The following is a 72089-nucleotide window of genomic DNA, read 5'->3' on the forward strand; positions in this document are numbered from 1 at the left end:
GACCTCATTAATGTTTATAAATATATAAAGGGTGAGTGCCATGAGGATGGAGCCAGGCTCTTCTCGGTGGCAACCAATAGTAGGACAAGGGGTAATGGGATCAGGCTGGAACACAAGAGGTTCCGCTTAAATTTGAGAAGAAACTCCTTCATGGTGAGGCTGCCCAGGGAGGTTGTGGAGTCTCCTTCTCTGGAGAGATTCAAAACCCGCCTGGACATGTTCCTGTGCGACCTCACCTGGGCGTTCCTGCTCCAGCAGGGGGATTGGACTAGATGATCTTTTGAGGTCCCTTCCAATCCCAAACATACTGTGATACTGTGATACTGTGATGATTTTTGTTTGCTTTTTCACAGCAACACGCTTCACGAATGGATTGTTTTTAAGCTTCGGCTGCACCTCAGAGGTGTTTTCTATCTCTAGTCAGATCTACGGTCTTTTAGAAATGATACAATTTATTGCCATTCTTAGAAATCTGCAGGGAAAAAAACAAAAGAAGTTGTAATTGCTGTTATATATAAAATAACTGCCAGGCCATGGCTCTGAAAACAGCGCTTACGGCGTTTTGGAGCAGGTGGTTGCTCCGCTCCCCCAAGAATTACCGCAGGGAGCAAAAACACCCCGAAGCGGCTGTGAATGTGGTTTTAGGGTGTGGATTTTATGACCTTTTAGCTCGCACCGCAGCCCTGCGCGTAATCGCGGCCGCTTTTCAGCCAGAAAAGCTGGAAACGGCCAAATGACGTCAGGGCTGATGTTAACCCGCTCAGATTTCGTTGTAGAAGCGGCGGTCAGACGTTAATGCCTTAAAGTTTAGGGGCGTGGGGGGCGCCTTTAAAACACGCCGAGATGGGAGGTATTTTACACTGCGCGCAACGCGGGCGGGGTTTTTTGACCCCAGTCGCTGCCCGTACCCGCCCGCCGGGCCATGGCGGGACGGCCGGCGCCGCTTCCCACCGCGTCGACAATCGCCGAGAGAACTACAACTCCCAGATACACCCTGCGCGGCCGCGCATGCGCAACGCGCTCGCCCCGCGCCATCTTGCCACCCGCTTCTTTCATCTCCTCGCTGGCGAAAGGTGGTGGCAGGGACTACAATTCCCGGCGTGCCCCGCGGCGCGCGCGCATGCGCAGTGCGCCCCGCTGCCATCTTGGCCCGGGGAAGCGCCGCCGCCGCCGCCACCAAACAAACCCGAGAGCGGCACCGGGAGGGGAGAGGAGGGGCCGTGGCCGCCGAGGGGCCTTTCGATGTGCCGGGCACGGCCGGGCAGGTGGGTCCCGCTCCCCGGCAGCCTCCGCTGCCCCTCCCCGGTGCGCTTTCCCCCCTCCTCAGGGAAGGGGGCAGCTCCCGTTCCCCGGACGGCGGGACCCGCCGCCCCCTCACGGCCCCGCGGGCAGCGGGGAAGCAGCAGCCGCCGCCCCGCTCCTTCTTTCCCTCCCTCTCGACATCGGGGGCGGTCACCGGGTACCCAGCGCCGAGGAGTCGGCGGGTGGCGGCTGCCCCCGGGCGCCCCTGGGGGTGATTCTCCCGCTTTCCCTCCTTTCCCCCCTCCAGGAACGTGCGGCGGCGCCGGGGCTTTTGTTCCCCCATCCCCCCACCCTCCCTGGCACCAACCGGCTCGTCCCGCTCGCCTCCGGCTCCTCTTTTATATATATATATATATATATATATATATATATATATATGTATTTTTTTTTTCCTTTATAGGAGATGCGCCCTCCTTCCCCGCCACCCCCGGCATCTCGCCGAGATGCGATGGGGCGAGGCGGTGTTCCCGTGTTTGTTTTCTTTTTTGTTTGTTTGTTGCGTTTTTTAGGGGTTTTTTGGGTGAGTGTTGGTACGCCTAAAGCAAATTTTCACTTTTAAAAATGTATTAATTTATTTATTAATTTTGGCGTCGTGTCATACAACAGGCTGGTGATAAATGCATCGATCGGGCGAGGGGGTGTTCCTGTGTTTTGTTTTGTTTTTTTTTAATTATTATTTATTTTTCTTTTTTTGTGAGCGCTGGTACGCGTAAAGCAAATTTTCACGTTTTAAATTTTATTTATTTATTTAATCATTTTGGCATTCTGTCACACAACAGGCCGGCGCTAAACGCGTTCCCTGGGGCGAGGGGGTGTTCCCGTGTTTTATGATTGTATTTTATTTATTTATTTTTTTTTTTTTTTTTTGGTGAGTGTTGGTACGAGTAAAGCAAATTTTCACTTTTCAAAATGTATTTGTTTATTTATTTATTCATTTCGGCTTTCTGTCGTACAACAGGCTGGCGCTAAATGCGTTCCCAGGGGTTTGGGGGGGGGGAAGTAGGAGCGAGCGGTGAGCTGGGAAGAAGTTCTTATAAATAGGTGCTCTGTGCATAAAGGAGAGGGAGGAGACTCCAGCATCAATTCGGAGAGCGCTCCAGTGTGGAAAAAAGCCTACAAGATACTCAATAAAAAGGTTTGGGTGATGGGTTTGAGTAAGAGAGTATAGGGAGCCTGTGCCCTTGTGAAACCGCTGGATTCCTGCATGCAAAGCCCCATTACAGGGGCTGGGAGCGAACATGTTGGCGGAGTTACGAGCAGGCTGAGGAGAGTTTTGCATTCATTAATAAACGAGGGGCTTGTGCTTACTGCATTTATATTCCTTTTTTCCAGCGAGGCTGAGCTCTGTGGGAGCGCAGACGCGAGGGAAAGATGCCCGTGGTGTGGCCAACTCTTCTGGATCTCAGCAGAGATGAGTGCAAGAGGATCCTTCGCAAACTGGGTACAGTAAGATACAATTTGTGGGTCTGTATGTTCGCCCTTTTAAGATTCGCCTGCCTGCTGCTTCTGTGAAATACTTCAATATGTCTACAGGCAACTTACAAGTCATTTTTTTGTGCTTTGCATGTGTCATTGGTTTGACAGCGCTGGTTTGAAGTGATGTTTAGCAGATGCTCTCTGCCTGGGCAAAATGAATAGAAAAGAATTGGTTTTGGTTGAATCCTTCATGGATGCACCAGTCCATCGCTGCCTTGATGTCGCAGTGTTGCATTGCTGTTCTTTTTACAATTATTAACATGCAACAGGATACTCTGTGAGAGGAGGGTGTTTGTTGTTCAGTTCTGTGTTTGAGGCCTTTTTGTACCAAAAAAAAAATCGTACAACCCTGATGTAACTGGCACTGTGGGACTCAGTTTAAGTTGTGAAGATACCACCGTAAATACTTGAAACAGGAGGAAAAAAAAAAGAAGTTATAGTTTGTGATTTGCGGTTGCACAGATTATCAGGGAAATGTGACAACAATGTTCTCTTTTAACTGTCATAACAGCAGGAGCTTTTTGCATTGTTTCAAATGTCTTGCAATATCTGAGACTCCTGCCCAAAAGCCATATATAGGGAGATATTTTTGTGCTCCATCCTTATAAATACATGTGTACAAGGAGACGCGCTTTTGCATTTTGGAAGGTAATAAAACTATTTGCTTGCATCCACTTCTGGCTACCACAGGAAAGAGAATCCTTTGTTAGACGTTTGATCTGATCCTGCCTGGTGGTTTTTGGGTTCTTAGAGCTGTATTTATTTTTTAGTTTAGCTGTTTGGCTGGTTAAATGTTGTGTAGTATTAGAAGAGGGGAAAAAAAAAAACACCTTAGATTTCATAATCTAAGAAATTATGTCAGGAAGAAAGTTGAGACTGCCTCTAACTTCCTCTGACGGTCAAGTCACAGCTTTTTCTAGTTCTCATTTTACCCGAATGTTAAATGATGTGCTGCACTTCTTAACTGTGCCAAGGTTCTCGTGCATTATGAAGCCATCCACTTTCGTTTCTGAGAGTGGAGAATTTATTTTCCCTCGCTTTGCCCTATTTTTTTTTTTTCATTCCTTTGGAATCTGGGATTTGCTTTCTATTCAAACAGACAGTGATGCGGCTGTTACACGACACTGGAAGCTGTACATCCGTTAAGGCAACAGCCCTAGGTTTAAGTGAGGCTCAAGAAGCACGAAAACCAGGAGAAAGTACAGGATGCAAAAAGACTTGGACCGGATCTGCGCTACTAAATTTTGTTAACGCAGCTCCACTGGCTGGGAGTGTGGAAAAATAACCAAAACAACCAACTTCTAGCCCAGCTGACGGTGCTGTGCTGGCACAGCCTCGCTGGTGCAGCTGAGCCAAACAGGACTGCAGCTGCACCTCCTTCAATGACATAACCTAGGCTGACAGGAAAGAAAAAAATTAAAAAAATAAGTAGTGTTTTCTTTCTTTTTTTTTTGCTGGCATGAGCTGTGTCCCCACAAGAGGGCCCTGCCAGCCTAACAGAGGAGCAGAGCCCTGTCTCTCTAGGGTAGAGAAGCTCTCAGTTTAAATAGACGCTTCACAAGGTTAGAGGGGGAAGGAGCAGGGGCAGTGGGAGCAAATAGCTCTTTAATGGTCATATCCTGCAATATTAATCTGCTTTAGAAGGTCCCACTTTTCCAATTCTCAGCCCAACTGCTTATTTTTGACCGCAACAGCAGGATTGTCCGACATGGGTGAGATGTGGTGGTGCAGGTGAGAAATTGGCAATACCCGGTGTTTTTCTGCGGTGTTCATGGTTTGTAACTGAAATAGGGGATGATGCACCTTATGCTTGAAATAATTATATTTATTTGTGAAATCTGTTTAGGCCGTTTGATGTGTTTTGTGTTGAAAAGAGGGCGCACCAGTTACTGATTGCTACGTAGACATAAGGGTGAGGAAGCTGGTTAAAGCTATTCTGTTATCTTTGCTAGCTTCCAGAAGGTCAGAATGTGCCTTTTTTTAAAGCCCTAGTGTAGAGGATCGCTATTAAAAATGCAGAAGGAAAAAAACAACTATCCTTGCTAAATAATTATATGGTTGTATCTAAGAATTACTTTATGTTGGTAACAGAAGAAAATAATTAGTATCTTAAATACTGTAACGTGGTTGTCTAAATTAATGTTGATATTAGTAATAACTGTTGCTTTAATTAGTGAATGTTTTATAACTGAAGCTGCAAATGCTTCTGTAGGTCACTCAGCATCCTTGTGCAGGCCGCATAGTTAACCAAAGCGACTCTGCTTTGTGTGTTGTCTGCTTAATCAGGACAGGAGAGCAGGACTTCTTTTGAACCCAGTTCCTTGATTTGATTTGTAAATTAGCTCTTTGGAATCCTGCAGGCTTTTCAGAATAGCATCAGTCTTTCTTTTACAGCAAACTTCAGAGGTGTTAGGTTTTGATCTGCCCCTTTGATTCTCGCTTTTGGTTAACTGTTGGGGGGTGGGTTTGGGTTGACCACTGAAATGGGGGTGTCGAATCAAAGTCACCTATGTAAGTATTGGGAAAAAAAAAATCTGTATTTGTGGTTTAAAGCAGGAGTTTCAGTAACGTTTCCTTAAACCTTGCTAAGCTTAGGATAGCAAGTCATTTGGGGGCAAATTAGCAGACTCCACTATTTGTATGAGATGTATTTTCCTACTGCTGAGTAGGGCAAAATTCAGAATGTTAGCAATCTTTAGCTATTCTATTTTTTTAAAACATCAGTGGACTGATATTTACATAGGTCGCCTGGAATTATAAATTTTGGTAAATCAGAGTTGTATTTTTGTGAATTAATCTTCATGGTGGCTCTACATTTAAGAATAACCAGATTGTTTCTTTTGTGTTGAGCAGGTTTAGTTCAGCGCGTTGCATTCTTTTCAGACTCAAGCAGTTGTACATATCAAGTAAATGGGCATAAAAGATTATGATGATTGTATTTAACAAACTAGAGATTATGTTCTCCATGCTAATTAAGGGAAGGCATTATGGAAAAAATTAGTTGTTCTTTTGATAGTGTATTACTTTTTCAAGCCAAGCTTCTCTGTGGAACTTCTAACAATGATACGTGTTAAAGATTTTCTTCTCCTCCTTCTAGAGAGTTCTGAGCTACTCTCCAAATTTGGGGACTGTTTCTTCAAGCGTTCTGGCTGAACTGTCAGCTCAGAGAGAGCCTGAAATATTTAGTTTGGTTTATAAACTAGATAATCCTCTGTGATGATACAGTTGTTTCGTAGAAAAGCTGTACGCTGCAGAGTAATTGACTGAGAGAGCTCTAAATCATCAGTCTCTTTTGAAAAGCACTGAATAATTGAAAGACATGTTCCTTTTAATGATTTTCAAAATTAATAAAATACTGTCAGTAATAGTGAAAATAACTTTTCTTTTTTTCCCCATTCGCGGTGAGTGTTAAATAGAAATACTATTTGCTTTAATTCTTCAGAACTGGAGGCGTACGCAGGTGTCATCAGTGCCTTACGTGCGCAGGGAGACCTTACGAAAGAGAAGAAGGATCTTCTTGGAGAACTCTCTAAAGTGCTTAGGTAACTCTGACCTTTTTAAAATAAGAACAGATGACCTGTTTTCTTTTAAGGTATCGCGTTCTTTTTCTGTCGCTAGTATCACCAAGCAAATCTTAACTTACGGAAGTAATTCCCTGCCTTGTGGAGGTTTAATTCCTATTCTGCTTTGAGTTTTTAATAAGGAAAAACAACTGTGCTTTAGTGGTTGAATCGTTGTTGGTGTTTTGTGAGATACTGAGTGTTAAAAGGATTGCAGCTGGTTCAATTGTGTGCACTAGCATGGAGTTCTATTAAGATAGGACTTCAGGGTCTTTGGCCCCAAGTTACGTGAAGAAAGAACGCTGCACATTCTGTGCAAATTTTCCTACCATAGGCTTTACATTTATTGCTCTCGTTAGGAGATTGGATTCTAGCTGTTTTGTAGGGGTACCCTATGAAATACAATGTTCTTTTTATTCTTCACTAATATTTTAGGGCAATAATACATTAATTCTTCCTCACCGTGACAGCAGAAGTTAAGTGACAATCTCCTAAATGTAAATGCCCGTTCCCTTTTGTCTCTTGAGTAGATTATTCATAAGTTTAATTTTAGTTAGAAGTTTTAGATAAATGTTCGTGTCACCCTCTGACTAAAATATATTGCTGGGTTTTTTTAACAGTATTTCAACAGAGCGACATCGCGCTGAAGTTCGGAGAGCAGTAAATGATGAACGACTAACGACTATCGCACACAAGTAAGTTACAGGCCATTTTCTGTGTGATTTCCAAAGGTGCTCTTTGGAAAATCCATTATACTTTAACTGAGCAGCAGAACTTGGAAGATTGATGCTGGTTTAAAGAATAGTGGTTAAAACAGTGTGTGGATGAAGGAATTACTGTATCAGATTTACATCCTGGAACTAGAAACAGTTATTTAATACTGTTGCATTTTGGATCTGAAGGCATCTCATTCCTTTTACAAGTACAATATAAGAAACAGTCTTTTGTCAGGAGGAGCTTTCTCTAAGATAGTCCAGAACAGAAAGTGGAGAAAATAGAGAAATCCATGAGCCAGATAGAGGTGTTTGCTTTATTATTGTTTATTTCACCTTTAATTTTGTTTAAATCCATTTGGAGAGGTTATGTGAGGAGGGACATAACCATGTAGAAAGACAAAGGGAGGGAAAGAGGTGGCCGAGATTAGTGGAAAACAGTGTGTCAGCACAGAGGGGGGTGGAAAATGTTAGAGTAGAGAAACTGCAGCAAGATAACTGATGACATCAGTTCCACTGTTCTGTGCTTGATGCAGCTGCTGTGCTGACATCAACGGGGCTGGTTCCTCCTTGCGTTCCCTTTCGCAAGCTCCACGTGATTTTGAGAGGTGGAGAGGAGCAAGAGGGCAAGTGCTTACTTATTTTCGATAAATACTTAACAGCCTTAATGTTAAGAACTGTCTTTAAACAGAGCTGGATGGCAAGTTGTCTGTATTTTCTTTTCCTTTATCTGTGTTACAACCGTAGATTTTTAAGTTTGATTACTTAGGTGTCATACGGAGGAAAAGAAAGGAAATCGTACAAATAGGAGTTGGCAACTGTCCTTCCAAAATCAGCGTACTGTTTTAGTGCTGCAGAAGGATATTTAGCATTTTAATGCTTTAATGTTCAAGTTTAAAGAGTTAGAAAGAGGCTGTTTACTGAAGAAAAACCACCGAGTTCCTTACACTTCTTTAAAGAAAGGGGAAAAAATAATGAAAACCAAGTATTTAATTTTCAAATCAGGATTCTTCTCTTAAATCAAGTTTCCTTTTTAAGTAGTAGTTCTGTTTTTAGCATTTTACAGAAGAAGCATAAAGTTTGTCCTGAGGTGTTGAACTTCAAACGGCTGAAATGTTATAATCCAGACAAGGTGCAATTGTGAAGTGCTGCGTCTCTTTATTTTTCCTGTGATAACTCGTTGTAAGTGATGGTTGATAATATAGTATTTGACTTAAATAATTCTCTAACTCATTAGGAAAGCCGACTTTGCCAGCTTTGCTATACGCAACATTTGTAGTCTTATTTTTGATTTTAAAGATGTATTTTTACCTCGGCTGATGTAGCTCTGCTTACACTATATGAATACGTATGAAGAACGCTGAAGCGTATCAGGATTTAACAACAGAGCAGATACTCTGCATTTTACGAACTAATTTGTGGTAGCTTTTGCTGCAAACTGCTTGTAATAGTTCATGTGAGGAGTTGTTTTTTCAGAATTATATTAATACATTGAATGGATTGATTTGCTTAAGAACATAACAGCATTGAAAAATAATTCGCCTTTTTGGTTTTGCTGATTTGACAAATGGTTTATGTAAACCAGTCATAACCAGAAACACTTCTCCATCTACATAAGAACAGCTTTTTTTGGAAACATTCTAGTCAGTGTGTGAGTACTAAGGTTAAGAGAAAATGAGAGCAGCAGGCTGGTTTCTGTTGAGGAAGATGCACAAGGTGTATTTAAATCATATAATGTTCTGCTACTTTGTTTGGGACTAATTTAATAAGTTGGAGAAACTTTTCAGGTAGAGCAAGATTTGCTTCAGAAGCCAAGGGTTTTTTCCTGTAATATAACCAATTTGAGTAGTCTTATGTTGGATGTGTAGGTATTTTTGTCATCCAGAAGCAGAGTGTGTAGCCACTCTACCTGAATAGTAGCTAATTAATAAGGGGGTTTTGAACACAACATTCACAGACCTCTGGACTTCTAAGGGCTCTGCAAAATCAATCAGCAAAAGAAGCAGCAACTCTGAAATTTTCCGTGGGAGGATTTCTGTATCAGGTGGGAAAAATGTAAGGGCTTTCATGAAATGAATAAGGTTCAGGATTATTTCTCTAGAATACCTTTAGAAAGTGTCTTTTAGACTTTGGCAGTTGAAAAAAGGTGTTTGAACGAGAGTACTGAGTATTTTGGAAACTTGGCAGCGTACTTACAGAACGTTCATTTCTATTTAGTATGTCTGGACCAAATAGCTCCTCCGAATGGTCAATAGAAGGTCGTCGACTGGTGCCGCTGATGCCGCGACTTGTTCCACAAACAGCTTTTACCGTTACCGCTAATGCTGTCGCCAATGCAGCTGTTCAGCACAACGCGTCTTTGCCAGTTCCTGCAGAAACTGGAAACAAAGAAGGTGAGAGAAAGCTGGGATTCTACTGCAATCGATGGAAATATCAAAATAATGTCACAGTATAAGTTGTTACCTTAGATTCCAGGTTCCAGTATAAGTTGGGGAATGACTTATTAGAGAGCAGCATAGGGGAAAGGGACTTGGGGATCCTGGTGGACAGCAGGATGACCATGAGCCAGCACTGGGCTCTTGTGGCCAGGAAGGCCAGTGGTACCTGGGGTGGGTTAGAAGGGGGTGGTCAGTAGGTCAGAGAGGTTCTCCTGCCCCTCTGCTCTGCCCTGGGGAGACCACACCTGGAATATTGTGTCCAGTTGTGGCCCCTCAGTTCCAGCAGGACAGGGAACTGCTGGAGAGAGTCCAGCGCAGGGCAACAAAGATGCTGAAGGGAGTGGAGCATCTCCCGTGTGAGGAAAGGCTGAGGGAGCTGGGGCTCTGGAGCTGGACAAGAGGAGACTGAGGGGTGACCTCATTAATGTTTACAGATATCTAAAGGGTGAGTGTCAGGAGGATGGAGCCAGGCTCTTCTGGGTGACAACCAGTGATAGGGCAAGGAGTAATGGGTTCAAACTGGAACACAAGAGGTTCCATTTAAATTTGAGAAGAAACTTCTTCTCAGTGAGGGTGGCAGAGCCTGGCCCAGGCTGCCCAGGGAGGTTGTGGAGTCTCCTTCTGTGCAGACATTCCAACCCGCCTGGACACCTTCCTGTGTAACCTCATCTGGGTGTTCCTGCTCCATGGGGGGATTGCACTGGATGAGCTTTCCAGGGCCCTTCCAATCCCTGACATTCTGGGATTCTGTAAGCTCTAAAAACTTATGTCAATGGCTTAAGATTTTGTAAAGTTCTGTAAGTGATGGAAGGTGTTTCGTAACACTTAAAAAACATAAGTAAGTTTTGGTGAAGGTCAAGAAAATTAAATTTTGTTGGTTTCCTTTTTTTTTTTTTTTTTTTTTTTATTACTTCACATTAAACATACCAAATTAACAAATTAAAAGCTACTTTCTGCTTTCCCTGTGCCTTTTAAATAATGTTAGTACACATTCCATTTAGCTTGGCTGAATAGGTTTGAGTTATGCTTCATGCAACTGGAGAATGTGTAACACTTATCGAAATGGGCTGTTTTATTCTGGTTTTGTGAGAAATACTGGATTATTGCAATATTACTTATGAGCAAGGGTTTAAAAAAAGCTGATTAGCAAAATGAGTTGTTCATTGCGGAAGGAGTATTTTGGTTTCTTCAGCTGATGTACTGTTGAAGAGAGGCACTAGTGATTTTTCTATCAGTTGCCTGTCTGGATGTGGTCATTTTCTGAAAAGCAAAAAGATCAAAATATTTAATGCTAAAAAGACAAATAACCCATTGTAAAATACAACATCAGATTAATACATATAAAAAAAATCTAGAATCGACAGCACAGATTTCTGGGGATGGGAGGAGGGGAAATGAGATTTCTATATTGTCTTTTGAGGCTGTTAATTCCAAGACCGCACTTAAGTCAAACTGGGGACTGTTCAACAGTAACAGGTCTGCAAAGGCAAAGATGTGGCTAATGACCCGAGAAGTCTTTGACTTCCATTTCAGCTGTTAAAATAGTGATAGAATAATGGGATTCTGCGCTTCAGTTATACGGAAGGTGTCTTTTCTCCTCTTCAGTGGTGGTTTGCTATTCCTACACAAGTACCACTTCAACCCCAACATCTACCCCTGTTCCAAGTGGCAGTGTAGCGACAGTGAAGTCCCCCAGACCCGCCAGTCCAGCCTCCAATGTAGTCGTCTTGCCAAGTGGAAGTACTGTTTACGTCAAAAGTAAGTGATACTAGCAACCGATTAACAAAAGGGAAAGAAAGGGAGAGTCTGGTGGCTGAAGCATGGACTGAGTTAAATACTCTGACCTTGGGCAAGTCATTTAGTGCCTTTATGGCTTCATTTAATCTGAAGAATGAATGTATTGCTTCCCTTTTTTTAAAGAAATTGCCTTCAGGATAAACCCACTCACTGTAATACGCTGCAGGGAGCGGCAATGACAAAGGACAACACCAGTGAGAAGTATTTTGAAAATAAAATATAGGAATTGCTGTGTATCAGTGGATTTCTAATCCATCTTGCTCAGAAATTGTTTTTAAGGTGGCTCTGCTGGTTGCTTCTGCAGAGGACTTACCTCTTCTTTATGCTTAAATAATGCATAGAAGTCACTTATTTGGGTTAGAAAAGGTCCTTCCTTTGCACTTCCACAGTTGGCCTGTACGTTTTCAGAATACAGTAGTTTGGCAAGCATTTATATGCTTACATTAACTGTGTTGGCGCATTTTGTGATTTATTTGGAAGCGAATCTTAGTGACGCTTGCATTCCTGGGCAACTGTGAAAACTCCATACAAAATCCCACCAGATACCCATTTTCATTTCTTTAAATTTGTAAATCCAGGGTGTAACGTCTAGAAACAGTCGTTTTTCTTGTCTCTCCCCATCTCTTTCTTTGGCTAATAAATCAGGTAGTTCTAAAAACAGAGTATATCCTCATACATATACCTAGCTCATCAAAGGTAGTTTTATTTAACTAATAATTAAAAATGTTTCCTTTTGTCCTTATTTGATGCCTGTTGAAATGCGGGTGACAAAGATTAATAGTAAAGTTGATAAGAGCTATTTTTATGCTTGCCGTGGATACATTTAATATTTAAAGAATTATTTTAATCTTTATGACTTATGTGCCTGTTTGTATAAACTTTTAGCTAGTGAGAAATGTCACATCTTACTTTAATATAATATTACCTGTAAACCACCATCTTTAATGGCTATATCAGCCCATGGAACCCATTAAGATTTTTCATTTTTCTGATTTAATGCACTAATCACTCATCTTTAGTTTAAAGATTCAGGGGGAAAATGTTCTTAACCTCTTAAAAATTTAATTTTGACCTCTCTTGAATTATTACTTGGTAATGAGTATAAAACCAGTCTAGACACACAATGGAGGGGGATGAAAGGTTCTCATTTTTATTCTGCCCATCCCTAGATTTTATTTTTTCCCCTACTTCACATGCTTCATTTTGTTCCTTTTTTGTTTTGTTTGGAATAGTGTGTCTTTCAGAGTGTATTATATCAGTGATGTTAGTTTTAACAAACCTGCTCAAGAGCAAACTTGGGGGACCTGAGTTAGATTCATGACTTTGCTGCTGATCTATTGTGTGACCTTGTCCAAGCCACAGGCTGATGGAGCCATTAACCTCTCTGTGCCTCTGCTCCCTTGCTTACCAAGCGTGAGTTGTAGTTGAGCTGCATTAACTTTTAGCTAAACGCATGTGAAAAACCTTCTGCAAACGCAGTTTCTAACGTGAAATTATAGGAATAACATTCTTGCAGAACCTCAGCTGTGAAAACAGGAGATGCAGTGAGCTGTATTTAGCATAAAATAATGTTCTGCTAGTTTAATCTGTGGTGTGTCCTGTTTTTTGTTTATTTTTTTTGTTGACGAGGACCACAAATAAATACCTTTCTCTGCAGTGTTTCTTGGTGACCCACCAAAATAACAGCTGTGTCCTAGCATCTTAGCTGCATGTGTTTTCTTGCTTGGAATGGATTCTGAAATTCCTACACATTTTCAGTGTGATTAGTGACCTCACAGTTATCAATCTGCATAGCGTACTCAGAGTAATACTTAAAAGCCTGTTCATGATAGACCTTGAAGTCATGGAACCAAATCTTTGCTTTATAGATGGAGATCACCCCTAGGCTTGTGCAGGGCCATAAAGTGAATTCTTGATTAGAGCTCTGAAATCCGGGCTCGTAAATCCATGCTTCATCTGTACTGTTACAGCCACCTCAAACTATTTTTTGGGCTTCAAAGCAAACTTAAAAAATAGTCTTTGCTTCTCTTCTCTAGCTTGTTTTTCCATCTTTGTCAGCATTCTGAAGTGTACCTGCAAATGAGCTGGTACTCGTGATAAGAAGGAATCCCATTTTTCAGAAATCACTTGCTGTTCTACTGGGCACTTTCTTGTCCGTGTTAATTCCTGCGTCTTCACTTTTTGAATGTCAGAATATTTTAATTAGAGACTAATTAGATCTTAACCCTAATTAGAGATTGCCAACCAAGTTTGCTTGGGTTACCAGCAAGACTGTTTCTTGTCATGACAGCATTTTTTTGTCTTTAAGCTCCAGGCAAACGGAACAAGACACTTGGTCTTGTTTTGCATAGGGGAGACTGTGTCTTTTTGGCTTATCTCCATATTTTAAAAAAACACTGGCTAATTGGTAAACCTAAATGCTAACCAATAGCTACAAGAAATTTTTAGTTATTAAACTGCATCTTTGTGTAACGTATACCAATTTATGAACCTGTTGCCTGCTTTGGAAAGTTTCATATGGATTTAAGTTCCATTGATCACACTGTTATCCTGAATATTGCAGCAGACTTTATATGTGTACAGTAGATGATTGTGAGAAAGAATGAACTCCTTTGATACTGGACTCTGTTTTTCATTATTGTGTGTTAGGTGCTGTTTTATATCTGTATATGTGTATATATATATATATGCACCAAACAAGACAGAAGCTGATAAAGTGAGGTTTGACCTTCATAGTTAAAGTATGTAATTAAAAGCAAAAAGGATCTCGATGCTGTATTGAGGTGAAAGGGAAAAAGGTGTTTTAATGATGGCATTAAAGTAGGTACGAAAATTGAAATCAGGGAAAACTACAGGAGCATAAACTTCAGTAGTCCAGGGGCTTTAAACAAAACCAACAACAACAACAGTGTAGTGTAAAATTTTAAGCTGGAATGTGAATGATGTTGTCCAGTCCCCTTGTGTATATAGTCTCATTAGTCAAACTTTTGGAGACAGAATGAAATCCCTGTATTGGCTCCATTGTTCTTTTAATATCTTAAGCTGAATGGAATTAACCCAGTAACTGAGCGACTTGTGTTTTATGAGGTTTTGTTTCTTGGCTTTATGGCACTGGAAGTGTGGTCTGTATCAAGGACCAAGACCATCTGTGATGTGGTGTGGGTTAGTTGTGACCATAAGATGTGATTTATCCTCTATTTCTTTTTATCTTATTTGAAAGTGAGTATAAAACTCAGCAAATTTTTAGTGTTTTAGAAAACACCGAGACCCACAGTTGGGGAAAATATAATATAGAAAAAGTACTTCTTTTCCAGGTGTCAGCTGCTCAGATGATGACGAAAAACCCCGCAAAAGACGGCGAACGAATTCTTCCAGTTCTTCCCCCGTTCTCCTGAAAGAAGTCCCGAAGGCGGTGACTCCTGTCACTAAAACTATCACTGTGCCTGTAAGTGGCAGCCCCAAGATGAGTAATATCATGCAGAGCATTGCCAACTCCTTACCGCCACACATGTCGCCTGTGAAAATAACCTTCACTAAGCCCTCAACACAGACAACAAACACGACAACACAGAAGGTATGTGGGGGAAGCTGCCAAATGTTACTTTATTCTGGTTTTATCAATGAATAAGACACGATGTTTGACTCTTACTTTTGATGAACTGTCTGGCTGGTTTGTTGGTGTATTCTTTTTAAGGATTGCGCTTGGGATAAGGTAATCCCTCTGTAAAACAAAGAGAAAAACCAAACTCTTGTATGAATTTAGTTCACCTGTGTGTGAAAGGACCTGGATTGACAGCCGTGGAGACTGAAGCCCTCTTTTTATCCACAGAACAGGTACAGCACAGGCAGCGGGAGTGCAGGCTTCCCCCAGACTGCCCCACCAATGTGCCTCAACCCTGACCTGAAGGGACCACTTCTAGGGATGAGAGGGGATTCAGTCTCCATGCTCATTCAATTCTTGGCCTCTCTGGTGAGACTGCCAACAAGGTTACCAGTTAGGACCATTTGTGGTGTTGGGTTTTGTGATATGGACACTAGTCCACTGAGAACTGGATCACATAGGCCACTGAACAGCCTTCAGATGGTAACAACTGTTGGTCAAAGGTAATCTTTCTTATTTCTATTTTCCTTATTTATAATGATTCTTTGCAGTAGTGGAATTCCAGGAGAGGTGGCGTGGGCTTTCCCTTGCCAAGCCTTTTGTCTAGAGCCTAGCTTTTTTTTGCGATCTATAAAGCTTATTTTCGGAGCCGATCAAAGACTGGGGGGCTTTATTTTCCTTACAGTACTAGTGTGCCATTTCTCATTCTACATTAACAGTGTTATAGTGGTCAAAATCAGTTGCATTATTTCAGCTCAATGTGCCCAGCTTTCACCAGAATGCAGTTGTGTGGAGAAGTTTTTTTCCATGTTGAAATTTTGTATTCGACTCAGATATTTACATGCCTGATCTATGGCATGACAACTTTCCCATACTTTAGGAAGCATTTCAGATGTGTCTGCTCTTTTGTTCTTACGATATAAAAAAAGATGACTGGCCCAAACCAAGCTTGTTCTTGCTGTGGTTATTAAGGCAGACTTGGAGAAGGATGGTCTGTGGAAATAATTTGGCCCTGATACCAACAGACTGATGGTAGCCTGGCCACTAACAGACATTTTCTTTTTCAACCCTGAGAGTTTGACTATTGAGCTCAAACCTTCGCACAGTATTTGTGCTGTTAGTCTTCTTCATTGTTTTATGACTCTGGATTAGCAGAGTTCCCATGTCCTCATTTTTGGAAACTCTATAACCAAGGAAGATTAACTGAAGGGATGTGCAATGAAGAACTTGCTTTCTGCCCTTTTCCCACTTCAGATGCTTTCATTTGACTCACTGTTCTGTAACAGTGTCCTTAAGCAAATTTCACCTCTAAATACACAAATAGAAATTTGTGAATGAGCATAAACCATCGAATAAAATGTCCTGCTTTCATTGCCACAAATCCACATCTACAATACAGCTTAATTTGCCAATCTTGTTGTTCTTGTTAGGCTCATCTTTTGTGCAGGAAGAATTTTTTTGCCTTAAATGTCTGTAGTGTTGTAACTATGAGTGTTATATCATAGTAGTTGATGATGGAGTGTAGTAAATCTCTGAAAGGAAGAGAATGGAGTGATAGAGTCTTTATGCAGTTGTGCCTCTGCTTGTTCTGGCATGGAAGTTTTTGGGTTTGCTTTGCAGTGAATTATTTGACTCTTGCTAATCTGCAACAATGGAAAAATAATTGCTTGTCTTGTTAGAGAGCTGTAGTAGCTTTTGTATCTAAACTCATCACACTGTACTCTTGCTGGATTTAGGTATGCCGAAATATGTATCTATATCATTTTGATGGGGGAAAAAACCCTTTTAGTACTTTTAAATTAAGTGGCAGACTTCTTACACTCCAATTGGAAGTGTACTATATTAAACAAGCACTGTCGGATGTGAGTGAAGTTGTTGGATGTGAATGAAATTCGTCGTTTCTGCATGCCAGCTTTCTGAATTGTTTTGACATTTTAGTAGGTTGGAGGAAAATTTGTCGTAACGACTAATAATGTCACAGCTCCAGTTTCTGGATTCTCTTATAATCAAGTCCTCTGTCTAGGACACAGAAGGAATCTAGTGAGGGAAGCTTCTGGCGATTAATGCTTTTATTTCTTCAGAGACTGGGATTTAATGCCTCTCAAAATAGAGGTGACAGTACTAAATTCAGTGTTTGTTAGGAATTAGTTTTTACCTTAACAATTACAATCAACAACAACAAAGCAACTTATGTGTTGTTTTTTTTAAATTAGGCAGCCTTTCTGCTGTAAAAGATGTGATGCAGTTTTGGTACCCGTGATGACGTTACTTACATCATTTCAACATATATGGGAAAATAGTATCTGAAAAACGTCATTGTTGTGATTTGAGCTTTTATACTTTTAAACTTTTACCTGAGAATTCTGTTCTCAGGATATACTTCGTACATGAAAATCACTAAACTTTGTTCTGCTGTGTTAACTTTGAAAGAATAAGGAGACCCAAATCTGCTTAGTCTCGGAACAGCAGCCATTGTTGGACTATAATGCTTTACAAGCTTTTATTTTTCCTCGCATGATTAAATAAGGTGTTAAGTGATGGTTTTATCTCTTGTTCTTCATTGAAAGACAATGGTGTTCAGGATTTGTGGTTACGCCACATTCATCTTGCATATCTGTACTTAGTTGAGATGCTAAACTTGCCCTGTTGCACTACGGGTTATATAGGAAGTTTAATGTGAATAATCTGCCTTTTTTTAACTGCAAATTGTCGTTTGGCTGTATTCCTAAATTAATTATCCTAGGTGCAATGAAGCTGGCCCTAAAAGTCAAACACTTGGGAAGTATTTCTGGTTGTAACTGACTGTTTAAGAAATGGGATAAAACTCCAGAGGCGCATCATCGTAGGATCTTTTCTCGTAGCAGAATCAAGCTGTGTTGTGTTCAGCTCATCTGCATGGTCGTAGCCTAAGAGCAATTTTGGAAAGGTGTTTTATTAAATCAAGGTTGGGCAGAAGGCAAAAATAAGAGAGATGCAGAGGACACGTTCTCCCTGCAGAATGCAATGAAGTGGTAGAGCAGCAGATGTGGAAACCTTGTCCTTCCGACACTGCTCAGTTGTGGTCACCCTGCTGTAGCTGATGGAGGTGATAAGATTTTGGGTTTCACCAGATTGAGGTATTAAAGCCTAAAAACTAAATAATTGGGACCATAAAACTAAGGACTGGGGCGAAAGGAGAGAGAGAGGCAGCCATGGTGGTGAAAATTGCTGCTTTTATTCCATGTGATTATATATATATTTTTTTCTTTAATTATAAACTCCTTCTTTCTTATTCCTTAATCTGTCACTTAAGTGTATTTCTGGTGCCATTATCATGTTTTTTCTTTGTCAGGCAAAGTTTCAATAGTCTTTGGGCAGCACTGTAAGACTTGGTTTGAGCTGACCCAGGGTTTCTTTGCTCTTTCTATACCATCTTTTTTCTATCTGCTTTTGTTGCATCAAATCATTAATAAGTTTTTATTTTCAAGGTTTTTAATAAACGAGGGTTGCTTTTTTAATTGGGGCACTTGCATTATTAAAATAATTTCTCTGTGTTCTTGCATGGTAAATTGGAAGTATGTTGTATTTCTGTGCTGTGTGTTTCTATTTTAACTGTGTGTAAGTACAATGAAGCACGTAGAAGCAGAATAAAAGGAATCATGTTAAACAGCCTTGATATTCAATACTTAAGAAATACTTGATTTTCTGGGTCAGTTGAATAAGAACAGATCTTGTCCAATGTTATAGTGAATTCTATGCTTTTGTATGTCAAATCAGATTAATGGTGTTGTAATTGCAGCTCGCACTCAAGGTAATGTTTATTGTCTTTAAACAAATGGTTTTCAGACAGATGAGACAGAATTTCTTGTTATTGAGAGCACTAATTAAAGCAGAAATTGTTTTCAACCTAAACCACGTTTTTCACAGATGAAATATTGATTGTTTGCAGCCTTGTGGATCAAAAATATTTCTCATTGCTGACTCAGCAATTGCTTGTTAATTGTTAAAGAGAAAAAAAGAAAGTAATTGGTTCTCTCATTGCCATTTCGGTTTGGGAGAATGGTGTTTAAAATTTCCTTGAAATCCCTTCAGTTGCATTTTAAATGGGCTTCAGGCTTCCTGGCCCAGTTTAATGAAGCCAAGCAATTCATTCCTGTCTGTTCTCCTTCAGACAGGAAATAATTCTACTTTAATTAGTTAGTAATTGTTTTACTCAAAAGAAAAAAAGCAGCCCTTCTAAGGGAAGGGTTTCTAACAAAATGTTTATCTCCACTTCTTCAAACTAATTGAAATTTGTTGTTTCTAGGAAATGTGAATGAGACACTCTTAGATGGTCGTAATAAAAATGTATCCTTAAAACTAAATACACACAGACAGATATATTACTGCATTTTCATGCCTTTAAATAAATGCGAAGAACAAATGAATTCCTTGTTCTTTTTCTTCTTTCAGGTGATAATAGTAACCACCTCTCCAAGCTCAACTTTTGTACCCAACATCCTTTCAAAGTCCCACAACTATGCAGCAGTTACGAAACTTGTCCCAACGTCAGTCATTGCCTCAACTACTCAAAAGCAACCGGTGGTTATCACGGCTGCTCAGTCCTCTTTGGTCAGCAGCAGCAGTAGTAGCTGTTCTACTGCCTCCTGTACTGCAAATACTGTTGCTGTGACTGCTGTGGTATCATCAACGCCATCCGTGGTTATGTCAACAGTAGCACAAGGTATGGCCATAATGTTGTATTATTTCACTGATGAACCGGGCTTTATTTTGAGAATAGCGTAGAGGAAAATGCACTTTATATTTACATATGATGAGTAAAGTGCAGGAGATGTGGAAGAGGTGACAGAACTAATCCAAGATACTCCACAAAAGTTCTTGTTGAACTCTTTCCCTCTTCAACAAACATGGGCATCCTCTTCTTGAAGAGCATGTGCTGAGACGGTGTGGCATAGCTTTTTATTTTAACAAGATCTTACTTGCAGCGTTAAAACATTATAGCCTCAAAATGACTGGCTTTGACAACTCTATCTGATGTGTGAAAAAGGAACATTTCCAATATTTGAAGGTGGTTGCTTCTCTTAAAGCCTGATTTACAAAAACATGCAAAGTCAACATAAAAATAAAACTTATGCTTGACATACCCATTCTTTAGCATATTTCTAGTGGTAGCTAATCTCGATGACAATTCTGAAAGGTAGAGAACTGTTTACACCTTTTTATTTGCATTTTTTCAGCATGTCCTTTTCCAGGTCCTTAAAAATTAAGACCTGAGTGGGCCTGGATTAAGATTCCTAGGTTTCTGATCTTTAATTCCCACTGTGTGTGCCAACTTGACTGATTCAGCTCCACAGCCACAGGCAACATTTGGAAGGGAAGATGCAGATGAATGAAAGGGCTTCAGTGACCAGCACTGGAAAAATACTGTGCCTGACAATAACAAATATCAAATGGCAATTTTTCCTGGTCCATATTTTTCATTCTTGTTCCATTCCACAAAGAGTTGGTCGACCACATGAAGGCTGAGGAGGTGTTTTGACTTCCATATTGCTTCTGTTAATCAGATCCTGAAGATGTTGCTCTACAGAGCACAAGGGCTTACAGCACAATTTCATGTTGTGGATTTTTAGTTGGATTTGATCACAGAAGAAGCTATAATTCTAAAATACTTTAGCTGGAATATCTCTTAGCAGTTTTTTTCAAGGCTATAAGTGTCATTGCAGAAGGTGCTGGTGAAATATTTTGTGACATAAACTAATCATTACTTCTTATGTGGAGGTTAAATTCATGGATGAAAACAGCCGACCAAGGAACAGGAGAAACCATATTAGATGATGCAGTGAGAAAAGGATTGCTTATTTAAGTTGCTAGAATAGTGGTTTATTATGATTTCTGTCATTGTCACTGCTATCTGTAAATGTACAGAAATAAGAAGGGAGATTTTCTTGCCATTTTCCACTACAGCTGGAACTTGGTTAAGAAGTGCCTTCATAAGACATGGGCTTTATATTTGACTTTTGATGCTTAAGGATGTGCACTTTACAATTATAGGTGAAGCCAAATTTTGCTGGAAATGTTGCGACAGCTATATAAGAGAATGACAGATTGGGATTTATTTGGGAACTTTGTCTTTTCATTTTACTGCAAACTTGCTTTAATCACTTTATTACTTGTACAATCACTTAAACCTATCAGCACAAAAAACCTGTGTTTCACAGTTTTCTAAATTATATACTATTGCTTGATTCGTTAGTTTAAAATAGCGTTGCGCTTAGTAGCAGATACTCCCTTCTAATGTTGGTTGGTTTGATATTTATCATCCTCGTATCTCTAACTTTTTCTAGTTAGACTTTTCACTACAATATTTTGCTTTCTTGAAGCTTAAAGGTCAGGCTTTGGAAATATTTGTAGTTTGTTTATACTACCAAAGGTGCAGGAAGTAGACTTGGGATTGTGGTCTTTCCATTAACTGCCGTTCTGCTGCCACATAGAAAATCTGTATAAAAGTCCGTTGCCTCTGAACAGAGCACTTCTGCTATGTGGGAGCTTATGATATACTTATGTATATCTATGTTTTTTTATTACTAGTAAAGACAGTTTAAATGTAAAATTATTTTAGAAATAGTAATGTTTTCCTTCCGAGTTGCGCCACTCCATCTTAAACCATTTACTCTTTCACAGGTGTGTCTACATCGGCAATTAAAGTTGCCTCTACCAGACTACCTTCCCCAAAAGGTTTGGTTGGGAATCCAACTCAGATCTTAGCACAGTTTCCCAAACAGCATCAGCAGTCCCCCAAACAGCAGCTGCACCAAATACAACAGGTTCAACAGCAGCAGCAGCAGCAACAACAACAACAGCAACAGCAGCAACAACAGCAGCAGCAACAGCAGCAACAACAGTTGGTGCCGTCATCTGTAGCTCAACAGCAGCCACAACAATCTCAGTTGCCTCCTGGCATCAAGCCCACCATTCAGATCAAACAGGAATCAGGTAGTTGGAGTTAATCTCGGGTCATGTTGCTGATTGGTGAGGTCTAAACTCAAGGAGGTTTGACAGAATTCTGTCCCAAAATGTGCTGTTGTTAAGACATAATGACTTGACTAGAGGATGTGGCATTAAATATGGATATAAGTAAATAGTGAAGGATGTCTTAATGTTCTCATCTAACAATAATTGAAGAATTTGGTTCTGTCACTTTTCTGGTCTGGCTCAGGTACGCAGACCATGCTTTAGGACTAAATGTTTTATCTTTAGAGATTGAAAGGTATGTAAATATCTTCAAAAGTAATGTGATTGGCAACCTGGAAGACACCGGTATTCTGAAGATCCAAGACCTTTTCAACTGTATCAACTGGAAAAAAGAAGTTAATCCAGGTTTTAATTATTTTTCTTGGGTCCAGAAATCAAAATCTACTTCTTAGGTACTTGTCAAAACAAATACAATTAGATCCGAGACTAGAAGTTGGACTAGATTCTTTTTGTAACGCTGATTCATTCAGTTGACTTCGGGCAAGTCATGTAATCTTCTGTGTTCGCCTTACTCTGCTATAGAATACGTTCTTTTTCTCCGTACGTTGTGGTAGGAAGTCATGCTTGAAAAGTTATTTTAATTTTAAAGGAAGAAGTGCTATAGAAGTGCAAAGTATTTTTATGTCCATATATTAATCATGCCAGTTAAATTAATTATATCCATACTATTTAGATCAAAGAGTTAAAATAGGCCATAGAATGAAAAAAATAAGCAGTCCTACTCCTGTCCTTTAATAAATTACCTTTTGGATTATAGGACCGTTGCCTAAGAAAAAATACCACTAATGAAGACAGATATGAGGCCTCCGTCCTTCAGTCACTGAATAATATTTGATCAATAAGATTAACAAATAATTTGATCGATTAGAGCGTCACTACCATCTGGTAGCTATTCTTTCTGAAAGGTGTGAGTCAGTTTTCACAGAGACTTTGCCTTTTATTCAGTTTTGTGTCTGAATGATGCAAAGGCTTTAACTTATGTTTTCTAACTTCAAGTAGTTCACATCCTGAGTGGACAAAATTCTTCACCTTAGAAATATTTGCATACAAATGTAAGTGGGATTAATTCAGGCTGGGTGTTTCATGGCATTTGACCAACACAATGCAACACATTTACCTCGTCTTGGAATGTAAAATGACTTGAATCTCCTGGTTTGCAACTGAGAAGTGAATCTGGCAGAGAGCGAACAGAGTCCTTGCTGTCCTAAGGTGTCCTCATCCTTTGTTCTTGCTGATTCTACTCAGAGCTTGTTTCAGCCCAATTCCGTTGTGGCTTTGAGAAAACCAATAGATGAAGAGGAGAGCAATTTACTTAAAGCAACCTTCCCTAGCCAGTGTGGCAGTTGCTTCCTTACACACACTAATATTTTTTTGCCAGAAAAGTGGGTTTTTTAAAATTTATTTTGAAGGATGAAATTCAGTGAGGCTAATTAAGACATATTAAAACTTACAGACTAAATTGATGAAGAACTATTTCACTTTTAGATGGTTCATGCATATGAACCGATTGAGTATTGGTTGTAACCTGTTGGTTCTTGGGAAATGTTCTGTTATTGGAATCGTGGACCAGAAAAGGCTAAAAATCACTGCAACAAGTCAATGATGGAACGGAATTGCACGCCTCAGTGGGAATAGTTAGGAATTGAAACAGGCACATGAAAGGCAAAGATGGTGATTGTCTTGGTATTTGCAAAGAAAAACCAAAACAAAACCCACAAACAAACCCCAAACAAATGAAAGGCAAAAAAACCCAACCCAAACAAAAAAAATATGTTTTCAATATCATGAATAGATGGGCCTTGTGAGGCTACTTGCCCACTAGAGCTTGGTCTGAGAAAGCATTTCAGAAAGTAACTTTTCGTGCCTGTGTTTTAACAGTGACCTTTCTCCTTTCCTAGGTGTTAAAATAATCACTCAACAGGTGCAACCCAGTAAAATCCTTCCCAAACCAGTTACAGCGACCTTGCCCAGCAGTAGCAATTCACCTATTATGGTGGTTAGCAGTAATGGGACTATCATGACAACTAAACTGGTCACTACTCCCACTGGTAAGTTATGGCTCTGAGAAGGGAAGGGAGGGTAAACCCAGACACACAGGTGATCAAGCATGGTTTATTAGAGTAGAAAAAAGAGTCACTTCTCTCTTGTAAACAGTGAGCGCAACAGCACATCCACAATCCTATTGATATTTATTGTAGATGAGGATTTTTACACTGAGTGCTCTTTTATTGCTCTTACAACCTCTTTGAATTTGGACACAAAAATATGATTGTTCCTTCCCCACTAGGTTTTATTTTAAACAAAATTTCCTTGCAGCTTATACTTTGCACTTCCGTAGCACCTTATATTAAATGATTTACATTAACTTTTCAGGTACCTCAAGTAGATAGGTCAGCATCATTCCCATTTTACATATATGGAGTTTAAAAGGCAGGTGACTTGCTCATAATCTTGCAGTGAATTTATGAAAAGGCCAGTAAACTGAATTTTATTTTTCTGGGGATCTAATTGTATTTGTGGTTTGTTACCGATGAAAGATTCTGAAATAATGCTGACTGTTCAGATTGTAAACTTGTATGGAGAAGACTTGAAAGGAAGCTTTATCCTCCTTTTGAGAACTTCCGATTTACTTTCTGAATTTTAGCATGGATTGGCAATATTAGCATAAATTAATGGTTAATATTATTTTTTTCAAGTGCTTCACAAAAACATTCTTAAGTACGTAAAAAAAAAAATCCAGCAGTTTTGCAGTTCATTTAATCGGGAAAACCTGTGTGGTGCTCTCTTGGGTTTGAACACTTGGCTTTCTTGTTGTAACAATCTGTTTTGCTCTGTAGTCTTAAGCAATTAAGGTCTATAGTGCACTATCTGCAGCCGTACAAGCAGAATGGAATTACAATCTTCGTGTAGCTGTCAACTCCTATTAATATTATTATTTTGAGCAAGTTTATTTTATGGACTCATATCCATTTCCATTCTGAGAAGTAAGTAGGAAAAAACAGCATTTATACTGTGTCAGGAGGTTTCTTTCGTGCTGCTGAATCTACAAAATTGCATTATCGCTATAAATTAAATTTTTGTCTTAGAGTGGTATTTAGACCGATTGTTGGTAGTGTTCTTTATAAAAACGATAAAGAACGCTACCAACGACCGGTCTAAATGCCACTTATCGTATAGGAGAAGCGAGATTAGGGGTGTCTTTCGGGAGAAGAATGGATTAGTTGTGGCATTGTCATCAAATGTAAGGGCCAAACATACGGGCAGAATCCAAACACCTATTGAAAATTAAAATTATAGGCACAAGGACATAAGTCACGGAACATTTGGTAAGGTAGTTCAGAAAACTCTTAATTTAATGTTGGTGTATAATTCAATATTGCTCTGCAGGTTTAAAAAGTACTAGCATTGTAAAAGGTGGTAATGAATCACAGTGTGGGGTCTCTGAATAAAACCTAATGCCTTTTCTTTCCCCCCCTAAACTTATTTTTCCACAAAATACCGTGTTCTAATGGCAAACTTTTTTGTTCTGTCTTTAAAACAGGAACTCAAGCACCGTATACGCGGCCAACGGTGAGCCCGTCTATAGGGGCTCGGATGGCTGGAACTCCAGGGGCTGCTACATACGTGAAAACTACAAGCGGTAGCATCATCACCGTAGTACCGAAATCGCTGGCTACGCTGGGAGGGAAGATTATCAGCAGTAATATTGTTTCTGGTAGGCATATGAGCACTTTGATATGAAGACTTATTTCAAGAGTAAGTTTAGGTTGTTCAGGGCCTTTCTGTGGGTTGCTCAAGTAGTTACTGGGACCTTTATTGGAGAAGATAATTCAGAAGAAAAATAGCTGAGGATGAAGAAGAGAATAACGGGTAGAAGTTATGGAGGTGAGGTGTTCTTAAGGATTGCAGTAATTCTTGTGTCTAAGAAGGAAGCATCTAATGTGAGGGAAGCCTGGGAGGAAAAAAGAAATGTGGAGGAGGAGAACTGCTGTATTTTCCTGTGTTAGAGGGCCGAAAGATAGGAAAATCTTTTAGCCTTAGTTTAAAGCATTCTGTAATCTAGATGCTGGTTTTTTTCTATGCCACAATATGTCCAAAGAACCAGAATAAAAACGAACCGTATATGTTAAATTCAGTTGGGCAGTCCCCACCTTATCCTGTTCTTATTCTGTGAGTGTCAGCTGGTCTTTCCCTTACCCCATGTTCTAAGTCAAGTTTTTCCTCCCAGCCTCAAGCAGAGCCTGCTGCTTTATGTTAGTCTGCTGCCAAGCCTCAGTGCTCTCTGTTAGCATCTACAGGGTCTTTTTAGAACTGGGACCAAGCATTCTCGCACCAGTCACAATTTTAGTATCTGTTTTGAACTTTACCAGTGCTAACGCAGAGAAGGTCTGCAGCATTTCCAAGCAGATGTCTGGCAGGATCTGTTATTCATGTCTAGGAATATCTTTAAATTACTTAGCAGTCCCACTGTTGGGACTTAGCAAAGTCTCGATGTAGCACCAGCCAGTTCCTGTCACTGGGAACGACCCAGTAAATCCACAGCGTAGTCTGGTAGAGGTCCCGCAATTTTTCAGGTGCTAATTTCTCCAAAATGATATTTTGGACTGATAAGTTGCTTCTTTGGGAATGAGTAATTCTCTTTTTAGGTTGTTGTGGGTGTGATGAGTTGTTAAGAAGATTTCCAGATCTATTAGTGAGTTTATACTCAAATGCAAATACTGTTCTCCTGAGCACCAGCTAATGTAGGGAAACCCTTGGCTGGTCTTGAATAACGATTGTATTGAAACAACACAGGTTTGGAAAGGATGCCTGTTTTTTTGGTTATTGTTTTGTGGCGGGGGATTTTTGGTTGATTTTTGGGTTGGGTTTTTGTTTGGTTTGTTTTTTTTTTTGCTAGGAAAGCAGTATTCTAGGTATCTAGATGCTTCACACAGAATCACAGAATGTTAGGGATTGGAAGGGACCTCGAAAGATCATCCGGTCCAATCCCCCTGCCGGAGCAGGAACAGATGAGGTTACATGAGCATTAAGAATATCATAATCTCAATGTGTGTTCCCATTCCCACGATTGGAGTTATTACTCTGAAATACGTAGTGGAGTATCTGCAGGCATAACTAATTGGGTAGAAGGTAGTGAGGGGAATCCTTGGGTTTGCAGCTCTGCCGACTGAGCGATACTTTCCTCAAGGAGAAAATGGAAGGTGTGATTAAAAAACTGTCCAAGTAGATATTAATTTACAGTCTGATAACACTAGTGACTTGCATATCGCTATGTACTCTTGTAGATTGTGAAGGGCTGATGAGAATTACCTGTCACTGCAGGTAAATAAAAACCTGGTACGGGGAATAGAGCTAATTAAATATTGGGAGAAGAACAGAAATAACCCACAGAGCTCTTCAAAAAAGGAAAAAAGAATCCCCATACTTACAAACTCAACTTTCAAGAACTGATTTTAAAGCAATAGCGTATTTTTCTTTTTTCCTTCTTTCAATCCTCTACTCGTCACTTGTATCACAACAATTCCATGCCAGAAAGAGATGGTATTTCTCCTGACCAGAGGTAGATTCTTGGTATGTGGATTCTTTTACAGAGGTGATCTGTACAAGAATATTGTCTGTGCAAATAGGACGCTGAGTTGAGTAGTAGTGGTGTCCTTATCCCACTTACTTCTAGTCTTTAAAAAATTAAACATATTAGCCTGAGAAAGCTGTATTAGTCTGCTCTATAATTTGCGAGAAGGTGTTGACTGTCCTAATATAGAACAAATTACATGCCTGTTTTTCCTGTAGGTGAAAGATTTGTAGAGTAGGCATTTAATCTTTATACATTGGGTTGGGTGACATAAATTCCCATTCCAGATACTGCCCTTTTTCTTTATGCTGTCAGATTTCAATGCAATGATTTGTATATATGTCACCAGCTCCCACCGTAGAAGGAAATGTACATGTGATTAACCGCACATTACTTCTTTTCCCACAAAAATTTAGGAACTACAACCAAAATCACTACAATTCCAATGACGTCCAAACCCAATGTGATTGTCGTGCAAAAAACAACTGGAAAAGGAACTACAATTCAAGGGCTTCCAGGCAAAAACGTTGTCACAACACTGTTGAATGCTGGGGTAAGTAAGAGTTTCAAGTCTCAAACCGATAGCGTGCGCTGGCTGCTTCATTTGTTCTGCTAAAGTCCTGATTAAAAGCAAATTGTGCATGAGCTCCTTAACAGATAGAGCACGCATTAATGTCAGGGGTGTTTTGGAGGATATGAAAGATACTTAAAGCAACTGGGAATATTCTCAAAGTTAAAGGAAAATAACTTTTGAGCTTGAATTTTTTGCATGATTAATGATTTTGCAATCCCAAAGGGTTTAAGTAGAAGAAAATGAGTAGATTTTTACCCTGTTGGTGCTCTAGTGAGAACCACAGTGTCATTTTATAAACTCTAATCTCCAACCATTTATCTTTTGAAAGAAAAGATACCACCTTTCAGTTCCTGTGGTGTGTAACACTGTAACATCCTGTACCTGGGTATTGTGTGGTGTTGAATTATTTTCTGGATAACCTGATGTGTACTAAGAACAAAACCAAGTTTCCAGTTTCAACCGGGTTTACCTATAAGTGCCAGTAACTAAAAATGATGAATGTGCTTTATGTTCCTAGATAGAACTGTGACATTTAATCCATTAATCATCTTTTAAAATCTACTTAAATAGCTAAGTAAGGAGTTGGAATTTTTGTAAACATTTTAGGTTTGGGCTTTTTTTAAAGATTTTGAACTTTCTTAATTTACAAAACTTAAAGCTCTGTTTTCACACAAGTGAAAATCTTGTGATGTTACACATTAGGAACCACCAGAATGTGCTGATATTTCTGAAACAAGTATGGTTCTTGGGTTTTCCAGCTACTTGATGGAAATTAGTAGAAATACTGGGAGAACTGGCAGCCAGTGTTGTTCCTTGTCTGGTTTGTTACTGTGCAGAGCTAAAAAATACCCCATGCTTAATGCCTTTGCTCTTCTTAAGCGAGCAGGAGTCTAATAATTAGTCAGCACTGTTTCAAAGTCAGATGTAATATGACCATATGTAATTAATATCTTGGTCATGAGGATAATACAAAGAACTATATTTAAATAGTTTCTTTTTAGAATATCAGTTGAAGTTTTGTAGATGTCTTGCCCAAGTTAGTGTTAATAGAAATAAGAGGTTTTATAAAACATTTGCGAAGGATTTGAGGAAAGTTCCAACTTACGTGAAGTCTTTGAAGCAGCTTCAAAAAACCTGTCAGCATCTTTTAGTTAATTCTTTTTGTTCACCCCTTCAGAGCTGCTCAAAAGGTAAAGTAATGGAAAAGGGGATTTTGGTAGCTTTTGCATTCAAAACCATAGGGGTTTTTATTCGTGGTCGTTGTTTTTTGTATCAAGTCTAGTTGCAGCAGCAGCAGGTTGATCTCATGGTACACACATTCACCTGTAACTGTGTATTTTTTTAGAGAAGTGGGTCTCTCTGAAGAATTTCACTAAGTTAACCTGTAAATTTTGACTTCTCTACAGGGGGAGAAAACTATTCAGGCAGTGCCAGCAGGAGCAAAACCTGCTATCATCACTGCCACAAGACCCATCACAAAAATGATTGTTACACAGCCAAAAGGAATAGGGTCCACGGTCCAGCCAGCCACCAAAATCATCCCAACTAAAATTGTTTATGGTCAGCAAGGGAAAACGCAGGTACAGTGAGGACCCATTTTTGTCTTGGAATGTACCTCTAAATTTTAATGGGAAGTAAATAATTTTTCACTGTGTTGCCGCATTTGTTGCAAGATTAATATATGTCTGTGGGGAATAAGGCTTTGAGGTGGCCTTGATTTTGATTTTTTTGAGCACCGTGTTTGCATTTCTTAGTTGTTTCTGGAGGCCTAGAGCAAAGCAAAAGGATTTACAAAGGCTTTCACAGAGCTGAAACTTCCTGTTCATGGCTCTGGATGCCTGTTTAAGTCTTACAGCTAACGGCTAGATTGTGGGAAATAAAGACGCAGAGTCTGGACATTGGTCGTCCATCAAATCTGAGGTGTTATTGAAGTTATTTTCTAGCTAACGTATGTTCATGTTGTCCCTGCAACCTTATATAGCTGGTGGGGTTGTATACAGGGAATCTGGCTTATTGCTGGATGCTTTCAGTTTCAGCTTTTTTTCTGGTTGTACCTAGTATTTAAAAGAGCTAAACTTTTGTCAGATATAATATTTTGTCTGTCTTGACTGTTCAAGACTATTTATTGTGGGCTGCGGAAGGGAGATGCTTGTCCTTATCAGCGCAGTGCATGTTGCAGCTCACTTGCGTAGCTTTCTCTTGTCACACCATAGTTGTATCCAACCCTGAAAAATGACTTTTCAGTGGTTTATTGTGTTAAGTATTCCAAACTACTGCGTGAGAAGTACATTCTTGTGCATCGCCATTTACTCGGGCTTTGTGGTTTAATGATCAGAGCTGCAGAATTTACAGGTAGACGTTTTCAGTGAATTATTTTGTTGGTCTTGTACATTGATCTATTTCAGTGGCACCCTGTACTGTGATTGTTCAGATCTGTTTTCCTGAGTGCTCTTAGTATACACAAGGTTTCTCTTTCTAATTAGGTTCTCATAAAACCAAAGCCAGTCACGTTTCAAGCAACAGTTGTGAGTGAACAAACCAGGCAGCTGGTGACCGAGACGTTACAGCAGGCGTCAAGGGTGGCAGAGACAGGAAACTCGTCTCTCCCAGAAGTGAAAGAAGAACCACAAACCTACACCGAGAGCAGCTCTTCATCTACAGAGTCCTCCCAGAGCTCCCAAGGTGTGTATTAGTGTCACATCAAATACAAACGGACCGTCTCCCAAACATTTATATAGTTTTATATAGAATCGCAGAATCGTTTTGGTTGGAAGAGACCAAGGTCGAGTCCAACAGTTAACTTTCTGCATCTCTGGAAAAATGGGCTGATTCCAATGGGATGAAGTTCAACAAGGCCAAGTGCCGGGTGCTGCACTTTGGCCACAACAACCCCCTGCAGCGCTCCAGGCTGGGCACAGAGTGGCTGGAGAGCAGTCAGGCAGAAAGGAACCTGGGGGGACTAATGGACAGGAAGCTCAACATGAGCCAACAGTGTGCCCAGGTGGCCAAGAAGGCCAACGGTATCCTGTCCTGTATCCAAACTAGTGTGGCCAGCAGGACAAGGGCAGTGATCCTTCCCCTGTACTCTGCATTGGTGAGGCCACACCTGGAGTATTGTGTTCAGTTCTGGGGGAGCTGGGCTTGTTTAGTCTGGAGAAGAGGAGGCTTAGAGGTGAGCTCAGCACTCTCTAGAACTACCTGAAGGGCAGTTCTAGCCAGGTGGGGATTGGTCTCTTCTCCCAGGCAGTCAGCAATAGGACAAGGGGGCATGGGCTTCAACTCTGCCAGGGGAAATTTAGGCTGGATATTAGAAAGAAATTCTTTGCAGAGAGAGTGGTCAGGCATTGGAATGGCTGCCCAGGGAGGTGCTGGACTTGCCGTCCCTGGAGGTTTTTAAACTGAGATTGGACATGGCACTTAGTGCCATGATCTAGTAAACGGACTAGAGTTGGACCAAGGGTTGGACTCTGATCTCTGAGGTCTTTTCCAACCCAGTTGATTCTGTGATTTTTTTTACACAGGTTTTCACCCAATCTGTTAGCAGTGAGTCTAATTGTTCACTTCCCATACAGCTCAATGTATATTTTATGATCTATTTACTCACTTGTGTGAAAAGCAGAGATGATATATTTTTGCTGAACTCTGGCTTGCTGTTACAGTATTTGTGGCTTGCAGCCTGTTTCTTCTTTTTGGGGAGTCAGAGGTAGCCAGTGTAGCTGTTTTTTGTGTTTTCTTGGCAGCCCATGCCCTGCCACCCTCTTCCCTGAGTATATTGAAGCATCTCTCCAGTGCATGACTGACAGCTGTCATGGGACCAGCATAAATTTCGGTCCTTTTATGGGCGCATATGTGTGCATCAGAACATAAATATCAGATATGCAGTTCCAGTGGGGATGCTGCCGTGTCTTCAAGCCTTAATACAGATCCAGCTGCTCTTGTCTGGTAGAGGGGAATAAATAATAGGGCATAAGTAACACCCAGCTTTCAGTCAGGAGAGACCATAGGGTGTATCACTCCATTAAATAAAAAAGAAATGTCTTTTGGTGAAACATGTACTTATTTTTGTGCCGTTCAGTCTCCTTGCCTATATTATTCCGTAACTTATAGTCTATACTGTTATTTTAAGCAAATTTTTAAAAGTTTTTAAGATTCAACACACTTCAAAAAATTAGGAGCTGTTAATTCAGAGCACTGAATAAATGTTGATCACGTGAACTGCTAAAACCTGTCAATAGCTCAATTCGAGGCGAATTCACTGTAGAAAGAAACCTGCTGAACTTCGGTTGTTCAAACCAAAGCATTTATAAGCAACTGAAATATAGAATCTTTTTTGCTGGTGGAAACTGCTCATAATATCAGCAGTGTTTTACTTCAAGAACCACTTGTAATAAAAAAGTATTGCAGAATGAGAGTATACATCCTTGGCAAAGCTTAAAATGCTGATGGTTCATCCCAGAATGGTTCTATGATGACTCTGTACCTTTATTCTTTTTGCAAACAGATTCTCAGCCTGTCGTCCATGTGATTGCTTCAAGAAGTCAAGATTGGTCAGAACACGAAATTGCTGTGGACACAAGCCCGACAATAATTTACCAGGATGTATCCAGTGAATCTCAGTCAGCTACTTCCACAATAAAAGCTTTGCTGGAACTTCAGCAGACAACAGGTGTGAAAACACACGCGGTTGTTCAGAATAACATCAAAGCTTATTACTTGCTTAAGCAGCCATTTGTAATAAATTTTGTAATTAAAAAGCACCTACCTTGAATCAACTTGATTCCTTTCTTATCCTGTAACAGTTTTTAATCTATTATATAATGTTCACTATTAAATTAAAACTTTTGCCTTTTTATCGGAGGTATTTTTAATAATAGAAGTTCATGTTTTGGATGTTTATTTTATGTTTTTCTTCTAAAGCAGTGAAGGAAAAGTTAGAATCGAAGCCAAGGCAGCCTACCATTGACTTGAGCCAAATGGCTGTCCCAATCCAGATGACCCAAGAGAAGAGACATTCTCCAGAAAGCCCTTCAATTGCTGTAGTAGAGTCGGAATTAGTTGCTGAATATATCACGACTGGTAAGTTTGATGTGGGGGTTCGCAAAACTCATTTTGGAGTTTTCTCACAATGAGTTTTCATCACTGTGTTTCACTATAATTTACTGTGGAGGAAACGCATCTTTTCTATCTAGAGGAGTCAGACTTTTGAGTTTGTTTAATCCATATTTGCAAAATGTTACTTCATTACCAGGACTAAGTGGCTTTTAAAGCCAGGTGTGCATTTAGCATGTTACCATAGTCCGCAGCCTCTTTGTTTGCTGGAAGGCTTTGAACTGTCAAATTTGCACTCTTTAAACAAATAAATCGTTCAAATTCAAATTATTTTGGGGATTCAGCTCTTAACTTTTTAGAAAGTTGACTCCTCCTATCTGGATGTCCTATTCTATAGAAGTCCTTGACTTGCTTCCACTAATCAGCTCTTAATTATATCATGTGTCTGATGTACCCTGCTACCCCAGAACACTGGGTGTGGGCCACTTCCTATACATACATGAGAGGATAAAATTGCCCATTTTCTATTTTAATTTCTTAAGTCTGCATTATCGATCTCCCTACTTTACTTGGAAGATGAAAACAAAAGTGTGTTGAAAATCTTCATTGAAAAAAAGGAATAAAACTCAATTATATTAAATTTTGTCAGTATATATCTAACTCTGAAGCTTTTAGTGTTAAACATCTGAACTGATATTTTTCATTTTGCTGCTCTGTATCTCCTTGCTTCCATCCTTTGTATGGTCTTACTTTAAGTTGTGTGAAATTGGAGCTGGGGGGATGTTACTGTTATTCTTTTAAATAACAATTATTGTGCCCGGCTTCAATTTGGAATGTTTGAGTCATGTTCCCTTGGATCTCTTTTAAAACAAGCTCAGAAGTACAACAAATAGTGTTAAAGTGATCCGACTAACAGTCAGTTATCTTCACTGACGCAGGTGGTGTGCATTGTGCTTCTGTTCAAGATTCCAATTTTTGCTGGGTCTTGCTGTAAAAGTTAATGCAGGGGGAAGTGGAAATTAAACTCAGCATCTTTGCTGAGTTATTTAAATTATTTAAGTAATTTTATGAAGCTATACAAAGTACAAAAGTTTGAGAATTCCTTGTGATTACTGTTTGAAATACTGGAACTTCTGTAAAACTTGAGCTGCTACACAGGAGTCTACCAGTAGTAAGATAGTAAACAGTTTATAGTCTGTTGTGAAATCTCCTGCGTGAGCCTGGACCAAAGGATTAAGCACATTTTAATCTTTGTGGGAGCTGGGATTCAACGTTTGCTTCCTCGTGAGATGAAGGGAGTGGTTCACGCATCTTAGTGTCACCGTTTTTTGTCTGTCTGCAGACTCAGGAAGACAACACTGTATTGGTTCACATTCGGAAGAATATCTACACAACCATATAGGTTAGAAACTTTATTTTTAAATGAACTTTTGAATTGTGCAGGAACTTTTGAGGCATCTCCACGATGGATCTGGCTCAGCATGCAGGCCAGTATTGATATAATCCAACTCCTTTCTTGGAGTGGGAAAGTAAAATTATAATATTAATTGAAAATATGACCCTTCTTTTAACTTTCAGGAAGGCCAATAGAAACTTTAAAGTTCAGGTGTAACATGGCTTAATGTTGCTCATTCTCTTTCAGTTATTATTTTGTCACTAAAGGGTTAATTAAGGCAAATACTTTATGCCTGTCCATACTGATATGGAAATAATTTGATCAATGTCTTATAAGTGATTGCAATATAGAAGGGTTTGTGGGTTTTTTTCTCAGCAGATCATTTCTCTGTCAATCTACTATTTAATTACACAACCATCCCAGTAGCTCCATAAATCGTGTTGGATCTATTCTAAAAAGTGACATAGATGCATGAAAAGGTCTCCCAATTTTTGCTCTGTGGTTTCTGATCAACCTCACTTGTTCTCATAATACCTGAATGTTTCCTAATTGCTAATCTTTCAAATTTAGCCTATGCTCTGGAGAGCATGTCTTGCAGTTCATCAATGGTAGAAATTCAGCGAGCAAGCCTTGCTGTTCTTAATTGCAGTCAATTGTACAGGTCCTTTTAGCAGTGTAAAAACCACAGAATAACTCGTGCTCTGCTGGTGGTATATAAAGAATCCAACTGAAAATCAGGTATAAATTGTACTTGCAAAGAAAGGCCAGATGAGGTTTGAACCAAGCATGATTACTTAGGAAGTGGAGACAAAAGCAAAACCCCTGAGTTACTATTTTAAGAGGCTTCTCAGAATAGATCTGTGCTTTAAGGTTGAAGCTAACCTGCGGTAAAATAACTATTTCATGCTCAGATCTTTAATTTTGCTCACATGTGCTTTCAGTTGAAGCTTAAATGCAAAGCCAATAGCTGAAATCACTGCAGTTAGTTGTGGAGAAGTGCCAGTGACCTCTTTAATTTCAGTCAGTCATCGGTCCCAGCCCCACCAGCAATCGTCCCAGCCCCAGAGGACTCTGCTCCAGCACGTGGCTCAGTCGCAGACAGCAACGCAGACTTCTGTCGTGGTGAAATCCATCCCCGCATCCTCCACGGGCGCGATTACCCATATCATGCAGCAGGTTGTACCCTTTCTTTTCCCAACGCTCTATAGAAATATCAGTAGGTTAAACTAATTATATAGGACCAAGGCTGCTTCTCGATGGATATGTCATGTTGCTGCCACTGAAAATGCAAAGTGTAAGGGTCAATTAATAATTTTAATATTGCATGTTTTGATGGTGAGGGTGGTGGGATAAAAGGTGAAGCAGTTAATGAGATTATTTGAGACTGTTAAGTGAAATGTATTAACAGCCACTGTGGAAAAGATGGTGCTTCCTAGATGAGTTCTTCCTGTCTGCTTATTACCTCTTCAACAGTGACAAACTGCTTTTTTTCTATATGTTGTATTGCAGGGGCTTAGGCTATTTATATTATCTTGGTGTTAGTGTGGGGGGAAGAGGAATGAAGCAGAATCTGGTCAGTACACAGAGCACACAGTGTCTTTTTCATTTGAAGGCTTTAGTCAATGAATAAGCAAACTTCTCAATCAAAAAGTAAAATAGTATTTAGACCAGTACCACAAGGATCCCAAACACTTCAAATAAAGTGTAGATTGTGGTGAAATCTCACTGAAGCCACTCCAATGCCTTTGTTCAAGAACTGCTCAGCTCTGCAGTGCTTTAACTTCTAGGAACTTCACTGCAGACCAGAACAATACTGCGTTTGGGTTATAAACCCACTTCAGAGTGTATTTTCGCAGGTGTTTGAATAGGCTGCTTCATCTTGCTAAGGCCATTTATTAATACATGTACACTGTGGTATACAAAGCATAGTAGCGTAGATATCTTGCTCCCTTAAACCCCTCAAAAAATCAAACAATGTGCAATGCCCAAGAAAAATTGCAATGATAATTTGAGGAAGAAAGGAACGAAGAAGAGGGGATCTCTGCTGAGATGAGGTGGACTGTAGGTATATGAGGAGCTGCAGAAGCAGCCATGGAGATGATTAGGCTCTCAAAAGGAAAGAATAAGAATTTATTGTGGAGAGAGCCTCACTTTAATGAGGAGCTACTGTTCAACCACCTGCTAATCCCCACTGCTTCATATCCAAGTGCCATTGCAACCTTAGGGGCTTTGAACCTTAGTGTGACGCATTTGGGGGCTACGTGGTCTCCACTGAGGATTAGTTATGTGGTTAATGTCACACAGAGACATGCCACACTTTAACATGATGGAAATAGCTATTGATTGCTTACATATTGTGGAATCTCCATGCAAGGGTATTTTTATTCATGAGCTGGGATTCTGTAGTGGTAAAATAAGTTGAAGTAGTCCGGTTGAAACATTAAAAATTATTTTTATATTGTGTATTCTTATTTATATTTCTCTTTACTAACTTGCTGTAACTTCTTCTTATTAAGGCCTTAAGCAGTCACACTGCATTTACCAAACACAGCGAACAACTTGGAACTGAGGAAGGAGAAGTGGAAGAGATGGACACCTTAGATCCTCAGACCGGCCTGTTCTACAGATCTGCCCTGACACAATCTCAGGCACAAAAACAGCAAAAACTGAGTCAGCCGCAGCTGGAACAGACTCAACTGCAAGTGAAAACTCTGCAGTGTTTCCAGACTAAGCAGAAGCAGACAATCCACCTGCAGGCTGATCAAATCCAGCACAAACTCCCACAAATGCCCCAGCTTTCCATAAGGCATCAAAAGATAAACCCCCAGCAGCAGCAAGAGCAAGCACAGACCAAACCAGATGCACAGCACCCCCCACCCCACATGATGGCCAAAGAAAGGCAACTCCCTACCTTAGTGGCACAGCCACAGCAAACTGTAGTGCAGGTGCTTGCAGTCAAAACCACGCAGCAGCTGCCCAAACTGCAACAGGCACCAACGGCACAAAAAATCTACGTGCAACCCCAACCCCCCCAGGGTCAAATGCAGCTACCTGCCTCTTCAGAGAAACAGCCAGCAAGCCAGGTAACGGAATATTGATAGCATGCAAAATACACGGCGCTGTTCAAGAAAAAAAAAACACAAAAAAAGGCAAAAAAATATATCAAAACACCGACACTGTCGCTGTAGCAGTGTTTTGTCCTGTCAAGAGAGAACTCCTCATTCCACTGGTTTTGAGTGCCCCATCAGAAGGTTGACACTAGGAAAGAAAAGCACATGTTATAGGGGAAAAATCCGTAGAGCTCACAGAAGTGTTTCATTGGACAGTTCTTAAGAATTTCTGCCACCATTGGTGCATGGAATTTGTCCCCAGTTGTTTCCTTTTAATTTTTAGATATGACACAATATTAATTTCCGTTCCCGTAGCACTTTTTTTTTCTGTGGAAATAAAGATGAATACACTGCAGTCTCCTAAGGCTCTCCATTGTACATCTTCCTTTGTAGTTTAAATTCTCCTGAAGTTGTATGGCTTTCATGTACAGGAGTAATTTGATTTTTCCTTGGGAGGGGAAAATATAAAGACTGAAGAATGAAAAAAATAATGTATTTTAACTAGCTCCAGAAAAGTATAGTTTCTTTTTTTTTGGCCCTTTAAGGAATACATGTGAAAACAAGAGGGTTAACAAACATCACATGAGGGTGTAAATCCCAAAGGAAAATGAGGCTGCTGTGGTGTTATACTGCTAAAATCTTTATCTAGCAGCATAAAGAGCTGCTTTTCCCCAGGCTTCAGTTAACTGTTACTACATCATTGCTAATTCCTTTGTTAAAACACTGAGTTTCAACTGTCTTCCTAATAGCAAGTATGTTGTTTGTGCCATGCTGTCCTTGGAAGTATTGAGTTAAATTTTCAATTGAAAAACAAAATCTAGCTGTAACATGCACAACAAAAATTTGATTTTCAGGTGCAGCAGCCAGTTATAACGCAAGGATCCACTGTTACAAAGATAACTTTTGAGGGGAGGCAGCCTCCTGTTTCAGAGGTAGCAGGTGCCAGTTCTGTGCCCAAACTGGCGTTGCCGGTTACCGGTTTATTCCCCACGCAGTCATCCACGAAGACAGCGGTAGCGGATGTTTTGAGAGTGTCTATGGTGGAAGCTCAGATTGATCCAAACGTAGAACATACAACAGTGGATCCTCAAAAAAAGGCCGTATCTGCTAGTAAGCTCATTAGCGAAGCAGAGTCGTCACCTTGTCCCCAGGTGCCGAGGGTGACTGCGGTAGGGATGACGGCAACTTCCATCCCCCAACAACAGACACGTGCAGAACCCGGTTCAAGTCCTCCTGCTGTTGGTCCTACTTTGACAGAGAGGAAACTCGATGCACAAGGAATGCCTACAACAAAGCAGTTTATACACATTCAGAATATATCACAAAAGAAAGCTGAAGAGAGTTCATCAGAAATTGTTGTCCAGGTAAGAGAAGACTGGAGCGAATAAGGCAAAGGTTGAGCAGAGCAAACTGCTGTCTCATATGATGATTGCAACTGAGCAATGTTCGACTATTCTTGTTTTCCTTCCCCAGTTTTTGGTTCTTTTTCCACACTTGTGATAGTTTGGTACTTCAAAGTGTGTAGTTCTTCTTAAACTGAGCTCAGGTTTGTCTAGAACTGTATCATTCACTGTGTCCTCGGTGTCTTCCTTTTTCTGTTAAGAAAACAAACCAAGCTCATCTTATTTTACCAAGTACTTTTATTTGAAATGCTTAAAAATATGACCTTCAACACTTAGTGTGGAACTATGATCTAGAATTTTTTATAGTATTTATTAATATTACCTCTGAGTATAAAATTAGTGAAAAAATGAAGCAGTGGGGTTCTACTTACTGGGGAAGTTCAGCAAATAAGGTCTAAATTCAGGAGAAATCTTGTTAACTTCACTTACGACCCATCTCTCCAATTGTGAGATAAAACGACTATTGATCTTTATCCTAAATGCTTTGAGTCACTGTCTAACCGATGATTGATATTTTCATTGATTCTCTTGTCTTAAATATGATGTCTTATGATGTAATACGTATTCAGAATGTCAACTGAGGAAGTATTTAAGTCATCCGAGGACTCAGAATGGTATAATATGAATCTTTGTAGACAGGTTTGTGAACTGTGGGGTTGTCCTGTGCAGGGACAGGAGTTGGACTCGATGATCCTTGGGGGTCCCTTCCAACTCAGGACATGCCCTGATTCTATAAGTTGGCATGGTGTATGTTCACACAATGATGGTGTAGATTGAAATGGTTTTACTGTCTTATCATATTTGTGTTTACAGGGAAAATGCTTCTGATGTGGGAAATTATTTGTGTACAGAACTTTGAAATTTTTCATACTCCTTTGTAAAATCATCATTGCAGCTAACTTCACTTTTATAGAAACCATCCTTTTTGTACTCATTTTTAGTCCTCATTTCCCTAAATAGACCAAGGTAGATTTCTATTTTACTTCAAATACCGTGTATTATGAGGATCTGTATTGTTTATCATTGTGGCATGAGCTGTTTCAAAAGTAAAACGCTACCCAGAATTTCAGTTGTATAATTGTAGATTTAGTTTCTAGAACCTGTGAAAGCACAAGCAGAAAAAAATAGCTTAGATCCATTTGGTTTCCTCAACCTCTGTGCCACCGTGGCTCTGAGCAGGGCCACAGGTTCTGTTGTGTTGCATACTAAAAATATAGCTAGTCCTTATATCTGAACGTCTTGTCTGAAAAAGATGAAGCTGAAGAAAGTATTATCTGTGCTTTGCATTGGAGGAATAGGGCAACGAAGCTGATTAAGGGAGTGGAGCATCTCCCTTATGAGAAGAGGCTGAGGGAGCTGGGTTTCTTTAGTTTGGAGAAGAGGAGACCGAGGGGTGACCTCATTAATGTTTATAGATATATAAAGGGTGAGTGTCAGGAGGATGGAGCCAGGCTCTTCTCGGTGACAACCAATGACAGGACAAGGGGTAATGGGTACAAACTGGAACACAGGAGGTTCCACTTAAATATGAGAAGAAACTTGTTCCTGGTGAGGGTGGCAGAGCCTGGACCAGGCTGCCCAGGGGGGTTGTGGAGTCTCCTTCTCTGCAGACATTCCAACCCGCCTGGACACCTTCCTGTGTAACCTCATCTGGGTGTAATCCCCCCCGGCGGGGGGATTACACTGGATGAGCTTTCCAGGTCCCTTCCAACCCCTGACATTCTGGGATTCTGTGATTCTTTGAATGATGGATGGTGGGCATTGGTGGTTTAGCGGTTGGTTATGCCATCACAGTCCATTAGGGACGACCCAAGGCTGAGATCAGTGCCTTAAGAGCCGTATTATTCAGATTTTATCTGTCACCATCTGATCTGGTGAAAGGGTGCTTTGAAACTTTAGCTAATTAATGTAACATGCAGTGGGCCTTAGCTGGGGAAAACTGCTCTTGGAAACCAAATATCCCTTTTCCATGAGTGCTTGCACAGATGCATTTACCCATGGAAACTCCGCGTGTTAAAAACTCAAATCTCTTCTTTCTTTTAGACTATCCCTCACTATTCCATCCCTTGTCACTCCAGCTCCAATGTGGTGGTGGAACCCAGCGGGCTCCTGGAGCTCAACAACTTCACCAGTCAACGCCTTGACGACGAGGAGACGGCGATGGAGCAAGACGTGGACAGTAGCACGGAGGATGGCACCGAGCCCAGCCCCTCTCAAGGTTCTGCTGAGCAATCCTAAAGAACTGGGACACTGGAGTGCACTTTAAAAATATCTCGGGGATTTTGAGTATCTGAGATACCCTTTTATTGTGATGTCCTAGAGCACTTTTGCTTATTAGAGTTGTTCATTGGACCCTTGAAGCATCAGTGTGTTTTAACAAAACGGTGTTGCAAAAGCTGCGTCTTAAAAGTTCGTTTCCAGCGACAAAGATGGAATTACTGAGATTTAGTAAACCCGTGACGGTGGAATGTACTGTTAAAAAAGCAAATCTGCAGCGAATTCTACAGCTCGTGCTATTGAAGCCTTTGCCCAGATGCTGAAAGAGCTTTCAGTGAAAAGGGATTGTTATTTTGCTGTGTCTTTTTCTTAGTGTTGAGCAAAACACCATCAAAAAAATAAGTTGAATAAATATTTGTATTTTTAAATAGCATGTGAGAGAAAAAGTGTCTCTGACAGTGCTGGAAAAGCCCCAGGAATTTTGGAATTTGCTTCCTTGCACTTGTGCTCACTTAAAGATTTTCTTTCATAAGCCTAAAACCAGAGATTCCTTTTTAATTCTTATCGGTGAATGTTTGGAAATAAGCAAAATCAGTCACTGGTTGCAAAGTGCATTTGCTAGTGGATTTCTGTTTGCAAGTAGGGTGACACTGTATGAGGCATTTCTTTGTGCCGTTAGCACATGAAATGCCCATCTACCCCGGTTAATCTTGGATTATTTATTGAAATATAAAATCTGAAGTGAGGCCAAGCTGTTTAAAAGGTTCCTGTGAAACAGACAGGTGTGTTAATTCAGATACAAATGGGGCAGGAAGGGATGTATTTTGCTATAAACCGGTTTTCCAAAATGGCCAATAAATGGTTCGGCATCTTTCCAAGTTGAACCCCTGAATTCAGAAGCGAGCTACGACTTCTAAAAATCTGTATTTTCCTCTTACATGCTGTTTATAAAGTGACCGTTTGGGGAGTTTAAAAGCTTAAATCGGGGTACAGTGGTAGGTTTCAGAAATTAGCCTTATGACTTGGCTTGTTGAAGCAATACTTTGGGAGGTTTGCATTCAGATGGGGCGAAAGAACCAGTTTTAATACATTCTGCTAATGAAGAAAATACTTTTTTTTTTTTTGTCCGAATGTATATAAAAACATGTTTTTAACTGTTTTGTATAGATTTCATTATAAATAACTAAGCGTTTTAAGACTTTGACATATCATTTCATTGTATATACATCTATCAGCCTAACTGCCCAGGTTTTGGAGCTGAAGTACTGTAAGTAGATTTCATCCGAAGTCTAATACAGCTTTTTGCGTCAGTCTTTTTTGTTTCTTTTTAAGCTGTGATTTTCCTGTTGATATTGTAGTTAAGATTAAATTCCAGCAAGAGTAACTCAAACTAAAAATACAAATCCTAAAACAACCCATTTATCTTACTTGTCCTGAGTATCCACCGCTGTAAGAACATACAGTAACCCGTAGATGGTGCTATTGGTTTTTCTGTAACCTCATTTATTTTATAAACTAAGTCCCTATGACTTTCATACACTTTTTTTCCCCTACTGTTTTCCATGAGCATTAGTTGAAAAAATCACGTAGTTTATCACGGTGGAAAAGCATCTTGATAAATTCAACATGCAAATGGCAGAGTAGTGGGTTAGGAAGCATCGTTTTTGCATTATTTTTTTGTTGGAATAGGTATTGGCTTGGTTTCTACTGTACTTAGTGCTCAGGATGGAAGATAATAATATATATTAAATGAACAATACCATATTTCTTTCTCCAGTAAAAAAGATAATAACCCTACCAGTGTGCCATTCTAGGTGGTTCTGGTTTTGATAGTTTGGGTGCTTTTACTCTTGTTTTAGTGAAATAACAGTGACCACAAGAGTGACCAAGTTACGATCCAAGTCCTGAAGGTTCCACGTTGCTACAGAATGGCAAAAAGCGATTTAATACCAAGTTTACTGCCCGATTGGACAGTCTGTTGTACTTTGCAGATGCCAGTGCCAGGTAATGTCTGTACTTTTCCATACACAGTTACAAAAAGCCCAAAGCAGATGACACACAGTTCTGGATTTTATCAAATTTTCATTGTCACCGTGCAGTATTTTGAGTGTCCCTGGCTTATCTAGGACTGAAAGGCCATGAGAATGTGGAGTGAGATTTTTATTAAGCGCTTTTGCCCAAGAACTTTGCCTTGATTAATGGTTTAAGGTTTCAGTGAATGTACATTCTCTCTCCAGCCAAAAAAGGGATACTAAGAAATAGCATAAGGTGTATTCATCACTTCTAATACATTAAGCATATTAACTTCTGATCCAATTTATTTCCATGTTTTATGACTTTTGTTTGCATCCTTAGCAACGGCTTTACAACAAAGGTATGAACAACTAAGTGATATATTTGACAGTTCCTTGAAAACAGCAAATATTTTAAAAGCACAAAAGCTTTTGCTGTTGCTATGAGAGAATTACAGAATGTCAGGGATTGGAAGGGACCTGGAAATCTCATCCAGTGCAATCCCCCCATGGAGCAGGAACACCCAGATGAGGTTACACAGGAAGGTGTCCAGGCGGGTTGGAATGTCTGCAGAGAAGGAGACTCCACAACCTCCCTGGGCAGCCTGGGCCAGGCTCTGCCACCCTCACTGAGAAGAAGTTTCTTCTCCAATTTAAGTGGAACCTTTTGTGTTCCAGTTTGTACCCATTACGCTTTGTCCTGTCATTGGTTGTCACCGAGAAGAGCCTGGCTCCATCCTCCTGACATTCACCCTTTATATATCTGTAAACATTAATGAGGTTGTTTTCAGCCTGGCAAAGTGAAGCAGCACATGGTGGAGTCAAGTGAGAAATTTAGGCTTTTGTAATCAACGCATTAATTCTTGAGACTCTTTTCTTGATGCTTTTCTAAACGAAGATGATTCTTTTTTTCAGATTCCCTTATTTTAATTTGTTCCAGCACTTCGCCTTATAAATACTTTCAATGATAAGGAATAGACAAGGTGAGCTAAAATTTAAGATCAAGATGTTATTTTTTTTCCTGGTTACTTGATTTTTGAGGACAACATTAAGAAGATAATCTCAGAGCATTTGGCCTTCTCCTTTTTGTGACCTCCAGGCAGCTCTGCCCATTCCTTGTCCTGCCCTGTGCCCCTGGGATACTTATTTCATCCCACTGCAGCCAGGTATCCACTCCTCACAGCCTTATAAATATCACCGAGCTGCTATAAATAATACATTGGTGTGTAAGGTAATATTTGCATATCACTTCTCCTTGATAAGCTGCATCTGCCTTCCTTAAATGAGTTTGATGTGTCTCTTTGGAATAGACAAAGGTGAGATACTGTGATGATGATGATCTTTGGTACTAGGAATTAGCAGGTAAATAGGTAAATTTAGCAGGAAGCTGGAGGGGGGAATTGGAGAGCAGGTAAAACAGTGTGAAAGAGTCGTTTTGAATTCAGCGTTTTAACAGATGGTCTCTGGTGCTGCGACAGTAAATGAGTTTTCAAAAAAGGATGCTACAAAGAAAGTAAAATTAGATGAGGTGCTGAAACAAGGGAAGAGTTTTGTGTGCTTTAAAGATGTGCACAATCACAGACAGCTACATGTTTTCTGGAAGGATTTAACTGTTGGGGTTAAAGTGTTTTCAGTCCCCTTCCAGTGACAAAATGAGCTTTTGAAATGTCAGGGCAAAACAGAAAAACAGCAGCTACTTGCGATTGTGAGTCTCATCTTACATGTGGAGGACCCTTTGAACAGAATGCGTTATTAAATAGATGGGATTAAAAAAAGAATCAAAAGTAAAGGTAATTTAAGACTATTTGCTTTTTTTCTCTAGTGTTTTAATAGTTAATCCCGAGGGTTTTGCAGATGAAGTTTTGCATCCCCATGGCTACACCAACAAGGCAGGTGATTTCAGCTTTGCAATGTTCAATCCAGAGAAGACTCAGCATATAATTGAAGATAATGAACTAGAAAAAACACATTGTTTTGGAGTTTGTCTGTATTTAAAAAACAGTCTAATGCTTTAATGTCTTTGCTGGGCTCAGGGCTTGCTCCTTTCCTTGGGTTTGATGTCAACCATGAAGAACTATTTCTAACAGGCTAAGTTCACTTCAATGCTATGGGGATTATTTTTCCCCTACCCAAAGTCTGTCCTGAAAAACCTGCGAATCTGGTTTCTTCTAGTAATGCAACACATAGTTTATGATAAATTTAGAGCTTAACATCATTTGTCGAAGAGAAAGTTAGACTAAGTGCCTTAATATATTTACGGGTTCCTATGCAAGAAGAAATTGTCATTAGTGGCTCTTTAGTCTGTATAGAGGCATAGAAATGGGAACTTCAAAATATCAACACCAAGACTGATGATAATTAATTAACGTTACCAGGGAGTGTCATGTTTTCTATCATTTGGGGTCTTTTTAATGAGTACAGGAGCTGCAGGTTGAAATTCAGTGACTTCATGTGTCATATAGTGGCAATTAAACTAGACAGTTGCATTAGTATTGTAAAGCTTCAAAGTATAAGAAAGAAAAATATATATAAATACTTTGTTGATACCTTCGTGATCTTGGATGGGTTGTGGTGGTGCTGGGTTTTTTTCTCCTTCAGCGGTAGTTGCTGAAGTGTAAATAGGATGGTGAGTAACTGGGAACTTGTTCATAACTTCTAGAGAAAAGGGTCTTTGAATTATGTGGAGCAGGAAAGATCTTAAGAGGTATTTAAGCGTTAAGGACTGAAGAGTAACAGCATGGCCTTGAATCAGTTTTGGAGTCTGGGATTGTCAGAATTTTCCAATAGATATTAGTCCAGATCAGTTACTGCTCAAAACTTTGTATGATTTTGGTTTTACCCAGAACTTGACTGCTTTTGAAAAACAGAATTTCTTGTGATTATATCTTGATGTTTGTCTCTAAGTTTTTAGCAACTTCAGAATTTTCTGGGATCGTGTTTTCTGTTGCTGCCTTTATTAAATGGATTTTGTCATAAAGAAGAGCTGTATCACCATCTGGTGGGGTTAATTAGGACCTTGGGCTCTTCAGGAACCCATCAGAGGGCAGTAGGCACATCAGCCAGTCTCTCATGGACGATGTATGGGATTTACACCCCAAGGAGGACACACAGAATGGTTTGGGTTGGAAGGGACCTGTAACAATCATCACGTCAACCACATCAGTTTGAGTGCGCAAGGAATCCTCTGTGATACAACTTTTCCTAAAACCTTTGGAACTTCCTTTGCCTCAGTCTCTACCAGAGGCCAACTAAAGACTCTGGGAGTCTCTTTGCACAGGCTTTTATTGCTGTTAAGGATGCTGCTTTATTTTTATATATGTAGATAAATAGATACAGAATGCATAGCAGGCTGGTTGTCTCTAGAGATGACAGTGGGTCTGTCATTGCTGCCCTGTAGTCACCATGGTTGTTGTCTCCTTAAGTGTAAACCCTTTGAGCTGGATATTCGGTTAATCTTTAACTGCCAAGTTATTCTTTGATATTGCAGCCTTATTTAAAAGCAAGGCAAACCAATGTGCAGGGGATCTTTTGCTTCGTGACTGTTTTCAGGTCTTAATTCTCTTTGTTCCTAGGAAGCTGCTTTTCCCCATAAATTTAATTCAGATATTTAATCTGCTCTGCTATATTCCGTTCTTTTTGCAAAAAGATAAAGCTGTGTATAATACATGATTTCATAGAATCATTTTAGTTGGAAGAATCCCTCAGGATCATCAAGTCCAACCATAACCTAACCTAACTCTAGCACTAAACCATGTCTATGCATCTTTTAAACCCCTTCAGGGATGGTGACTCCACCACTGCCCTGGGCAGCCTGTTCCAATGCCTGATAGCCCTTTGGGGAATAAATTGTTCCCAAGATCCAACCTCAACTTCCCCTGGTGCAACTTGAGCCTGTTTCCTCTGGTCCTATCGCTTGCTACTTGAGGGAATGGGAATGCTCGCGTCCCTTCCTTGCAAGAAACTTCTCAGTGCCTGAGACCTGAGTAACAAAGAGCTGGGAAAGGTTCTTCATGCACCTGCAATGTCAATGAAGTTGGTAGGAGCACCTGGAGATGCTCTAGCCCAACCCTACTGCTCAGAGCAGGGTCAGATGGGGCAGGCTGCTTGGGACCCTGTCTAGCCGGGTTTTGTGGAAATCTCCCATGATGGAAACTCAACAACCTGTTCCAGTGTTTGACCACTCGCACATTCTTATTCTTTTCCTGGTATTTAAGTGGAATTTCATGGGTTTGAGTTTATGCCCATTAACATAGAATCATTTTAGTTGGAGGAGACTCTCAAGATCATAAAATCCAACTCTTAACCCACTCCTGGCACTGCCCCATGTCCCTGAGAACCTCATCTCTGCATCTGTTCAACCCCTCCAGGGATGGTGACTCCACCACTGCCCTGGGCAGCCTGTTCCAATGCCCCACAGCCCTTGTTCCCAAGATCCAACCTCAACCTCCCCTGGCGCAACTTGAGGCCGTTTCCTCTGCTCCTGGCGCTTGTTCCTGGGGAGCAGAGCCCGACCCCCCTGGCTCCAAGCTCCTTTCAGGCAGTTCAGAGATCAGAAGGTCTCCCCTCAGCTCCTGTTCTCCAGCTGAACCCCCCAGATCCCTCAGCCGCTCCCATCACACTTGTGCTCCAGCCCCTTCCCCAGCTCCGTTCCCTTCTCTCAACTTGCTCCAGCACCTCAAGGCCTTTCTTGGTGTGAGGGACCCAAAACTGACCCCAATATTTGAGGTGTGGCCTCTTGTCCTTTCCTTGGTCACCACTGAGAAGTCTGGCTCCATCTTCTTTATCCCCCACATCAGGTATATAAACACATGGAAAAAATACCCCTTTCAGTCTTATGCCCAGAAACCTGAATGACTGTAAACCCAGCGATATAATTTGAGAAATCACTTCCAGTTTTAGTCTTCAATAACCTGGCCCAAGGCACAACACTTGTCTTGGGATGTTCAGCTTCTGACTTGAGTCCCCCCTGGTGGGAGGATTTCAGCTGCAAGCGATGCAAAATTTGTTGCTTTAGGGGCCCTGGGAAATCAATGCAGTTATAACCATTGTCAAGGCAGCTTGGAGGGATCATAGCTATGGGCTTTTGGGAGCGTGAAAATAATACCAGGAAATGGTTCCAAATTATACCTGGAGAGGCTGGAAAAAAGCTTTTCCTGTTGTGTATCACATGGAGATGATGTTGCCTCCTTCAGACTCAGAATCAACCACTTTCTATTGAGTGTCTACAACCAAAGACTGGAAAACAGGACTTCATTCAAGGTTATGAATTTATCCAGAAATTACTTTTCTCCCAGAGATACAAGAACTCATGATCTTAAGGTTCTTTTTAAAAATGTATTTTATTCTTTGTTTCTTTTTTTGTTTATTTCCTGTCAAGGTTTTTTTTTCCCTTGTTTGAACTAAATGTCACACGGAGATGTCATAGCAAGCCTGGGCTATTTATAGTGGAAAGCAGCAGTATCTTGACTTTCAAAGTCTGAATTAAAAGCACAACTTTTCTGGTCAGGAAATGGCAAAGGTTTGTTTTGAAATAAGCAGTAAAAGCAGAGCCTGTGGTATAAACAGCTACTTTGGGGTACTGTGAGGGAGGGGGAGCGCCTTTTTGGGCTGTGTTACTGATCCTGAGCCAAAAGTGAGGGGTTTTTTTAATCTTCTGTTCTGTTGTGATTGCCTTTCTCCTTGTCCTGGCAGGTGGCTGAAGAAGACGCTTTTCCTTTTGTAGTCACACCTTTGGGACCTTTTCTCCTTTCATCAATTTTCAGCCCATCTGCTGAGAAGGGTGCTCACAGGAAAGAAAAATAGCCCAAGTTATTTCCATCTATCAGTGGAGAGCGGACGTGTCTTATTGCTGCACCTGGGAACGTGGCTGGTTCACTTGGCTGTGTTGCTTTTTGATCAAAATCTATGTTATTCTGCGGTTATTTGAATAATAAGTTATTTCAATAGTCCATTATGGTAGGAAGAACTGTCCTACGTTGCTATATCTCTTCTGATGCTGTCATGGAGGCACCCCGAGGTTAGTTTAAGGGACAACAGGGTGCAAAACAACTTTAATTAAACCAGTGAGAAACAGGGTTTTAGCACTCCAAAAGTGACTTGAATACAGGTTCGGATATCAGTTGAGGAAAATTATTAAGGGACAGCAACTAATAATTCAGGAGGTCCACAGTGTGCATACAAGTGGCATCACCAAAAGCAATACTGGAGCCGCCCCTGAGTCCGGGAAGAGTACATACTTGCCTGAACATGGTGTGGGATTGTTTTAATGGGATACATGTACTTGTATTGAGTGTGGAAAGTGTAAACTCATGATTCTGCGAGGGTTAATTTTACACATGCTTGTATTAAGCATGGAAAGTACGCATGCAAATGTTTACGGAAAGTTACACGTGCTTATGTGGAAGCACGGGAGGAAAATACACCCGCGATTATGCGAGGATTAATTTTACATGTGCTCATATTGAGCATGGAAACTACACGTGCATAGATAGTAGATAGACTCGCAATCCTGTGAGGAGAAATTTAACTCACACCCGTGGCAGCAAGGCAAGCGGAGTCTCTATCCCAGGGGGGCTCTCAGCAGCAGCATCTCGCTCGTGCTCCAAGAGATCCACGACAAGGGGCGGAATCGTGACGAGAGTCCCGTTTTTTATAGGCTGATCAGTTCTGACTGTAGGCATTCCAGAAGCTTCTCTGCACCCCTACCCTGGCTGTGGGGTGCCCCTGAAGCCTCCAAACATCCCCCACACTGGCCGCGTGCGCCCAGCAGGTCCATGGCGCCTCTGCACTCCTGAAGCGCAGAATGACCTTACAACCCTTGAAGTTATAAGGAAGGTATGCATTTATTTATGATGCCGGACACATGGGGAATCATCTTACCTAATGCGTGTGTAAAATTACAGTAGCTGTGAGTTTGGTTAAATGCAGTCAAGTGTTACATATTCATGGAAGTTTTAGGAACGCCTATACATATTCATAACCTGTCCTCAAGAAGACAGTTCGTATTACAATGAGTTCCGGGAGACCATTTCCATAGTCTCCACCTGCAGCTCCTCCTGGTTGCAGCTGCGCAGTGATCATGAACCTGGGTCCTCTTTCTCTGTACACGGTCACCTTTGGTCCAGTGTGATGAGTTGGTTAGGTCTCAGTCTGCTGAGCTGGTTAAAACTGGCGTATCTCCTGGCCTGTGCCCAAGTTTCTGTTATCTAGTTCACCCAAGGATGCACCCAAGGATTATTATTTTTGCAAGATGTCAGTGAAGTCCTGTTTCTTGTACATTAAGTTACACAGAACTAAGCAAGGCTGGGCAATAGTGATGTGGGTTAAAGGGTTAGCTCTCTAAGTGTCTTTAGGGATGTGGGGTAGGGTTAGTTCTTCAAGTGTTAATAAATTAGTTGTCAATTCCCTGTATCACTCTCTTCTCCTACCAGCCCTGGCCGGGGTGCTCTGGGGCCAAACAAAAGAAGGTGTTAACCTCGAACAGCAGAGAGAGAGGGAGATGTGCCTACTCCTTCCATGATGAAGGAGAGAGGGGGGTTTGCATCCTGCCACAGATGCTTAGCAGCCTGCATCTGGAATTCAAGAGCATCCTTAAGAAGCATCCCAGCCACGTGAGGGCTGAGCATGAAGAGTCTTTAGATTGTCCATGCTACAGGATCCCACTGTGGTTGAATTGAAAATCCAGTGTAAAGGGTCAAGAAAAAGATGCGCCTCTTTGGTAGCTCTTAAAAAATATTTGCTCTCCGCATACATCAGTTTTGCATGTTCTCGAAACACAGGGAGGACATTGTCTTCTCGTCCTATCCAGCCATTTTTCTTAATATGAGGATGTAGTAATGAGACAAGAAAAATCACCTTTAAAGCAGTGTGTTGAGCTAGAAATTCATCAGGGCTTTAGTTTTATTTTGTTTTTCCCAAAGCCAAACTTTGTTATTTAACTGGAAAATAGAACCTGCTCTTTATTTAGACGCTGCTTTTTGTAATAAGTTAAAATAGGAAAATGTGAACTCATTAGGAAAAAGAAAAAAGAATCGACCTAAATTGTGGCTAAAATCCTTTTGGGAATGAAAAGGTTTCTGTTCAATTGTTTTTCATATGTGCTGTGTTTTCTCTTTTTTTCCTTGGTTTGTTTTGGACATGAAGTAGAAATACTATATTGGTTTGAGAAGAAGTTAAAAACAGCATGAGAACAAACCACGAGAAGTAGGAAGTAGCACAAGTTTAGTGAGAACAAAGTTTTGGAGCTCCAGTGTTCCCAGAAATAGGGTTATTTGTTTTCCTCTCCAGACTTTTCCTCATACGTTCTCCCTGCAGCCACTTTCGGACTGCGGTGACGCAAGGCACCAACAAAGCACTGCAGTGACCTCCCACTTTCTAGTATTTCTTAATATTGAAAAAGTGTCTGGAGAAGGTTTTGGGTGCTCAGAAATGTTTTTTTCAACTGCTGGATGCAATAGCTGTTAGTGAGCAGTCCCCAACCTCCTTTTTTTGCATGACAATATATATTATAGATCCATGGGTGACCACGTTTTAGCTCTGATTTATGATTTTTGCTCTAACCTACCATGTAAACGTGCAACACGCGAACCCAGAAGGGCTAATTTGAGAATGGGAGGTCTTCCTTCCCTGTAAAGCAGTGATTTTTGGTCAGGATGGAGCCTGGCTAGCTGTGCCTTGAGGACACACAAATTCATTTGGTTGCTGATACTGCTTCAGTGCCTCCCTCTGAAATTGTCCTGAGGGATGGACAAGTTCTCCTGTGATAGATGGAATCAAGGAGACCAAAATAATGATAAAGATCTGCCAAAGCATCTTAAGACAAAGAATCCAGGAAGGTGCTGCAAAACAGAGCTGGCTGAGAGCACAGGATAGGGGTTTATTACAAGTGATTGCTATGGAGGGAGGGCTGGAAGAACAGTCTGAGAGAGTTGGGGCTGTTCAGCCTGGACAAGAGAAGGCTCCAGAGAAACCTTATTTTTGCTTTTCCGTGCTATAAAGGGGCTGATAAGAATGAAGGGGACAGACTTTTAACAGGGTCTGTTGTGATAGAACAAGGGGTGATGTTTTTAAACTGAAGGAGGGAGACTGAGATCAGAAATGAGGAAGAAAGCTTTTACAGCGAGGTGGTGGATGCCCCATCCCTGGAGACATCCCAGGCCAGGCTGGACGGGGCTCTGAGCAACTTGAGCTGGTGAAGATGTCCCTGCTCATGGCAGGGGGGGCACTGGATGAGCTTGGAAGGTCCCTTCAAACCCAAATTATTCTATCACACAGAATCACAGAATGTCAGGGGTTGGAAGGGACCTGGAAAGCTCATCCAGTGCAATCTCCCATGGAGCAGGAACACCCAGATGAGGTTACACAGGAAGGTGTCCAGGCAGGTTGGAATGTCTGCACAGAAGGAGACTCCACAACCTCCCTGGGCAGCCTGGGCCAGGCTCTGCCACCCTCACCATGAAGAAGTTTCTTCTCAAATTTAAGTGGAACCTCTTGTGTTCCAGTTTGTACCCATTACCCCTTGTCCTACCATTGGTTGTCACCGAGAAGAGCCTGGCTCCATCCTCCTGACACTCACCCTTTATATATCTGTAAACATGAATGAGGTCACCCCTCAGTGTCCTCTTGTCCAGCTCCAGAGCCCCAGCTCCCTCAGCCTTTCCTCACACGGGAGATGCTCCACTCCCTTCAGCATCTTTGTTGCCCTGCACTGGACTCTCTCCAGCAGTTCCCTGTCCTGCTGGAAATGAGGGGCCACAACTGGACACAATATTCCAGGTGTGGTCTCCCCAGGGCAGAGCAGAGGGGCAGGAGAACCTCTCTGACCTACTGACCACCCCCTTCTAACCCACCCCAGGTACCATTGGCCTTCCTGGCCACAAGGGCCCAGTGCTGGCTCATGGTCACCCTGCTGTCCCCAGGACCCCCAGGTCCCTTTCCCCTACACTGCTCTCTAATAGGTCATTCCCCAACTTACACTGGAACCTGGGGTTGTTCCTGCCCAGATACAAGACTCTACACTTGCCCTTGTCCTATTTCATTACATTTCTCCCCGCCCAACTCTCCAGCCTGTCCAGGTCTCTGATGGCAGCACAGCCTCTGGCGTGTCAGCCACTCCTCCCAGCTTGGTGTCACCAGCAAACTTCGTGACAGTCACTCTATTCCCTCATCCAAGTCATTGATGAATATATTGAATAACATCGGCCCCAGCACTGCCCCCTGAGGCACTGCACTAGGTACAGGCCTCAACTGGACTCTGCCCCGTTGACCACGACTCTCTGGCTTCTTCCCTTCAGCCAGTTCACAGTCCAGCTCACTACCAGGTCATCCAGACCGCACTCCCTCAGTTTAGCTGTGAGGATGCTGTGGGACACTGTGTAAAATGCTTCACTGAAGTCAAGACAGACCGCATCCACCGCTCTGCCATCATCCATCCATTTTGTTATGTCCTCATAAAAGGCTGGTCAAGCACGACTTCCCCTTGGTGAAGCCATGCTGACTGCCTTACTGACCCTCTTATCCTTGATATGCCTTGAGATGGCACCAAGGGTAAGAAGTTCCATCACCTTTCCAGGGATGCAGGTGAGGCTGACCGGTCTATAGTTACCCAGCTCATCCTTCTTGCCATTTTTGAGGACTGGAGTGACATTTGCTTTTCTCCTATCCTCAGGCACCTCTCCCATTTCCCAAGACTTAGAGAATTATCTTGCATGATTTGAAGTTAAACTGAAATTAGTGCACAGACTCAGCAACTGCCTGGTCTGATTTGCCACTCTGAAGGTACCATGGGGCTCAGATTTGCCACTGGATTAGAGTTAGCATGTGTGCTTTATGGTATATTATTGTGGTCATGTTTGGAAATAAAGTAGGAATCTCAAGCTGAAATAAACTGGGATTGGGTAACAGGCGTTTCAAGCTTTGAGTGTAAATGAAACCTGGATCATTTCAGTTCTTTCAGTCAAGGTGCAGGAAGACCCAAGGACAACTCTGGCCCTAGAGCTTTAGTCCCCTTGCAAGAACTGAGCAGAAGTAGTGATCTGGGAAACTGCTTGCCCTGGATGTATCTGGTATTTATAGGTGGTGAGTGGAACATGGGAAACGATGGTGTGCAGAAGCCAGCAGGACAACCAGAGGGGAGCTACCAAAATCCTCTACTGAGAGCTGCAGCTCCTGTTATGGTGAGACACAGCCCTTGGCTGTACCCAGATGATTGATTTGGTGGTGGCCCACCTGCTTGTAAAGCTTTCAAAGGCTCTCAAAGTAAAACAAAGGTATCAAGTTCCTGACAGAGTTAGACTAAGAACCCCATTACCTCATTCCTTCTCACCTACCACCCTAGAAAATACATTTTAAATTCCCCCAACTTCATTCTTAAAGCTACTGAAAATCACTTTTCATGTCTGACAACTTCCTTATGACAGGTTTGTTCTTATCCCACATCACAAGCTTGTTCTTGGTTCTGGCAGAAAGGATGTCCTTTGTGCGGCTGCCAAAGGACTTCATGGTTTTCCTTTCCTTTCTTTTCTGTCCTTTTCTTACCAGACTTTGTGGTCATGCTACAGTAACCTCTACAGCATAGAGATTAGCAGGATGGCTGTAACATAATGAATGTTGGTTTTCAGATCAAATCAAAGTTAAATTTCCCTTGGAAATCACCAAGAAATTCATTAATTGGTTAGGAAGGTTGTGGCAAAGCATGGGAGCACTTCCTCACCATGGAATCATACAACAGTTTGAGTTGAAGGGACCTTCAAAGCTCCCCCAGTGCCACCCCTGCCATGAACAGGGACACATTCACCAGCTCAGGTTGCTCAGAGCCCCGTCCAGCCTGGCCTGGGATGTCTCCAGGGACAGGGCATCACTCTTCCTGGACACCCCATTTGCTACAACGTCCTATGGCAATGTCCCTTAAACTAATGACAGCTCCTTTGTTGTTTTTTGAGATCACTAATGAGCCCTGGAAGGTAACTGGCAAGGGGAACACCAGGATGCACCTGCATAGCTTGCGTTTTTTGCCTGTGGAAACTGGTGGTTGTTACTCTTACAGATTTAAGATTTCTTTGTTCTGTTTCTAACTTCTTGGTTTTGCTGATTTATCAAAATTCAAACACTCGACATTTGAACCCACCGTTTATTATATTCCACTCATCCTCTTCATCATACTCTTAGTTGTAGAAAGTGCATCCCTCATTGCCACAAAAGCACTGCAAGAAGCCCCATGAAAGAGGTCAGTCTTGCTCCTTCAGTTTACACTGACTGATGTGACTCGTCCAGCAGACTTGTCTTCTGCTTCCCTTGGCCAGACGTGTTGCGTATTGCAGCGTCCTAAGTAGTAACTTACGTTAACACAACACTCGCTATTGCTGCTGTTGGAGTCTCGCCAAAAATATTGCTAGGTTTATTTGTCAGATTTTAATACCAAAACATAAATAATCCAACCCAAGAGAGGTTAGTGTAGATACCTTCTGGCTGGCTTGGCAGGGACCCAGCCTTGCTGTGTGTTGACACAACACGCTCCATGCTGAGCACAATGTCTTGGCTATGGTCTTGTTCCTCTTTGTGGCAGTGACGTTCCTACTTTGTTGTCACGGGGTGTTCAAATTCATCCCGTTCTTCCACAAACTGTCTGTTTTGGAAAGTTTTTGCTTAATGTTAGTGCCTTGTGATCCAGCTTCTGACCAGAGAAGAGCTACAACAGAGGATGCTTGGGGATGAAACTCTGGGACTCACTCCTGCTTCCTCTACCCTACAGTCTCATATTAACACAGTTTAATTTTCCATTACCATTGAGGTGGCACCCGTCTCTTCTGAACGACGCAGGATACTGCTGGTTTATGGTAATAAAACAACAAGGGTTCCTGAGATTTCTGATGCACTATGGACAATGAGGAGCTCAGGACCACATGTAGCATGAATAGGTTAAAACTAAGAAAGTAAAGGCCAACATTGCTTTGGATTTTCATTGGTTTCTATGCCACAGCTTCAACTTCTGTTTGCTTTTAGGTTCAGCTACTGAAAATCTATTGTATCATAAAAAACAACAAAAAAGTTGTTTTGTTAAAATAATTTAACTCAATTATAATGGAAGTGGAGAAAGATTGCTGTTTGGGAAAGACTGACTCGTTTAATTGGATGCTTCATTTGTGAAACATGAGCCCATAATATTGTAAGCTTTTTGCTCCCTTCCCTTCCCTTCCCTTCCCTTCCCTTCCCTTCCCTTCCCTTCCCTTCCCTTCCCTTCCCTTCCCTTCCCTTCCCTTCCCTTCCCTTCCCTTCCCTTCCCTTCCCTTCCCTTCCCTTCCCTTCCCTTCCCTTCCCTTCCCTTCCCTTCCCTTCCCTGTTCTTTCTCTCCTCTCCTCCTCTCTTCTTTCCTTTATGCTGAAGGACTGCACTGGCAGAAAATGTATGTGACTTTTGAATTAAACACATGATGCCCCCCCACCCCGAAAACATAGATTTATTGACATAAAAGGCAAATCAAAGGGTCAGGTGTCTTTATCAAATGCCACCTGCGTGAAGCTCTCTAGAAATGAAGCCAGGCTTTACAGCCATGCCACAAGCTCGCTCCTGTGTTGCAGGAGCGTAAACAACCCTGTGCAGCTGTTTCACAGCAAACCCGAGTCAGACCAGCACAAACTGCATCCTGCTGTAAACACAGTTTCCTGTGAAGAACAATAATGCTTAATCACTTTTTTATGTTGCAGTTTGAGCACAGTGGCAGGCTGGTCTCCTTCATCATCACTTGACAATGGAGATAGCTTAAAAAAAAAATCAAATTGCTGCCAGAAAAACCCTAAATTCTTTAATCTGGTCACACCATGTAGCATGACATTATAAATATGAATTCTTCACTTCTTTCCCAGACTCAACTGGAAGAGAGAAATGGTGCTTTTTGCCAGTCACAGAATGTCAGGGATTGGAAGGGACCTGGAAAGCTCATCCAGTGCAATCCCCCCATGGAGCAGGAACACCCAGATGAGGTTACACAGGAAGGTGTCCAGGCGGGTTGGAATGTCTGCACAGAAGGAGACTCCACAACCTCCCTGGGCAGCCTGGGCCAGGCTCTGCCACCCTCACCATGAAGAAGTTTATTCTCAAATTTAAGTGGAACCTTTTGTGTTCCAGTTTGTACCCATTAACCCTTTTCCTATCATTGGTTGTCGCCAAGAAGAGCCTGGCCCCATCCTTCTGACACTCACCCTTTATATATCTGTAAACATGAATGAGGTCACCCCTCAGTGTCCTCTTGTCCAGCTCCAGAGCCCCAGCTCCCTCAGCCTTTCCTCACACGGGAGATGCTCCACTCCCTTCAGCATCTTTGTTGCCCTGCGCTGGACTCTCTCCAGCAGTTCTCTGTCCTGCTGGAACTGAGGGGCCACAATCAGACACAATATTCCAGTCTACGTTTAGTTTTTTATTCTGCCATTCATGCCTTGACATTTGAAGTGATGCCCAAGAGTGAAAAAAAAAGGTTCTGGTGAAAGTTCAGTTTAGTTATTTATATATATATATATATATATTTTTTTTTTGCAGCTCTTAAAGGGTAACATTTTATAAATGATACAAACAGGAACTGAAAAACATATTATTATTCTTTTCAGAAGCATCTTAGACTGTTCATCAAAGTCCACAGTTAAAGACACCGCGATGGGATTAAGTTCACTGATTAAAATATTTGTGGAAAAACCTCAGTTATTTATCCTTATGAGAAGGAGAAGGATGGTAGTTTTCTGTAACGGAACAAATTGCTTATGTTAACCACTGAAGGCAGCGTATGTGTGAGAAATGAGGTTTGGAGGGAATGCAAGCAGGGAAATAATAATTAATTTCTTGCCTGCATACAGCAAATTAACTGTGCTTAGGATAGGAGCTCCCCTGGTGAACATCACCGGATTTTTTGGGAAATGGAACTGAGCAAAGATAATATTTCCTGATGTTTAATCCAATGCATTTTCTGTTATATTCTAATGGTCTCAAAGGACAGGTGGTGGAAACTGTAATGAAGACTCCTGGGCAGGGCAAACCCTGGGGCGTCCTGTAGGGAACCAGACACAAACTGGCTGTGAGTCATGGGGGTGACATGGTTAGTGCCCTGGTGTTTATTAAATTTCCATGGTTGCCATCCGGCTTACATTTCACACAGTAATGCAAATGCGAAATAGGAAAATTAAAAGCTCCTGTTTATGGAGATGTGGGGATGAGCACCCGTAGTGGAGGAGGATGAATTCTGTCTCTTGCATAGCTGATGCATCTCCCATACTCTGCTTTTTCAGGTGCACTTTCGTTATAGAATCATTGCAGTTGGAAGAGACCCTCAAAATCATCAAGTCCAACCATAACCTAACCTAACTCTAGCACAAATCTGTGTCCCTAAGAACCTCGTCTAAACGCCTTTTAAACCCCTCCAGGGATGGTGACTCCACCACTGCCCTGGGCAGCCTGTTCCAATGCCTGACAACCCTTTTTGGAAAGAATTTTTTCCTAATATCCAATCTAAACCTCCCCTGGCGCAACTTGAGGCTGTTGCCTCTTGTCTCATCATTTTCCACTTTGGAGAAGAGACCAACACCCACCATAGATGTTCTAAGCATGAAAGCTTTTTGCTGGAGCAAAGAAGACCGTATTGCATCCAAGTGACTGGGACATCATCCAACAATGGTTGATTTTGTATTGGTACTAAGCAGCCTGTCTAAAACCCACAAGGGAGTGCTTATGTGTTGGGGTAAATGCATTACCCTCACCAAGCTGTTCAGATGGTGGGAGGCACAGCTGGGAAACCTCTGGCTTCCAGGTAAGGGAGGATGCAGGAGTCCTTTTCATGAAGCCTATGGAAAAATGACATGGGTGGCCTTAGTGGACCAATGTCTCACCTCTCCTCAGGACCCATCCCATTACCCTCTCTCATGAAATGACCCAACAGTCCTACGCACTGAGTTTTACCCCAGCACATGGACATATATAATAAAGATTTTTTTTTTCCAGTTGAAAACTTCTATAATAACAAGATTATTTTGTGTGTGCATGTGAAATTTCTCTCTCTCTCTCAGTGTTTTTCTTATCTCCAGGCCTTTCCTCTCGACTAAATACCAGCAGGTTGTTGACCAGCTTCTCTCCTTGGGGGAAAACATGCCTTTGTGGTGAAGATGCAGAACGAGGGCTCACATCATCTGGGTTAGATGCTCTCTATGACCCCAGGCAAATAAATCACTTTCTCTGCTCTTCGCCTTGGCTCCCCGAACATTTGGCCATCTCCCTACTCCGAAGGGTAACGCAAGGATAAAATCCATTTGTGATTCTGAGTTGCTTGGATACTGTGTGGACTTAGGGCTAAATAAAAAACAGGAAAAAAAAAAAGAAAAATAAAAAACAGAAAAATGCATCTTCTAGAGTTTTCCCTCTGGTCTCCAGCCCGCCTCATGTAATTAATCAACCACTGTGTCTTTCCTGGGGCCAGTTTGCCATCCCGAGCTGCTGCTCATCTGGTGCCCTCGCTCAGCATCTCCCCACAGGGCCCTGCAACTTCTCTCCCTAATTGGCATTTTTTAATTGGTAAAACATCGCGCTCTTCCAGCACGATTCCTTCCTTCCCTGCAACATCCTTGGGTGATGCCCGAACAATAAAACACGGCTGATGTTCTTCTTCCAGGGCTTTCCCCTCACCCTCTGCTCCTTGGAGGAAACCTATGCCATTGATAACGAGCAGTGCTCATTTTTAGCCTTATCTTGCTATTACGTTATGGTTTATATATATATGTATTTTTTATATATAGTCTCTCTATATCAAATCTTTATTACCTAATTCCATGCTGAGATTATGAGTTAGACAGAAGAATCCTTAAAAGTCATGGCCACAACTATACAAATATTACCGTGCAGTGATGTCTGAGGGCGGGTCAGGGTCTTTGTGATTCTGATATGAGATAACGTAAGGCTTGATTAGGAGTGTTTGGCTGGGTTCAAAGAGGGTTTACGTTAATCAGCCCATGCCAATAACCACAGCTACACTATTTCAAACCTACCCATGAACCTCAATTCCAATTAATTATACGCTTATACTTATTTTTCAACTGAGAAAAAAATTGCTTATTTCACCTTAAGTTGTATTGTGCACCTGCATTTTCTATAGAATAATATGGACTTTTCCATGCTATTAGCCAGAAGGTTTGCAGCACTTCTAAAAACATAAATCTCTTAGGAATATGCTCTTAGTCTTAGGGTTAAGTTTTAGGTAGTCCTGCAAGGAGCAGGGAGTTGGACTCGATGATCCTTCTGTGTCCCTTCCAACTCAAAATATTCTATGATTCCATAATAAATACAAATGATAGATAGATAGATAGATAGATAGACAGATAGATAGATGATTGATAGATGACAGATAGATAGATAGTTATACATCAGCTAGCAATTGGTTGAATTTACTACTCTCTGAAAGCACATGACAGGAACTTCTTGCTTCTCCACTGGAACCACCATGGTTTGCATGGCTCAGCAGTCAATGATACTGAGATGCTCTTGGGAGCATTTGCAGCAATTGGGCATTATTAGCAGCTGATAACGTTCATTTTCCTTCTTTCTGGCCCCAGCAGCAAGGTTATGCTTGCAAAGGCAGTAGGTCAGTCAGAATCATTTTTCACTTTGCTGGAATACAGGGGTGGTAGGAAAAGGTGCATGTTGCAACTCAGATTTACAGGGGAAAATAAACTAGGTGCTGACTGGTCTGCAAGATACAGCAGCTGCTGCCATATGTTCTGCTAAACCATTTTCTGAGGGTGGCTGGGCAAACACTGAGTATGTTTGCAGTGATGTAGTTTGTAGAGCTAGAGTATGCTTCAGTAGAGGTTTAATATTATAAGCTGCCTTCCCTCTATTCCCAAATGATCTTCCCACCACGTAGAAGGTCAGAAGGTACCACTTTGGTGGCTACAACATGACTGAAGGGCATCCTGGATTCTTCTTAGTTTTCAAAAGCCACTTTTTTCGCTCTCATTCCCAGCTGTCCTGACTCATGGCAGTACATGTGCTCCCGATAACTAAACTCTCCCAGTAAGCCAGACGGGCTCAAACCATGATTTTGTGGTTGTTGAGACTTTTACTGTTAGCATAGCAATTGCTATTAGTGCAAAGCCATGTGAAACGCTTGCTCACAAATCTAAGCACGTGCTTCAGAGTCAATTCCTCCTGGATGGAAGCAATGAAACAAAACTCAGCTGTTTGCTCAAACGTAGCTGCAAATAATATTTTTTTTGATAATACAAGGCAAAATCTCATTTTAAAATCAATCTCCTCATGTCGCTGTGTTTTTTATTTTAGGCTTTAAATGGTTAACTTCACATCTTAGCTGGTCCTCCTCATCCTTTTGTAGCTGACCATAAACACACTTCAGTGAATTCCATTTATTAGATAACATTTTTAGACTAGCATAGATGTGAACAGTATTTTATGGATTACAGATAAGACATACTCCCTGTCTAGGAGACTTTGAAATCTAAAGTAGTCAAGTTAAACACATGGCAGAACATGAGAAAATATTTCATCGGAAGGATTATCTGGGGTTACCAGTGATTAGAAAACAGGAATGCTGCTTGGAGAGATGAATTTTAAGCAGTGCTTTGAAGAAAAGAGGACATTTGACAGATGAACACAGGGAAGGGGCAAAGGCACAAAAGGCCAAGAATGTGAAGAGACAAAAAAAAATTAGATGTGAAGATAGAGATAAGTCAGTGAAATAATGGTCTACATCTTGGTCCTGGCAGGAAAAACCCAAGTTATGAAGGTTGGGGGGCAGTGAAGGTAGAAAAGGAGAGGTCTTAGCATGGCTGTGTTTATAACTTCAAGTGTGTGATTGCACGTTGTGTGAGTTCTTGGTCTCCAAGAGGGAAGTGTGGACTTGGGAATGAGAGAAAAGAGCAAGTGATGTGCTGCAGCAAAGACAGGAAAGGAGCAAAAGGAGCCAAAGGTCTGGGAGCCAACAGAAGGTGGAGAGGTGAGATTTGGAAGGAAAATGTGTTCATTTCTGGGATAAAAAGTGTGTTTGAAATGCAGGTCCTGGTGGGGGAGGCCGCCATGGGGAGTGTCAGGATAGAGGGGGAAGAGAGGTTTGAGCCCATTGTCAAGGTTCTATGTTATGGCTCTATGGCAGGAGAAGCACAGATGAAATATGTCAGGAGAGAAGGTGGATAGAAGGAAAAACAGAGGAACAAAATCAGGATCCAGTACAATGTCAATACACAGAATAAGACCAGAGACAGGGGAACCCTTGCAGAAAGGCCTGTAGGAAAATATCCAGGGACACCTACTCCATCTCTGTTCTGCCACAGACATTGTTTCCTCTGTCTTCTCACACTCAACATGGAGAGACCAATGCTACTGCCTGCATGCGGCTATCATTGCTAATCTATTAGACTTCCAAACCCAGTAGTCTGTGCTTTTCCATTCTGTGCCTTATCCTTGATAAAATTCCCCTACAGACAGGTGCAGATAGACCTACATCATCAATGCAGAAACCTTGATGACTTTTGCTGGTCATGACTGTTGCTGGTTGCTCTCAGTGCTTCCTTGTTCTTCCCTGTTTGTGTTCATCTGTCTGCCCCTTGCTTTACGCTTTGGCTGTGGGTCAGGTGGACCCTTCAGTAGACCTTCAGAGTTGGTGTAATGCTACAGGAAAGTCATGTCCTGGTCTAGATTTTCCTCCCTAATAGCTGATGTTGGGTGGGTTGTCATCCTTGTGGCAGGACTAGTGGAGTTCTCTCCCTCAGGAACAGTTATGTATGTCAAAAAGCATGCTCCATCTTCACATTGCTCTAATTTACTCAAGAACCTGAGAATAAATTAGCATTGCAATGTGGCTTCAGGAATTGGTTTGGGGCACATACCCGGACACAGGATCTGGGAAACCCCCTGGTTTAGCAGTAGAAATGCAGACACAATGATCTATCTCCAGCCACATTAAAGTAACAGAGGAGCTCTATGAACAATCGACGGGGGAGTGGGTGGGAGGATTAAAGACAAAAATAAAGAAACCCATGAAAAAATGTTAGGAAGAGAGGGTTTTTTTGTGTGTTGTTTTTGTTTGGTTGGTTGGTTTGTTGTTGTTTTTACCTTCCCTTTCTGTGCTCCATGTGACAATTCCCAGAAAAAGGATGAGGGTAGAAAAAAAACACTCTTCCACAAGCCAAAATTTGATTACGAGTGGAAAAACAAAGTCCTCTAACAGCAGCTGCTGTTTTATATGTTGGCCATAAAGCACATAGTATTATGAAACTTGTAATAATATTTAGCAACTGCAGTAATCTAGTTAATTTTTTAATAGATGTTCACTTACATCCTGTTTATAAGATGTCCCTGAGCATCTGCAGTATTACAAAGATGTATTGTCATGACAAGGTGATTAGAGGAGGTTGTTTGCTTGGGGTTGCGATGATTAATTAGACTTTGATTTACAATCGAGAAAATAAATGGAATGTGATAAAGCTCTGGCTGATATTAAGACGGGTCTTTATCTAGTCCAAGTTGGCCTGGTTCATATGAAGGCTAAACTCTGGTGTTATTTTACCACATCTTGTAATATGTTTGCCTACCTGCTTTAGGGTTTTCAGCATTGTTCATACTGTGTTTTATTTTCATGATGTCACCCAAACCATGTAGATCAAGTTTGGAATTGAACTTGAGTGTTTCTAAAAAAGCATGTATTTTCCAGAGGTTTTGACCCAAAAGGTCCCAATGAAATAGATAGTCAGGAGAGGGCTGCATAGAGATCTCAAGTTCAGTGCAAATTTACCAGGTTATAAAGTTTTCATAAGCAAATGTTGCTGCGCAAGGATGTCCCAGGATATATCTGTGCATGACTGAGAAATCTTGTGCTGCCTGTTTGATTTGGGGTGACTGGGGCATAGCCAAGTGCTTACACAACGACTTGAAGGATTGCAGACTTACCATGTAAGCAGATGGAGAAAGACTCAATTTTGTACTGACCTGAGCCCTGAGCAGCTTCACTGACTTGTTGGAGGCAGCGAGGCAGAATTCATCAGTGAATTTAGCTGGGTGTGCAAAGCTTGTAGCCGGTTTCTGTGTTGAGAAACCCGATCTCATCAATTTTTGCAGCAAAAGAAGCAAGAGCAGAGGCTCAGTCCATAGAATCATAGAATCATTTTGGTTGGAAGAAACCCTCAAAATCATCAAGTCCAACCATTAACCCAACCACGACCTTAAGAACCTCATCTGCGCATCTTTTAAACCCCTCCAGGGATGGTGACTCCAGCACTGCCCTGGGCAGCCTGTTCCAATGCCCCACAGCCCTTTGGGGAAGAAATTGTTCCCCAGATCCAACCTCAGTCTCCCCTGGCGCAACTTGAGGCCGTTTCCTCTGCTCCTGGCGCTTGTTCCTGGGGAGCAGAGCCCGACCCCCCCTGGCTCCAAGCTCCTTTCAGGCAGTTCAGAGATCAGAAGGTCTCCCCTCAGCTCCTGTTCTCCAGCTGAACCCCCCAGGTCCCTCAGCCGCTCCCATCACACTTGTGCTCCAGCCCCTCACCAGCTCCGTTCCCTTCTCTCAACTCGCTCCAGCACCTCAAGTGCTTTCTTGCCGTGAGGGACCCAAAACTGCCCCCAGGATTCGAGATGCGTCCTCACCAGTGCCAAGTCGATATCTCATTTGAGCATCTTGGTGGCTGCATTTTGCTGGTGTGGAATAGGGACAACATGCATGTCCATATTTTCTCCTCCATGTATCCTGCAAACAAACAGGACACTTCTTTCCCAGGACCTATTTGGCAGCTTCCAACAGCTCCAGCTTTTTTAAACAATGAATCGGGAGGGGAAAAACCCTCACCCTGATCGGTTTGTACAGCAGTAGCAGCGAGTGTTTGCGATTAGCAGCCAAACAACAACTTCTCCTCTTCTGGTGCGTGGGGGTGTGCAGGACAGAGTCCAAAATCAATAATACCCAGAAACATAACAACAGTTAGCACAGACACGTAATTAAACCTCCCTGCCTAAAATATCAACTCAGAGCACATATTTACCTACTCGTGCTTCCCATTAAAAATAAACAGATTAAAGTCACAAACCTACTGTGTGAGTAGGTGGGAGGAAAAAACACCACATGTGAAGTGTAGCATGTGATAGCGATTCCTCCGAGCAACATGTTCAGACTCCCTTCCCATCTCACCCTCCCTTCAGCAGTTTGGATTGAGTTGCTGGATGATTCTTGCCAACAAATACTGGGACAGCTTGTCTGCTTTGTGTCTATATTGTTATCAATTATCTGCAGCCACTGCAGCCACGTTTCCAGGCAGAAGTTATCAGAAATTCTTCTCTTTTTTTTTTGGGGGTTTTTGTTTGTTTGTTTGCTTTTTTTTTAAATTTTTCTTTTAAGTTTTCAGCTGGAGACACTGGAGCACCAGGTTAGGACTCAAATTCAAAGTTTGTTTTCTGGCTTTGCCACTGACTCACTGGCTTTGTCAGGAACAGGTTGCACTGATGAAATGTGGAGTAGTATCAATCTGTGTCCATGAAAGGGTTTTTTCATCAAAACTGAATATTATTTGATGTGTGTCAATGCTTCTTCTTCAGCTCCTTTGCTGATGGCTTTGTGCAGCCGGGCTGAATCTCTGAAGAGGTCAAAAAGGGGTGTTTGAACAGCAAAATCAAAGAAGAATTGGGATGTTGATGGGTCTCGTCGTGGTCATTGTGTTTGATCCAAGAAGCAGTAAGCAACAACTCAATATATTTTCATCATGACCTTCATATTCAACCCAAATAGCCAAATGTTGGCATTTCTGCAAGTCCTTTCCCTGAAGGCACAAGTATTGTTCCTGTTAGGCTCAGGAAATGAATTTGTACCTTCCCTCTCTTTTGGGTTGAAGTTGCACAAGAACTGTCCCATTGAAGAGCCCAAGTTATTTCTTTCGCCCGAGCATGCCTCAAGTAATTCATTCTCCGTGGATACGTCTACACTAGCAGACTGACTGATTGCTCTCCAGCACTGAACCCAGCTGTCCCAGGATAGTCCATGTCCTTATTACTAAAGTCTATCTGTCACCATCTGATCACCTTGTACTTTTTTCTAGACTCTGCTTAGTGGCACTTTAGGCAAAGGCTGGTTCATCCAGGGCAGAGGTGTACCCGGGACAGCTTAGTAGCACTGACACAGAGTCTGAATCTTCATGGTGTTTCGTTTACTAGAGTAGATTATGCTTGAAAGACTATGCTGGGTTGGATATTAATTTTCACAAGGTATTTGCATCACCCGAGTAGCCCTCTGGTAGAATGGGGTCTGATTCTTGTTGCTTTTAGTAGAAACAGGAGACAAAACTCCTAGTAAGACTTAGGTGTGTTGGGTACAGCTCGTGTGGAAGTTGGGTACCCAAGTTCAGGAGAGAAACCAAAACCTCTTGTGGATTCTTCTGACGTTCTTGAAAAGCTGAAGACATAAGTTTAGTTCAGAAACTCTAACATGGAACTAAATTAAATGCAGAGGATCCCTTACTTCATCTGAGTTGGTTATCTACCAAAGTTTCTAAACTTGGGGACAACCACCTCAACCAAAAGACCTGCTGGAATGTGCTTTGGGTCCCTCCTTGTACACACGCCCGTTTTTTCTTCCTGGGGAAACCAGCAGGGGGAAGAGTAGGATGAAGGTTGCAGCTGATGCCCATCTCACGCTCCAACCGTTTCAGGATAAACATAATAAGTCACCTTCTGAAATATTTGCAGTTACTTCCACACTGTTTTCCAAGTATGGGTTTGGGGACTAAGCTTGGGTGTCCAGTGATTGACTCAATGTCATCTTCTTTTTGATCAGGATGTAAACTCTTCTGTTCTTTGTCCTCAAGGAGTCTATTAGTCTTGGTGCACCTGTACAACCTGCACAGAGTGGCAACTGGATAAAAGCCCAAGTTGTGGAGCACAGATTACTGCTGTCAGTGTCTCCTGAATGAAGGTTATTGAGCTCCCCACTTGAACATTTTGTGGTTGTTATGTGCTCTCTTCTTAAGAGCTCCATACAAGACCACTGTTACAGTCTTCTTTTTTTAAATGATAAGATAAATTCTTTGTGGTTTATTTCACTAACAGCAAGAAAATAGGTAACAGATCTCTCAGTTAAAAACTGAAGTGAAAACTACCTCATGCAGCAAAAAGAGCTTCGAGTGATATCTTCCAGACTAACAGGTTCCTTATTTCTTAGTGACCCACAGCCCTGAACATCTGTCCCAAAATATTCAGGCTCCAGGCTGCCAACAAAAGAAGGACTGGAGGTTAAGGGCTTGACCTTCCTGAAGAAACTATACTTGGCCAATAAAGACTTTGGCTGAAAAACTTACAGAGGGATGGATGAAGATTCATCTTGGAGCAGAAAGTGATGCCAGCAGTTTGCTCCGATGTAAGATTTTAACTGGAGATTTCTGAGGAGTTTGGTTTGTTTGTTTGTTTGTTTTGTATTTGTTTTGCTCTTGCTTGTCTTTGCAAAGTTGAAACTTGTCCAGTAACACTCTGTTTCGGTCTTTTATATGGATTATCAGACACTTAAGAAAAACAAACAAAAATATAACATGGTTTGTCAGTCACATCTGCAGTTTATTTTTAAGAAAAAAAGAAGTTGAGAGTCAGCTAGTTTGTAATGAAAGGAGGTGGACTGGGACATCTCTTAACAAACTTCCAGCTGAGATCTTGGCAGAACAATAAATAAAGAGCTCCTTTCCTTAGTTGCTGACAACATTTTTAATGTTCCCACCAGCTTTATTGGGCATCAAACAGCCACTAAATTTGGATAATATAATTTCCAACACAATGCATGATGCATGATTCCGTTGACAAGGTGGTGTTTGTGGGAAGTATTGTACCTCATGGTCTTTAACTAAACACAGGTGAAATTTGGAGCTGATTCATAAAGGCTGGGATTACTTCAGCCATCGTCACAGAACAGAAAGATAAACAGAACTAATAAAGTAATGAAGCTTTAAAAAAAAATCCTCCTGAGACTTGAGCCCATCTGTGAATTTCTCAGTGAATTAGCAGGAACTGCACGTGTAGAGGAGGAATATGTGGCTCTGAAGCCAGGTTTTGGGGCTTTATAATAGTTTTGATGGGTAGGCAGGGCTCTCTCTATGTCTATCTAAATTAATGTCTAGCTAAAGGCATCCCTGAATCTGTCCTATAGCAAAAGGGGGTGTCACTGATCAGGACCACTGACCTCAGAGTTGCAGTGACTGACTCCCTCCATAGATTCAAACTGTTTATTTAAACCTGAGATTTGTTTCCCAGTCCAGCCCAGATGTAACCAAGTGCAGCTTGCACCTCTGACCTTGTGAAATTTCCACTATTTATTTCTCATGGGATTAACTTCAATACAGACCCAAACCTAGCTCCGTCCTGGGCTAAGTTTTATAAACTCCATACTTTCATTTATCTCTAAATCACATCCACGTCTGCCTCCACCCTTTAATCCCACCCTGGTGTAGGGAATGTGTTTTCTTACCCAAAACCCATGAAGTCCCCTTGAGGACTCACAATACCTGATGATTATATCAAGTTTATGCTCATTCCTGCTTTACAACAGCGGTGGGAACTTGCTCAGGGACATCAGTGTGAAAAACACCCCAGATGGTATCTCTTGTCTGCATTAAAATTCAGAGTGAAGACAAAAAATAACAGCAAGAGGACCATTCCATTAGCACAATGTCTTTCAACCTCTTGCAGCGATGCTGAGCACAAAAGTTGCTTTTGCAGGGAAGGTTCCAATCAGTCGTTCACAGCTGGAGGGGACTGAGTCACTGTTACAAATTGAAGGGCATTTGGAGTCTGAAACAATATAATATTAAAAATCATTGGGCTTTTTTTCAGAAGGAAGTGAATTTCTGCTCAGGCTGAGTGGAATAAGTGCATTGAAATAATAATAAAATATGACTGTTAGTTATATTAATCAGTGTATTGGGGCAATCAGGAAAGACCAGGTTATGCCTCAATGACATAAATGGGGAAAAAATTGCTTCAGGCTCCTTGTTAAGCAGCAGAGGGATGTTGTCACTGATGTCTCATACCTCAAACAGGGGGATAGAATTTTTAACAGAGCCTGTTGCGACAGGACAAGGAGTGATGGTTTTAAACTAAAGAAGGGGAGATTTTGACTACTTACAAGGAAAAAAAGAATTACAGCAAGGGTGGTGAAACATAGGCATGGGTTGGCCAGAGAGGTGGTGGAGGAACCATCCCTGGAGACATCCCAGGCCAGGCTGGACGGGGCTCTGAGCAACCTGAGCTGGTGAAGATGTCCCTGCTCATGGCAGGGGTTAGACTAGATGAGCTTGGAAGATCCCTTCCAACCCAAAGCATTCTATGATTCTAAACCAAAGATACCAGTGAAATTGGTTCAAAGGGTAAGTAACCATTTAATATTATCAATTCATGCCCAGTCTTGGTGTTTTACACTTTTGTTTCCAGACTAGTGATGTTCTTTCCCTTTTTCCCCAGATTCACACCAGTACAACTCCATGGGAATGAAAATTTTTGCTGGAGTAAACATGGTGAAATATCAAGCAAAACTGTTGCACTGATCACTCCTCCCATTCAAGTCCATAAGAAATGCGATCGATACGTCACTCTCCCACACACGATCTGCTGTGGATATGTGAACAGAAATTGCTGCACTAATGACGAAGCAGATTGATTTCTTCCTCTACTGCACTGGGAACCCATCACTACGCAAGGTTCATCGATTTAGTGAAATCTTGGTGACCCTGGAGTTTTCCTTCCCAGAACAATCCCAGAGTACCCTGGAACTGCTCAGAGCATCGTTGCAACTACTAAAAGCCAGGCATTAGGTATTTGCTCAGTGCCATACCTAATTACCTAGCATTGCACAATGCAGAACAAAGCTACAGATTATGGTTGCAGAAAGGATTAATCTTGACCTTGCCACCTGTCTCTTTTTTAACACTGTTTCATTGGCATTCTATCTTACAAGAGCTTCATGCATCTCACAGTAAATGACATGGATGTCTTTGTGCCCAAATATGCCTGTGCATTGAGTGGCTTCTCTCCAGCCTTCTAGTCCTATCTCATTGTTATAAAGTCTCGTGAGTCTCTTTTTGTGTTTACTTTTGACCTGAAATAGCTGGGGAATTGCCATTGAATATTATTTATAAAGAAGCCTACACTGTATGGTGTTTTGTAAATGTCACAGTCTTTTAATCTGAAAGAAAAATCTTATCTGTTGTGTAAGAATAATGTGTAGGAGCTGCTGGTCAACACAGTTTTTTTATTCCTTTCTCAAAGTAGCCTCAGGCTTTGTGACTGTATGTAAATTGCTGAGTTTCACTGTGTAAACTCCCCTTCATTTACCTGTAAGAACAAGAAGGAGGTTTGAGAAGGGCCCACAGATAATGGATTTTATAGAATAGTTTAGGTTGGAAGGGACCTTCTAAGCTCATCCAGTGCCACCCCTGCCAAGAGCAGGGACATCTTCACCAGCTCAGGTTGCCCAGCCTGGCCTGGGATGTCTCCAAGGATGGTTCATCCACCACCTCTCTGGCCAACCTGGGACAGGTTCTCACCACCCTTATTGTAAAAAATGTTTTCCTCATGTCTGGCCTGAATCTCCCCTCCTTTAGTTTAAAACCATCAACTCTTGTCCTATCTCAACAGTACCTTCTGCCCAAAGTGTATCAAACTTTTTTTTTCTGCTGTGTCTGGATCCTGTGGGACAAAAGAGGTTGGCACCATTTCTTAGCCATCCCTACAGAACCCCTGTCAGTGCTTCAAGGTTCCCTTGTGCTGCACTGCGGTTGAGTTGCTGCCTTGACAGGCTGCTACGCACCTCCTCGGTAGTTTCACCTCTCGTGGTGGTTTCCAGACTGTTAATCAGCATACACACAAAAATATCCTCCAAGACAGCCCTTGGGGATGTCCCCGCCTCGCACAGGTTGAGGCCATGAAGTGTCTGTGCATAGATGTTGAAGTCTACGTGGGTCCTTGCAACAACATCAGGAGCCTGGTGCAAGACCCATCCCATCTTCTTCTTGTGTGGGTCAATGGAGCTGGGCAGTGATGGAGGAGCATGAGCATAACTGAGCCAAGCACAGTCCTTGGGATGCAATATTTAGGTGTCTCTTCACCCATCACTGGAATGCAGTTGACTATTTTGCTGTTGGATGGTGTGCGAGCAGTGCTGGTCTGCAGAATGTGAGGAGGGGTGGGGTGGCAGAGGAGGGATTTGGTAAAGACTGAGCTTGTAACGAGCAAAAATGATCAACACTGTGGATTTGTGTCTCTATCTGTAAGATGATGAAAGCCTACTGACCTGCTTCGCTGGTGGATTTGTTTAGGACAGCTGCTAAACTCAGTTCTGCATAAGGTAGAGATCATTTGCAGCTCAAATTACCCCTGAACTCATTTTTCTGACTCCTGTGTTGGGCCAAAATTTTAAGGCAAAATCTGCACGTATTGTGTGACAGACTCAGCTTTCGATAGCCCAGATGTTTTCAGGGTTGTCTCAGCTATAATTAACTATGATGACTTGCAGCCTGAAAATGTTTAGCAGGATTTCAAACTACCTTCCCCTAATTTGTGATGGTTGTTTCTGAGAAGTGCAAGACGTACTTGGAAACTTGCTGCTGCCTTCGTGCGTGGTAGAGCTCAACTTGAGTCTAACTAAGCCGGTCTCAGTCAGCGTGACCCCTTTACCAGCAGATTGGGAGGGGAAAAACTCCCCCAAATCTGCTGCTGCCTCTGCGACTCTGCTCCGAGATGAATGATAGTAGTCGGAGGTATGATGAGGTGTTTCCTCCAGCAACAAGGTCTCCATTGCATAGTCTGCTTCCATTTCTTCATTTCCTCTGCTCTAGCCTGATGCCGTTTTCTGCTTTCACTC

The 72089-nt window shown here is 41.5% G+C and overlaps 1 protein-coding gene across 23 annotated transcripts; it reads left to right on the top strand.

Annotated features, from left to right (window-relative positions):
- The first annotated feature begins 1103 nt into the window (after nt 1-1103).
- On the top strand, nt 1104-42633 carry EMSY (EMSY transcriptional repressor, BRCA2 interacting). 23 transcript variants are annotated; one of them, XM_065072415.1, is made up of 21 exons: nt 1104-1265; nt 2635-2743; nt 6221-6320; nt 6959-7033; nt 9269-9444; nt 11095-11247; nt 14601-14860; nt 19319-19589; nt 21548-21859; nt 23797-23946; nt 25440-25613; nt 27887-28023; nt 29451-29624; nt 30528-30726; nt 32546-32710; nt 32962-33120; nt 34436-34495; nt 35511-35665; nt 37006-37572; nt 38454-38963; nt 41046-42633. In XM_065072415.1, exons 2-21 carry the CDS (start codon nt 2674-2676, stop codon nt 41238-41240), a joined length of 4062 nt encoding a protein of 1353 aa, XP_064928487.1. In that variant the 5' UTR covers nt 1104-1265; nt 2635-2673; the 3' UTR covers nt 41241-42633. The 23 variants fall into 23 exon arrangements, with proteins under 23 accessions (XP_064928487.1, XP_064928551.1, XP_064929506.1 ...); XM_065072479.1 differs by having other exon boundaries at nt 32965-33120; XM_065073025.1 differs by having other exon boundaries at nt 1134-1265; nt 2635-2748.
- Nucleotides 42634-72089: the final 29456 nt, after the last annotated feature.

Source organism: Columba livia, chromosome 1, assembly GCF_036013475.1.
Source record: "Columba livia isolate bColLiv1 breed racing homer chromosome 1, bColLiv1.pat.W.v2, whole genome shotgun sequence".
Lineage (NCBI taxonomy): Eukaryota > Metazoa > Chordata > Aves > Columbiformes > Columbidae > Columba > Columba livia.

Coding starts and splice junctions, on each gene's coding strand:
- EMSY (XM_065072415.1), top strand. CDS start 2,674: ATGCCCGTGGTGTGGCCAACTCTTCTGGATCTCAGCAGAGATGAGTGC. Junction 23,947..25,439: donor ACTGGTCACTACTCCCACTG/GTAAGTTATGGC, acceptor TCTTTAAAACAG/GAACTCAAGCACCGTATACG. Junction 35,666..37,005: donor TTACCCATATCATGCAGCAG/GTTGTACCCTTT, acceptor CTTCTTATTAAG/GCCTTAAGCAGTCACACTGC.